Genomic DNA, 72,089 nt, shown 5'->3' with positions numbered 1-72,089 from the left:
TCATGCAAAGTAAAGAAGTTGATCAAGCCCTTATCACTTATCACTATCACTTAAAAAGGGCAGACGTTTCGGTTGTGTGTCCAATTTTGACGCACACAAGCACAGTGCATGTTTTTAATTTTCAATTATGTGGCTTTTGATTGATAAACAAATTTTCAACAGCACTTCATGACTTGACTCGAAACGAATCTTGACCCAAATTTATCAACCAATGCACATAATAATTCTTAAAAATAAAGCATATTCTTCAAAATGGAATGTTTTTAAACTACTAGAATGTTAAGTCAATCATGGATGTTAAAAGCTATTAATACGTTATTCTTTGTTTAGAAAAATATGTTAATGACAGCAGCGCCTTATAAGCCTGTGTATCTATAAACTCTGAAGTACTTGTTCTAGCCCATACGTCCGTTCTTTATTTGAAAGTCTTAGAATGCTAACGAGCAACGGAGGCGTCTTTATGATGCTCACAGTTATTAATGTCATCATATTTCATTACATATAATTTACTGCTCCCCCCACTTTACATGCAATATTCTGCATAATCGTACGATTGTGTATGACTTGATGACGCAAATGCTATCAGGAAACAAAACACCAGAGAGCGGAAGGATAAAATTTAAAGGCATCAAACTGAAGTGAGAAAACATTCTTCTTGTGGTTGAAGGGCCTTTCCGATACTGATTTATCATTGATCTTTCCTCAGTATAAAATTGTAAAGTGTGTCCTAAAAAACAACTCAACAAATAAACTTAAATAATTACAATTTTATCTCTTTCAACAATTTTATTTAATTTAATTTACTTCTGAGATGTGAGGTAAAAGCAACGAATAGCACGTCTGCGTTGGGTTGTAACACCAGGGAATGTATGTGTCTTTCACAGTACATTCATGCTTAGTAATCCGTTTGATAGTCGTGTTCACTAGGCAACTCAGTTATTGTCATGCTTAAGCTGTTCCTGACATCGTTATATACAAAGTCACCTATCGAGCATTATATCTACAATAATTTTCTCTTAACACATGTGTTAAAATCTTAAGACATTACAAAAATGTGTTTGCCAAATGAAAGGAATTTGACTTTAACCCTAAAAAACATGCGATGCTAATATACTAGTTATATATAGCGAGCTATTATAAAATATCATATGGGATGAGTCTTTTCCAAATATATACACAAATATAAAATAAAAGTAGCAAAATGGTTAGTAATTTTTTTTTCATAAAATGACCTTTTTTACAGGAAAGATAATTGCCTTTAACAAAAATTGAATGTCTAGTTTTCGTTCTGTTGTTGTTCAATGCAACGTTTGCAAATGCTTTCTTTGATTTATATACGAGTGCCATCGTTCCGAAACCCTTCCCTTGCAAATTGGTATTTGTAATGCTCGGCAAACTTCTGTGTGCCGTCAGATGTCATTTGCATGCTTTTGTACACGTACACAGTGCATAAACCCATTGACAGAGCATAATGGACTAATCTATGTTTACTCTCGTGAACTTTCCTTTACGGTTTTCTTCTAATATGTATTCGATAACAGATACATTTCCGAATGAAATGCAAATATGTTTGTTTCATAACCAATTTGTTTCGAATAATGCAAGCATCTGGATAAGCCGCTAAAAGTCATATACGATTTAATTTCTTAAGTTTTGTTTTTAAGGATGAATTAAATCTGATCATATACTCCCGGTCGTCATTCTTAGATTCCAACGTAAGCGGCTTTTTGCGTTGTTTCATTATTTTAAGTATAATTATTATAATTCATGAACGATCTCAAGAATCCACAATGTCACTTAATTTGATACCTGATCACGCTCTTTAAAACACCTCTGTGATATTTTATCATTTTTTACACATTAAAATAACTAAAATGAATTAATTTTCTATGTCAATGTAGAAGAAAGTAACGTTTTCAGCCTAAATGGCACGTCATTAATAGTCATTCAATCTAAACTGATGATTGATTTTAACTACTTTTAATGTGCAAACATTAAAGAACGAAGGTCAATCGCCTTTTAATTATGTATAATACATTCTCCTTTGTTTGAATCAGATCGATCCGAAGGTATTACGCGTGTACACTTGATTTCTTTTGAACACAACTATGTATATGTAAATTAGACTATTAACAATGCATTTTATACATTGAAAATAGTTATTCATTTTTGTTAACCAAAACATCGTTTTAATATTTTCATTGAAGTTAAAGTTATCATTGATAATGTCATTATGCATCAGCGATCATCAACGCAATTCAGATAAGATACAAAAAAGATTGGCATTATTTTACAAATGACGTAAGATACATCGGTGTCGGCTACAGTGATTACCCACAATCTTGACATTCACTTAAGCAATCGTTAAAGTCAATTTGGCATTTGTGTCGTGAGATTCACATTGGCTCATTACGTCGGTAATTTGCACCAACATGTTTGGGGAGACAGTTAATATGGCCGTCTTTCCACTCACTTCAATAGTTTAAAGATGTTTATTTCAAACAATGCACATTTGTTTACATAGAATTACAACAATGTTTATAATACGTACATGTTCGAATAGGATAGGAACGAAAGACAAATTGTGCCAGTCGAAATCAAGTTGTTGCCAGTCACTGGCAATGTGGCATTGATTAGTCTATACGGAATTCGTAACGTCGTTCATACTTTACGTCACAATCAATTCGGTTGTGGAACAAGAACGTTAATCGAGGTATGAATTATCGTTGTAGCCAGGGTGTATATTCCGAACTTACTACACTATGTATGACAATGAAGATTTAACGATTTATTTAATGAACGTTGGGTCCAACGATGGGAAGAATACTTTCGGTAACAGGTAATGTTCCCTCTATACTTCCAAGCAATGCGGTTGAATAGAAATGGTACAAACAAATAAATATAAACGTATAGTTATCATAAAAAACCAATATGAATAAATAGGCATGAGTTTAGCAACAATTTACCAAATCAGATTGCAATCGTTGTTCATATGTTGTTTTGCTTCTCTACTTGAAAGAAAGAATAGTAAGTACCAACTGACGATATTTCCCGGAGAGTGACAGGGACTCAGGTATTATTATGACGAGTTATACTCACTAGTAAAATGAAATTTAAATGACCGATGTCAATGTTGTACTGACTGTTCAGTATTAGTAAGGTAATGGTAAAATGATTGATTCATACTTGTAAAAATAACTTTAAACGACAAAAAGATTATTAAATATTAAATAAATATTATATTTGCACGAACATGTATCACCTACAAACAGCGAACTTTCATTTTATGTCTAGACTGTTACATAAGCGTTTAGGAAATCACAATACTTTATTGCCGTAAGCATTTACGAATCGTAATCACACTTAATTGTGGTTTAACGTTTATTGTACGTAACGTCAAACGTGCGACCCATTGACTGCCATGTACGAACATTTTAAAATGTCTAACTCTCTGGCGATTGGCTAGAGGATTAAAGGTCTTTTCATAAATATGTTCTTCATTATCATTCTTCATGGGTACGTGACATGGTGGATATGATGTAATGCACGATAACATGCCTAGCTTCACATTTAACCTAGCAATAATAGTATTCGTGTTTCCAGTTTTGTTGTAAAATGCACATGATGTTAAAAAATGTCACCGTAAAAGCGGAAACGGCGAGACTAGGAAATTAATTCAGTAAAGTTCAAGTGATAAATGGACAAGATTACTTTTCAGTAACAATACTAGGAAAACAAATTAACATAACGTCGATCAACTTATACACGTTTACTAATAAGAATAGGTAAAATATACTATGTGATACGTAATTATGGGCATTACTTAACACCCAATTAATGCGTATGTATAAAACGACAACTTATTGTGTTCACTGCTCGGCGTCTTTAAAAAGTTGTAAAATGCTTATATTTTGTTTATTTCCAACTTTATGAGGATTAAAGCAAATAATATTACAAGGTTGAGCATCAAAGGACATGCAATTGAAAAACTATTGAATGCGCATCCATTACTGATCAGTTGTAAGACTTTAAAAGCAATTCACCCAATATTGATACTTTGTAAGCAATTGTACTGACATAACACTGTGACCTGATCACGTTTTGCTATAAAGTTAATTACATGGTTATGTACCGGAACCTATAAAAAAGGTTAAAATGAATCCATAGTGATGAAATTCAATGTCACGCGTACACAATGCAGTTAAGGTATTATATGTTTGCCCTAAATATCTTGACTATTTCTGCAAATTTTAGTAAAATCATTCGTTTATAATTCGTTATGTTTTTGTAAATCATAAATGTGGCAGGTGTAAAATTGTGTAAAATGAGATTTTGATTGGCTGCAAAAGTCTATACCGACAACCGGTTGAATAAAATCTGAGAACAGACTTATTTGATCAAGCCCTTTTTAAATGAACTGGCCTAATAGCCGTTTGCGTTGTCTGATTATGTGAATATGTAGATGCATTTTATATAGAAACTAATACATACAGCCCTAAACAGTTTTTCAAATTCAAATTTGATTTGATAATTGATAAAACGATCACATAAATCTAACATAGCACAACTGAACCATAAGCATCACTATTTTCAATTATTTGCAATTGATGTTTAGATAAATATGACAATTTATTTGCACTATCTAAACAGACAACAGCCACAGAGCCAATTGTATGGACGAATACTCAATAAATAATTTCTATGTAAAGTCCCTTTGCGGTGTCAATGAAAAGCTGTTTTACTTCTCATAATTGATTAAAAATTTGAAAGGCCCATTTAAAAATAAACGTTCCAACATAATTCTGCTGCACATGTTCACAATTTTTTTCGTATTAATTTTAATGACTATTTTGGAAGACCCTAAAATATCATTTTGTTGACTTAAAACAAAAACGGAATTGAAGCACGCGTTCAATTGAAAAGATAACCAAGTAAAGGTTTTAATAATTCAAACAATCTTTTAAAAAATTTTTTTTCATTTTTTTTAAATTTACAAAAATATTACTATATATGTACGAATGTCATAGTTTCACTACTGATACTATAATTTTAAATATTTGCAGTGATTTTGAACGGTTATGGTTGTATAATTTACCCATACCCTTGCCCGAAATTCCTCACACGTGTCTGCACTTGGTTATACAAAATAATGCATGCAATAATGTCATAAATGTTTGTATTGTTTTCCGTTGACATAATATTAAGTGCTTGATGAAATATTCCAAGTAAGTGTTATTTCGTTCATTAAAGGATATGCACCTATCAGACCAAGTATACATACCAACTTTGGATTATATTAAATTGTATGAATAATATGTCGTATGGCCACCTGTAGTGCTTCATAGGTGGGTGCCGCATTTGATAAACAGCTCCAGAAATTATTGTAATGAGCTAATAAAATAGTGAATGAACACAGCACAGATCGGGTTTCAAGTGAGTTTAACAGAGTTACGTTACGATACAGGAGCAGTAACAGATGATGGATTAACCAATTAGCTTACAACAGTGATCTAGCTCCTGGGGTACATAGCATGCAAAAACAGCGAACTGGTTGGATTAATTATAATGTGTAAAATATCCAACAGTAAATGGTTCATTTTTCTAACGACCTACTTAAAAACGAATTGACTGCTAGTTACATTAAAATTGCGGGAGCATACGGGTTTGAGTGTTTCTTGAGCATTAGATACGCAAAGGGCATCGGCGCATTCAGATGCCTGTGAAGTCTTCCAGAACGGTTCTGGTGCTTCAATAGCATACGTGTATGATAAACTGGATTGCCGATGGCAAGAAGGGTTTAAAATGAGTTCGAATTAATAGCATTTTCTGTTCATACCAGTGCGAACAAACCGTGTTTTAGTATCGTTTATCGGAATTGTCGGAGCTCGGGTTTAAGTCCTAACGGAAATGAGTTTTCAAGATCATTGCCCTTAAGCTGTTGTTTGATTGCAAGGTTTACATTTCATTCTCTGGTTGAATACAATGACTCGTAACATTTAAATGTAGACATTCATTGTCAGCGAAGTGCAATTCCCGCATAATTAATGAAAGAACACGAATACGCATTAAAACACCGTGACACTGACGTTGACCAATTAGTTGAACACACACATCTGTATGGCTGTGGTAAGACACTTGCCTAGCATTACGTCCAATTTCTTTAGTTGAAATACAAATTCAAGACAGTGTCTTGCCTCACTCTTATTCTCTCATCACCGTGTGTTTCGTGACTTGTGATTGATCCCAATAACACGATATCCCTTCAACTATTAAACAATCTGCATTAATATTTACTTAAAGGGACCTTTTCACGTTTTGGTAAATTGACAATATTATTTTTTCCAGATTCGCAAATTTTCGTTGCAGTTATGATATTTGTGAGGAAACATTAACACTGAACATTTACCAGGCTCTAAAATATTAATTATATGCATTTTTGACTATTTAAAAACATGAAAATTATAAAGCGTTTCAATGCGAAACGATTGAATAATTTGGAGAAGAGAGTTCTGTTGTTGTCGTTATATTTTGTTACAGTACGAGGATTGCTTGTATAAAGTCCATCACTGATTGTATGAGCACAAATGACCAAATGGTCTAAGTGGCAGATTTTTACTCCAGGGGTCAGTGGTTCGCGCTCAGTTGAGGGTTATTTCTTTAATATAATAATTGTTTTTTTTTTACTTGAGCTTTTTATATCCAATGTTTACATTTATCAATATAAAGCATTTAATGACAAACTTCAATATCTGCCAAAATCTGTGGAAAGGTCGCTTTCCAGAAAACACACTCACAAACAAAGCTGTTGTGTTTAGTTATGGAGTGAATTTTTATCAGTCCTTCGTCTCGTCAGTCCGGACCGTAACGTCTGTCCGAGAGTTTAATGTGCTCACTAAAAGTAACCTTTAACAATTCGCAGTAGTCATGTTTGAATATTTTCTAATAGTTTATTTACATTCATAAACGATCAGTTTAAAAAATAGCATTATCTTAGATTAAAAATGAAATGTTGGCCATGTTCTTTCTAGACCGGTGGTATCATTATTTAAATATAAATGACCATATCCACATTTGTGTGTACCTGTTTAAAGGTTCATGATTCACTCTATCAAATGCTGAATAAGTCATTTATTTCAGAACGTTTCATTCAAACGATTGCGAAATCAAACATTTTGTAATTTCCAATCATAAAGTATTTATAGAACACAAACATGCGAATATCAACAAACCTAGAGTTAACAAACACCCAAACAAACAACGAATCATATGCGTCGGACCAATGGGAACCAATGAACATGACATAGTTCATTTAGGAGAGCTTCATCTAGCCATTAATTTGACAAAATATCGATGATGTATACGCTAAACAACTACACACTTAAGTAAATATCGACTCAATAACAAAATGAGCTTACATCTTGAACCTAAATACATAATTGTCCAGATCTATCTTGGAATTGCATATGGTGTGTTTTGAGGTGAGCTAATGGTCAATTATAATAGGTCAGGGTCACTGCAACTTAATGTAGACAAATTGTTTTGGCTAAACATGTTAAACGTCTACCCGGCGATTCTAGATATCTAGAACGCCATGGAATAACTATAAAGGTACAATAAACGCAGATATCACGAGATGAACGTAAAGGGGACTTAGAACAGACGTATTACTGCCCCCCCCCCCCTTGAAAAATAGAACATTAATTCATAGACGCGCGTAGACTCTCCGGAAACTCTTATGCTTTGCCAGTACGACTATATGGGTTATAAACAGTCGATTAATTAAAATATTCGTCTTGAAGACAGCAAGAATTAAATGTTAACAAGTTCACGACCTAGATAACGTTCCAATGCAACATACCAGTCTTATCCTGAAGCAACAGAAAAATGATCACCGACTTACTGAAGTGATGATACACAGAAGAAAGTGAACAACAGTGCAAATAATATGTTGGGTTAGATTTTAACAAGGAGAAGAAGTGCCCTAGAAATGCTTCAAGAGCAATTTACAAACGCCCCGCCAACGCATCACCAATAATGATTAAAAATACTAAACAATCAATCGAACCCCGTACAAAGCTTCCAAAGCTACTCTATGCCATCTGGCTCGTGTAACCGCGTGCGACAGAATGATGTTTTTCTTCAGATTTTCACCACATAGTTTGACTCGTGTGAAATCTGGAAAGCAATCGTACATGAGAACCAAGGTGACGTGATAAAGTACGATACCACACTTGGAGATTACATTTTTAATAGCATAGTGCCATTTAAATGGCTGTGTTTTAATGAAGTAAGGACATATATGTTGAAGTTACTTTGTAAGAACCTTACATATGAACAGCCAAGCAACAATTATTGAGGCAGACAACCGTGCATAAAGCGTTCATAAGTCTATACCTGTGTTGGCAATAGTTTTTATGAAAGTACGTAGCAGACGTCCGAGTCAGCCAGTCTTATTGTAGAGGTATATGTTCGACTCCAAAGCATAATACAATTGTGTGTCAAAAAACCAACGAACGCATGGCTTGCTTGCCATTACGACATTGAACATAACGCTCCTCTTTGTTAATGGCAAAACGCAGTGAATACGCTGGACCTTTAACACGATTAATAGCGAATAACAGACAGTGCACTTAATTGGGGATTTATTAATGTTGTTTTGATGCCAAGGTCGAATAGTCTTAGAAGACACAGCATAAACGAAGTGTGGACGACGTGACGAATGAGAGTGAATAGAAAAAAACAATATAAATGTATTGCGACACAACAACAACCGTGAGGCGACAAGGCGAACACGATTACTTTAAAAACAAAACACCGCATAGAATACTGCATTGTGAAAAAACAAATGACGAAATATTTATTTAAAAAAAACCAATAGTTTGTAGCTGTATTAATGTTTATTTTTGTTAACGAACCTTAGGCATTTATATACTTTCCCGAATCGATGCTAATAAAGTGAATAATCTGCCGATAGTATTCAGAATAATTTCATAAATACATATTTGTTCTACTTAAAAAGTGTTTCACTAAACGTTTATCAACATTCCCCATGGCCTAGTTAAAGGAGAAATAAGCTCAGCGTGTTGCGTGTTTTTTTATACAGCGATACGTAAAGATAGATGCAGGCGCAGTAACAGATGATGTATAAACCATACCACTAAAGATATTTATCTAGCACCTGATGTTCATGTTATGAAAAAACAGTGCGCTGTATGGTTTGCGTAATGAGAATTTGAAATATTTCCAACAGTGCATGGTTCAACGGTATTACTCGTACTTCAAAGTAATATGACTGCTGGTAACATAAAAACTGCTGTGGCACAATAGTCTATGTGTTTCTTTTACATCAGATATGCACATAGCACCGGGTCATTGAGATTCCAGCGCAGTGTTCCAGAACGGCTATGGTGCCATTATGATTAACAGGAGCTTTGTACCCAGCTGGGATTTCAATAAGACACTCATAACTGCATAGCAGGTTTAATGTAATTTTGAGTAAGAAGCTCTTGTTAAACACGCAAGATGGCAGGAAAATACAACTTTTAGAAGATTTCTCAGTAATAAAGCATTCTGTAATGACCAAATGTTGGGATGAAGCATTCATTATATCTAATAGGTGGACTCTAGTATTTTCTTTTAGAAAGCACTTGTGCTCGGATAATATCTTATATTACAATTTGCTTTCAAGCTGCTTCGACATTCGCGTTGCTTTAAGACGTCTGAAAGGTTTTGGATCCTAAATGCCTGTCCCGTTTAATAGCGTTTTATAGCATTCGATGAAATGTTGTTTATTCTTATTTTACATAAAGAAACAGGACAACATTTGCTCTGAGCTGTCAATTATCACATCCGGAAATAATAATCATGCCGTTGCAATTGTTCTTTATATCATACGTGAATAGGCCATAGAATAAGCAAACATGATATGCTTATAATGCCTATTGACATAAATCTGATTGTGAAACTTTTCATATACAATTTATTAAGTCATAAATGGTCTTATCAATTAAGGTGTTGATCAAACCAAATTGGCATAAATACATACATATATTTTACGTATTTGTAACCATTGTTAGTATAATAATTTGTATATTGAAACCTCAAACTTGGATTGTGGAGCGCAAAAAATACAGCATTTAAATATTTGTGTTGCTGTGGTACTTCTATATCGACAATTTCTTTCAATTACGTTATACATGTTTAGTAAACTACCTTACGTTATTATAAATTTACACTTTCAATTATTAAAATAATTTCCTTCCTTTTCATGCAGCTGACGTTTCACCATTTGCATAAGACAATTTTAGTATTTTATAAGCAACTAAGGGCCTGAGAGCTACATTAAATTCATTTACATAACTAGAAGGTTCAATTTTTAATATAGTAGTTCTTTTGCGATATATTTTTAATAATTATATTTATTTGTGACAAAAGTATTCTTAATCAAGATATGGTTACATGTGTACAATTGCAAAACTATAAACGTATCGCCTTATATTAGAAACAATTTATGATTTATTTGCCAGTGTAGTGCTCTTGCTGTTACCTCTTCATTGTATTGACGCTAGTCATGTGACGTTAACTGAAGTAAAAGCACATGGTATTTGTTTTAACAATGAAAACTGTAACTTAATAATCGATCACTGCGAAAAGTAAGAGCACAATTATACACCTGTGAGACATAGAGGCGAGCACATACGCATTAATTCGCACTTTTAAAAACTGTCTTTCAAATGGAACTCAACCTCTCAGTTATGTTTTGTTATTTACTTCAGACTTATATTCAGTTGAGATATGGTGAAGCTTTCAAAGTTCATCATCAGTTGGTCTTAACAATTGTGTCTCAATGTCAACAAATATATTTACATGTTATGTTTCTTGTTATATCGAAACCTTTTTGTGCATACACATGGTTTGTATTTTCTTGTTGGAAATTCAACACTAATCGATTCGCAAAACCGCTGCATCTGCCATTGTTAATATTTGAATTTTCGAATGTTTAGTCACTTGATGATGCAACATCGATGTTCAATCAATATTAGCTACAGAGGGAATTATTTAATAAAACGACTCGGTCAGTGTTGAAGTAAATTGCAGCTATTATTATACTGCGTTTAACGGCCATGAAGTTCATTTAAAAACATTAAATACTAATAATTCAACTTAATTTATAAAAATTATTTAGTATTTAAAAATAATGTATTATTTAAATATTTATGAAAGCTGAACTCCACTTTCAATGGTCTTTTGAGATGTCATACTTTAGTAAATCGATGTGTCCCAATTCGATACCTAACTATTCGATACGATACGGTACGATAAGGAGTGCATACGTTATACGTTATATTGAAAAAAGACACCAATGAAAATTACTTATGTTTACATTGAACACGATCAACTATTGTTTGTACCATTAACTCATACATTAACAAATCATACATACAAAGGCAAATATAGTAGAAATATTTAAAAGACTAACCTTGTGCAGTTGTTGTGGACTAAGATCCATTTGTTGCATAAAGACGTTTACTATACACTTGTGTTTTATAAAAAAAAACATGTACTGGAAAGATGATGTAAGAAGGCAAAGACACATGCAATATATGGGTTATTGGCAGTTGTAGGCCCGTCAAACTAAATACACACATACATTCGACTTTAACACATGTTTTACTTTAAAGCGACTCGCATGTTTGTATGCAACACCATGCCATGTTAGAACAAGGTGAAACTTATTGGAAACCTACGTTTCAAAATTGTAACGGACACTGCCGCTGATCTCCGCTTATTGAAAGAAAAACGCAACATAATATAGCATTTTATGGGTAAAAGCGAGTTTGTTCTACATTACAAAAATATGGCGTATTACAGTACTAAAATGCCCGAAGGCGAGTAACATAGCTCGTGGGCTTGCACTTTAATTCATAGCCATCCATGTCTCCTCAATCAGAAGTCTCGAATTTATAAGCGATATCGAAGAATGAAGTATGTACAGTATTACCGAAAAATGCACCATTTATGAAGCAAATTAAAATTAATTATTTTTTTACCAGAAAACTTCAAGAGAAATGATACGGTTGTTAGTGTTTGTCCTTGTCCTTGGTCCGATCTTCTAAGACGCTTATGTTCTGGACCCGTATTTCTGGTATGAAAATCTCTGTTTAACTACTTAGTCAGATTGTATAATGTTGCTGTCATGCGCTCATTCCTTCAATAGCTATGAGATATTTGTGTTATAATACAGTTCAATAGGGCGTCACGAAGAGCATGTTGACCTTTAGTTATATACAGCTGTTGTTCCTCCAAAAGGCTGTAACTTGCAAAAAATACATAAAAATCCTACCCGTATTTCGTTTATTTCGGTGCAAGTTGTTTTTTATCCAAATATGTGCTGTTGTTTTTTAAACTCGCGGGTTTCCTTACGACAGCAGATTCAGAGAAGATTTGCTCATGGGAAGCAGATCATCTGAAACTTTTCCTTTGTATGAACATGTGTATTATTCAAGCGTATATATATATATATATATATATATATATATATATATATATATATATATATATATATATATATATATATATATATATATATATATATATATATATATATACATATATATGACAACTAACCTTAAATTATGTTTAAATATACTGTATACTAAAAGTTAGGTTGAACATATTGTAGACATGCTGTAACATCTTTAACAGGCCTTAAATATCGCATACTCCAAGCATGGAAAGGTCAGGTATTTTAGGACTATCGGTATGCAATCTAGACAATCTAACTCAAATGTTCCATTCATACTGTTTGTGATTGTAGGTTACGTTTTGTAAACACGAAATATTGCATCATACGTGCGGTGTGTTGCATCATCATCGCGGCGTGCGTTGATCGATCGTTGTACTAACTGTTGGGAGTTGTATTACCGGCTATAGTAATCCGCATGCGGTACACTGTTGGCATATCAAGCCTGACAGATCTATTGGCAAACGACCGCCGATGATGCAATGAGAACAACCTTGTGCTACATAACGCCCAAACGTGAGCATAACTGCAGTTCATAATCAAAGCGCCAAAAACACTCGAGTTGTTCTCTATTGCGTAACATTAAATACTGCTCTTTGTTAACAACAAATAAGAGATTTTACAAGTACACGGTGTGTATGTAACACAACAGATTTGATTGTTTGTTAATGCAAATGTAAGGACTCCACCGAAGATATGTGCTTAATAATGAGCTGAAGGTAATAAGTCAAGAAGGTCAAACGCAAATGTAGATTATGTGTTAGCAAAGGTTTTAGCAAGAAAAGCATCCTATTTATGTAATATGAATAACTTAGTCCAAATATTACCAATAGTTTAGTTTATATGACTATGATTATATAACAGCCTTTTATCGTATGTTATTTGCAATAACAAAATAAATATGTCGAACCAAACACTAGTTTTTTTTTTGTTTGAGCGGAAATAAAATCGAAAAAGGATTGCGATTATACGGACATCCTTTTTATCCCCTTCCTGGATATTCATCATCATCATCTTAAAATTATACGAGAAACAACACTTTCATGGTAATAGTTGCACTAACCGTCATAACCACCACCATCAACATCATGTACACAATTAACAACATTTTCATAACCGTTATCATCAACGGACAGTACTTAAAAATGATTGATTTTTGATCTGAATGCTAATTTGTAAATCCTTATAGGGTTAAAACATCCCGGAATATCAAACCATCAAACGATTTCTCATTACCAAAATGCCATATGTTATAAATCATCACTAACATAGTTATTATATTTATTACTATCACATGACATACCATGTTTCCCATGTAATATACTTTTTAAGCGTTTTCATTGGCTTATTTTCGTTCGATTGACCAATCGCATTTTGTTATTTTGCTGAAATGACGTTGCAACGTCAAATGAAGTCACGAAATGTAAACAACACTTGGATTTATCATTATGATTGCGTAAATATTTATTTAATGTGCTCATTTAAAAGCATGTGATAAAAAAGATCTGACACGAGTTTTCAAATCATACTATATTTTATTAAACTCCCCCAGGAAATTCGTTAATAAGCAGGCCAAAGGCTCGCTTACTAGCAAAATCCTAAACTCGTTTAATAAAATATGGTATGATAAGAAAACTCGTGTCAGATCCTATATTTATGACAAATAATCTATAAATGTTATCGAACAATTAGGTATAGATGCTGTTGACCTCAACTGAATTCGAAGTATGGACCTTTGAGAGCACATCCTTAGTCCTTAACACTTGTCTGACTCAAAACAAAGTTCGAGAATAAATCCCTTGAAAATAACATAACTACTCAAAATCAACGAATAGTCTTAACATAAAGTCAACCCATAAACAAATCAGTGTCCCTTATAGCTATAGCCAACAATTCAACGCTAGATGTGGTATGGAAAAATAAATTTAACGAGATACAAAATGCTCGTTTTTTTGTGGCACAATAATTTTTTTTTTTTAATTTCCCGCAACGATATCTATTCATACGACACATGTACATCACTAATATGGCTCATGAACATGGGTTGAATATATTGTCCCGCAAAATACAAAAAAGAGCAATTGTATCTTGTTAACCAGACCACATCTAGCGTTGAAATTTTGGCAATGGCTATTAAGAACATTGATTGTTTATGTGTTAACTTTATTTTTCAAAATATGGTATGGAAAATTCGTTGGTTTAGTGTTAATGGTCTTTTAAAAGTGAATTTCATCCTTGCTTATTACGGTACTTAGTGTTGTTAACAAATAGCTATCATAGTTAGCCATTGATACATAGATGCATTAATTATAAAGTGACGCAGATATAGCATGTGTAGGTTTGAAGTTATGTCGTTTCCACAATTATTATTGTGTAAATAGAACTGCTTTATTTTGATTGATTTATTAAGTCGTTGCAACGCGGAAGTTCTCGTCAAACGAACTTGTAAGTTAATTATGTATTTAATTGCAACTTAAAACGAATTCATACGTCGTTACCAATAATTGTTTATCTCGTTGTTAGATCTATTGTATAAATGAATTCAGTTGGGTTTACAAAGTAAAATTCTTAACTTAATTAAATCGATGTATAACGCCCGCCATCAAAAGTTAAACATGGGAATATGTTGATCGACAGCTTTGAATGCATGCTTGGTGTAAGAGAGGGTGAATAGTTATTGCAATTTTTGTTTTTATTGTATGTTAATCACTTGGAAGCTGCATTCAACACGAACGGCATTATATATCGGTGTCAAATCTTTTTAAACGTTATTGTACGCCAAATATATGATAATGTTTGGAAGTATCGCTGAATAATTACAAAACGGCTTGGATCTATAAAACGATTACTGTCAGAAATGTTTACATGTTGTAAATACTGAAAAGTCTAAAATTAAGATTTTTGTAAAGGCAGTAACCCCTTCACCAAAACATTTAATAATAACGACAAAACAACCATTGCTATTGTAATTCGATTCAACTATATTGACATTTTATTCACAACTGCTGGTTCATTTAGTGACGCAAAAAACACTCTTGCAGGAGATGCTTTAAAATAAATTTTACACTGAATACAATCTTTGTACAAATTTACCAACATGCCAATTCGTCATAAACTACATGTATGCCTTTTTGATAAACGCACAACTTAAATTCATAACTACGGAAACGAAGTGTAGGTTCTTTTCAAAGACTTATTTATTGAAAGGGTTCATTTGCAATAGTGTAAGCAAATACTTCGCGTTACAAGATGCATTCAAAACGAGTTCGTATATGGTGAACTTGGACGCCTGAACTTTAAGAATTCGAAACGAAAAAGATACATATGTAAATATTTCTTAAATTGTGCTCCTCATTATGCGTGATCAATTACAAATTGGTCTAAATATGTAAGACATGTTCATGTAAAACTACCCAAATGCATCGAACAGTTCATATTAAGTTTCCCAAACCATTCATTTTAATTAAACATATATCTAAGCGAAAGAAAAAAATGTTCGAACTTCTATTTATTTTAGCGGTCATAATTTGCAGTTGTTCGCTCGCGAACAACTAATGTTACTGCCATAAAATTTAAGTCGGTCTGCTCTTAACTACGCTAAGAACGATAACCACCGCATCTGCCTATGCACACAGATTAGCCTGTTAATACTTCACCACTGGTACCCAACAGACAGTGTGTGTGTGTTTGTAATCAATAGTGTTTAACAGCTTGTGCGAAGACATTGGCCAGTTTGTACATATTGGCTGCGTTCAGTGAAAACGGGGTTTAATGCATGTCAAATAAGCGGTGTCCTGTGCACACTGATTAGCCTGTGCAGTGCGTACATGCTAATCAAGGACGACACTTTCTGATTTTATGGTGGTTTTCGTTTAAAGAGAGTCTCTGGTACTGTGATGACAATAAATGCATATGCAGTAAGCCCTGTTTTCCCAAAATAATATTTTCTATCAATGATTTGAAAAAAAAAGATAAAAGTGATAATAACTTCAAAGTAACATCGATGACAAGGCAAATAAACAAAATCACTTTTCAATCAATAACCAATGAGTTCTAATTTTTTACCTTGTGGAATTATTTTTAAGTAAACATCTGAAAGAGGCCTTTTCACAGTTTGTCATTAGATGCTTAATATTGTTAAATGTGAACATTGAATATTAAAAGCTCCATTAAAAAAACAAGAATAACATTAAAGAAACAAAAAAGTTAACCTTAACTGGGCTCGAACCACTGACCCCAGGAATAAAAGGCTATCATTTAGACCACTCGGCCATCCGTGCTCATGAAATGAGAGATGTATTTTACTTTATATAAGCAATCCTCGTAGTATGAAAAAATATAACGACAACAACAGAACTCTCCAGATTATTAAATCGTTTAATTTTGTCAATTTACCAAAACGTGAAAAGGTCCCTTTTATGTTTTCAGACTTCCAAATTGAATGAGTTCAATACACAGTCAGATCTTACATCATGAATAACTTTCAGCTTTAGTTGTTGCCAGTAAGCCTGGGGCCAGTAGATTTAAGCCCAGGAAACTATATTTCAAAAGTTGTCTACAGTTGGGCTAAAAAGCACGGCAACTTGCTTTTTCAAAGCTTGAAACAACTCAATCCAAATATACATGGAATACAAATTGGCGACTGTGTATATATATGGCCTAGGATATGATTCAATTCCGGCTCACAACAAGACGTGGTGCATTAAGTCTATCATGTCGGCAAAATTGTTGCTCAATAATTTAAAGAAAATAAATAAAGTAATAGATGCACATAACAAAACATGTACATGATTCTAGGCTTGTTATTCTTTCGCAAGGCAACCAAAATTCTAAAGATGGTTGCCAGTGCATCAACCAATTGCGAAAAAAAGAGACGAATTGTTGTTATTTTGTCTAAGTTATCTCTATAACATAAATATGAGGATAAACAGTGCACCCACATCTCGTCCTGTGCTCGAAGAACCCTCTTTATCCATTTGAATGGTTTGGGTTCAATTCAAACTTATATATAAATATATAGAAAAAGCTATAACATAATTTTGAAAACTCAGTTGCGTCTAAAATTATGCAATAGGGAACAACTTCAGTGCCTTCAGAGCTTTCATTATGGTTACTCGTAGTACTTTGAAAAGAAATAAACTCAAAACGTGAGCGTTATTTATTTTGGCTTTGACATTATTCTTCAAAAAAGTGCTGGGTCTTAAATTACCATTTCTTTATACTACATTTCGAATGATGCTGTCGCAAATCACTATGCCGATGAAGTATCTGCGCCATAATTATACTGGACACGTTTATGCCATAACAAATACATGATTGATCATATGTTTATCGGATTTGCCGCACCTAAACTTGGTAAAGTGAAATAAAAATATCATATTTTTCATTCTATTAATTCTGGTTAAACCTACATATTTTACAGTAAAGAAGGTACATGTTTCGTTCAACAATTAATAATACAAAATGACAGCATTATATAACTTGAATGCGTTTGCTAGAACTGTTTCACTTGCATTATTCTGCGCCGTGCTCTCGCCTCTTAATATTGGCGTCGCTCTGGAGAGCGGCGACTAGTATGTAATGCATTTTTTTCGCTTATGGGAGGAGAAGTTATTTTACGGATCAATGAATATATTTTTGTTTTAAGAATATCTTGCATAGTGGTGATGTTTTGTTTAAATTAGTGTAAATAAGTACTGCATTTGTGCCTATTACATTTATTACAACATTTATTGCCAATAATGCAAAGCTAATTGTTTTAATTAATAACTGATCCACAACTGATCACAGGGGAAAGATCACAGGAACTGGGCAAATACGCGAAACTTTCTGGTTTTGTATAAAAACAAAACATAATCAAAATATGTTGATTTTGTGGTTTTCTAAATTGCTTATTTAGTGGAGAATCCATGTAGTACGATATTTGACGACCTATTGCGCAAGCAAGTTTATTGGAAGGCGTAGTGGTACGTAAACGTACAATGTATTAGTTTATTTATAGACATATAATAACGATCGCTATAAACAACTTAACCAAATAGCAGTACATAAATGATGTCAGCCGGAATAGCTCAGTTGGGAGAGCGTTAGACTGAAGTTGTTCACGCAACAATCATCTAAAGGCATCGGTTCAATCCCGGGTTCCGGCAAGAACGGAACAGTTCGGCGGCTGACAATTTTTTTCAGTCAGGTTAATAAGTATAATAAAGCTTTATTTTATGTAGACATTTTAAAATCCATTTTACTACAATTGGACATTTTTATTAAAATTAATGGATGCCGCGTGGTGACAACGTTAATTAAAATTTATTACATCACTTAAATATCTTATAAAAAATACAGGTGTTTTTATTTTAACAAATAAATGCAAACAACACATCTATTATCCATGTATTTTTATGGTTGTCTATCATAGGCCCTAAGTACTATCCCTACCACATATAGAGCGCAAAGGGCGACACGTATTATTGATTGTAACAATGAGTTGCGATAAAGGAAGCAGCCGCTTATCAAGGAGGAGCTGTGTCCCAGCAACCCGTTTCCCTAGAGTCAAGCACTCCTCGGAGTTATTTTTTAAGAACCAAATATAGAGCGCGAAGCGCGACACGTATTACTATCCAGGTGGTATGGGCCCTTTAGCATTATCCGACCATTACGTCCATAGTTATCTTCCTTAGAAGTTGAGAAATTTTGAAATCGTTGTTCGAAGTCCAAAATTTTCATCCGATTGTTCCCAAACTTGCACAGGTTTTTTATCAATGAGGACCCAACCCAAACTCTATATGAGCAATATCGGACCATAAACTGCTTGGTTAGGTGATTTTCATCAGATTCTTTCCAAACTTACAGTGTCTTCATATCAATGAGCATTTTTACCTCATTTAAAATCAGAAACATCGGGACAATAAGTCCAGATTTTTTTCTATTAAATTTGACAAAATAAACAATTTCCACTTGTTTTAAAGATTTCACTACTTTCTTCTGAATCTTATCAAACTTGTTAAGTGTTTTTATATCAGTATTACTCGAACCCTATTGAAAATGATGAATATCGGAGCAATAAATCTGTTATGATCTTTTACTGAATTTCAAAGTATTGTGAAATGCAGCATTTTATGCAATTTACAGTTTGCATTCATTTTTTTTCAAACTTTTACAGTGTTTTCATATCAATGAGTACTCAACCCCTATCGTAAATGAGCAACGTAAGAATAAGTTCAGAAACATCTCCCCTTGAAGTTGAGAAAAATATGAAATAACGCTTACAAGATGAAGCAGATTTTTTAAAACCTTCACAGTTCTGTTCCATTAATGAAAACTGCACACGGATGCCAGTAAAAAAAGGAAACCAATATAAATAAAATAAACTATGAAACAGTTGGTGTTACAACACAAAATCATAGATACTGGTTATTTGGGGGTTATAACACAACATCATAAATAATGGTTATTTGGGGGTTATAACACAAAATTATAGATAATGGTTATACCTGTATCTTTTTCTATTTTGTTTAAAATAATCGGCCAATATATTAATATTTACAGTAGAAAACAATCGTTCCATGTAACTTCATTGAGTGCCGTTTACACTGAAATTCCCGACGCCCTTTGATGCTTTGCATCAATACTTATCTTGTATGTAAAATTGCAATACAATGGAATTCATTAAAATGTGTATTCATTTCGAAACAAAGATTGGGAAAGATAATTCAGTCGAAAAATAGATTAATTTCTTGTGGTTTCAAAAACAAAGAAAATGTATTTACGTTTTATTTGACACAGCACCCAATAAACAGCCCATGTACATTTCTTGTAGGGAACCCGAAATATGTACCATTAGCAAAGAATGTGTCACGAAATCATATCAATTAGACATATAGGTAGACCATCGAGGATTGACGATCTATGTGTCAGTTCATTAAGAAAATAACCTTGTAAGGACAATCAATTAAACGTGTTAAGGACCAAAACATGTGTCAGTAAATAAATGAAGTTTGGGAAAGTTTACGGGTCGATGCAACATATGCATATAATAAAACGGACGGACAGAGGGTCCAAACATCGCAAAAACATCCACACGCTGCACCGACCTTAAATAATGATCTCACGTTTTATTAAAAATATTCTCTCAATAACATAAATTGCACATGCGATAAAAAGCACACGGGTATTTTTGACGTTCTTGTTCAAGATTTCTATACAAGAAAGCCATTGAAACAAAGCCGCAAACGGGTGGTATTTAACATTGTATAATACGACGCAAAGGACGTTAGGAGTGATTATTACCATTCCTTCTAACAGGTGATGCTTTTCTGATTGTTAATTTGTTGCAAAAAATATTCAATTTTTAACAAGTCGAAATAATTTGTGGTTAAATGTTGGATCTGTTCAAGAATTACAGTGACGTTATAGAAAATAGCACTTGCTTTGACATTTGCCCGCGCTGCCAATATCTAGCACTTTATTTAAAATAATGGAATAATACAATAATTGGAAGTAAACGGATTAATAATGTTTTCATAATGTAAATTATAATTTAAATTGATGACCTTCTTTTTTTTCAATTCCCAAAAGCTTTTAGGTGCCCATATATTTAAGTTGCATCCATATCTTGCTCAACAGATGCAAAATACAGAATACATTTTCGGATAGTTCTACACCTAGAATTCATAAATCCTTCTTTCATAAAAAATATTTTTTAATAGATATCTTATTCTCAAAATGAACCTCAAAGTATGTTCCTGAGTTTAACTATTTCGCAACTTGGTATAACAACGAGAGCTCGTGTGAAAGCTAACAGATAAATGCTGCAATATGTGAATTCTCATTGATATGCTGATTCCATTGCAATACTCAACAATACATCAATAAGGTATTACATGTATATACATTGCCTTCACAGAATAGTATCTTATTATTCCCATCCGCTCGATACGGTTTAAAGGAGGTTTACTATAATCACCATGGATGTCTCTCCGTCTGTCTGTCAGTTCACCAAAACGAGTCCAAGGCGTTGTTCTACACTCTTCAACGTTCAACATTCAAACATTGTTCTTCGTTATTTAATAATTAAATAGAATGTAATTACAAAAAACAAAGGCATTCACTCTAAAATATTGGAGCTTTGTTGTAATTGTGTGCAGTACACTTCTTCTTCCTAATAAGTTTCAAGTCGGAATCTCATTTAGTTTCTTTAAATATATACTATACATAGAGCTAGACAATGTCTAAATTTAAAAAGGAGCATACTATTCCGTAGCATATCTGGAAAAAATTAAACAGGTATAAATTTGAAACCTACAAAGAAGAAATATCTCATTGTCCTTAGTATATTTCATATTGAACTTTCGTCTAGAGCATATCTAGAAAACCATAAGAGGTATCAACTTTAAAATGGTTGTACACGCTTATCTCATCGGAAGTTTATGAAGTGCTGAATGGCCATAACTTTGGCTTGGATAGTTAAAGAGATATTGCCCATTATTAGTTTCTGTACTAGAATTTTGTCTGGAGAGTGTCTTTAGATAAACAAGTGGTAATAACGTGTACATATACATATCATTAAGGGGAAGTGCAGTGCAGAACAACCAATTTTCATAGTTTCAACATTTAAAACGAATTTATATTGAAGATGTTCATGTTTTAATGTTTTCCAGTGCGTATCTGCTGTAAAATATGAGTAATCGAGATTGAACTTCGAATGAAGTAAGCTTGTAAATTTGCTAAACCAGTAATTATAACTCAACAGCGAATGCCCTCTGACAAAATGGTATTCTGTGGAGGGTATTTCAGGCACATTTCTACTTATCTCACGTTTTGTTTTTGTGTAAAGTAAATGAAAAATAAAGTCTTATCACTTCAAGTTATGCTCTTATCAATGTCCGTCGTTTTACGTCAAATTAAGCATTTAACAATAAAAATATCAAATCCTTACATTTATGAACAAGTATCTAAGCCACAATCATAAAGAAAAATGAAAATAGACATAAAATATCTCCGAAATTTATCAGCTATTTTAAAGATCGAAAAGGATACAACTATTAATAAAGAAACTTACATAATACTTCGCGGATATTCGATGGATATTAATACAAAAATCGATATGAGCACAATATTTTTTTGGATTTTTTTTTCAAACTATCCACCTTAAATGCAAAATGAACATGATTCGATACATAATGCACAAACGCCAATGGTTTGCTGCAGCCTGACCTGTGTGCGACGTTCCAAGAGATAATAACGCAGTGACTTTTCCGTTAATTCATATAATTTATCGTTTTTCTTTTTCGAGAGCAACTGTTTTCAAAGCTATTTTGGTCTGCAAAATAATTCATTGACATCACATATGGGATTTATCATAATTTCGAGAAAACACGACTGGAATGTACATACATAAAGTGTGCAAACTTTTCATATCTTCAAAATCTTACGTGAGGACAAGACACAAAAAAGATAATTCCATATAGACCGCCGCACATCAGCTAGGCGTCCAATAAAATAATAATGGAAGTGTTCAGCTGCTATAGTTGATTAATTGCTAAAATCCAAACTACGATGCACTTGGTCGTAATAATGCAATTTTAATTAGGAGGTGCTTCTGCTTCCTCCTCAAAATACTCAAGTTCACATGGTCAACACTAAGTGTAATAACGCGTTCTCACTAGGACTATATATACCCTCGCTTGAACACAATTTCTGATAATTGGAACCTTTTTGATTAGGACTGGGATTGCCCAATTATGACATGGCATATCAAATATGTAAGATAATAGAAAGCAAAAAGGAACAGACTGTAGCCATATGATTCTTCATATGTGTCGTTACATAAAACCAAACAGCAAGTTTTAGCCACAGCAGGTGTCGATCTTGAAATCAAAAACGTTAAATGTGTTTTTATTATAAATATGCATCGTTAATAAAAACAGTTCAGTTTGATTCACAACCTCGCTGAATTACGTTATTAAATGTGGATAAATACACACACCAGACCAATAATGACCTGAACTCGGCCTGATCACGTCACGTGACGGCATTCAGGTCCTTCTTATGACCGCATATAGACGTGTAGTGTGTAAATGAAAGGTCCTAAGTTACCATAAAAAGCAACTGCAACTATTCAAAGAATTTCACATAAGCTGTCATGCGTGTATATTTAGGTTTTCAAACAAATGGGCGCTTTTAAAAAACTGTATTGTACACTCTTCTCAAAGTCAATAACGTGCATAATTGCATTTCTCCGGTGATATAATGTGCTTACAATATAATGTGGCAAAATGTCATGAGATAGCTATTGGGTGTGATAGTATTTCGTAATCCATGTGGCAAAATGACATGAAAAACGGTAATTCCCAAGCAACCGTGAACATGTACTTTTAGACTCATGAAAAGGTATAAAAGATATTTCAAAAGTGGCTTCAATACTAGGTTTTTAACTTTCCATAACATACTTTTAATTTTGATCGGGTCATGTGATGTGTAGGACACAATATGATCTTATCTTGTAAGGTGACGACCAGTCACACTCGAGTGTGAAATTGGCCAAAACAACGAAGGGATGGGACACAACCCCCCTAGCTAAACAACAAGTAGTGACGTTCTATGGCCTAACCCCCAATCAAAATATAAGAGTTTTCAGATCTTACAATGATACCACAGTAAACATGAACCAAATGAATAAAAAGATTAATAAAATATCAAACGTTTGACACGTGATATTTTAGGTTTTTTAAGCGGTCATTGTTCTGAAGTAAAACAGTGACAATAGAAGCAGATTGTATTTAGGAAACATTATACGGTAAATGACTGGGATGTATTATTATACTTGGTTATTCTATATTAATTAGATCATATTCCAGAAAAGACATACAGCGGTATTTAATAATGTGGGTGTATGGGCTATCTTCAAAATTCTGTCGGATCGTTTTCAAGTTTACTGTATACTAACAAAAGAACAACAATATTTCACTCACTTTACTTATGAAAATATTGCACTGAATTTTGTGTTGATAGATTAAATGTAGACTTACTTAGAATTGAATATGGGTCCAATCGGATCAAGGTCATGATCACTGTTTTGAAAGCATCAAACTTGTGATTAACTGTCAGTTATTTGTGTTTGAATTTACCGATCTGGAAAACACTTCGGATATAGCAAGCTGGTATGGATCTTTACTTTTTGATTGAATATGGGGCATGCCAAGTAAAGGTCAATGTCACTGTACAGTGGTTTCCGTTTAATAGGTTGTGTTTCGATGATGGTATTGCACTTACATTTTGTGAGTATGTTGCTTATATGCAGAGCTAGTATTGAAGTTCATTTGAGTTTAGAAACGACAAATGGCACTTAACTCAAAAATAGAAAAAAGGTTTCTGGTCAAGAACTTCAGTTTCGGTAGATACATTTTGTTTTGTGTTAAGGAAGCTTAAATGTAGTGTGAAAGAAAATAACTATAAAAACCCTTTCCGCCCAACAATTTGCGTTTAAAGCTATATATTTCACAAAATGTGTGCGTTAACTTTATACCTAGCCGACATAGCGTTAGATTACACAATTATTATCCCACGCATATTAAATGCGGAAAGATATAGTTTTGGCGTTGCCCATCCGTCCGTCCGACCGTCCTTAGGTACGTCCGTCTGTCACAATCTTTTCAGGGCGATACCTCAGAAACTCCATAAGCTTTCAATATGAAATATAAAACATGAGTGTATAGATATTAATGAGGGTAAGTTCCATGTACACAAATCATAACAAAACACTTTCTTAAACAAAGAATAATAGTGTTTGTGTATAATGTATCTTTTCAGGGCTTTATCTCACCTACATTATTTTATTGCCTGCAGCATCATAGGTTCAAATGAGTTAAAAACAATAAATTGTACAACCTTACTCTAACAACATTTTTGTACCAATCCATAAACACACTTGATTTTGCGGATTCGGATATAAATTCAACGAATTTGTTGGCTAAAAATAATACCCTCACATGCTACAAACCTGGTTTCATGCAATTTGCAACAACCGTAATGTGAAATATATTTATGAAAACATGCATAGCAAGATCTGTTCAAATTAAGCCGCTAGTGTCAAAAGTATCCCCAAACGAGGGACGCAAGTATTATACTAATAAGTTTGTTTCTAAGGTGAGCCTTTCATGATCCAAACGGTTCTCTTGTTTGCTAAGACAAAATTTCAAGACAAGTAGTAAATAAAACACATGTTTAAAGCTGAAAAAGCTTAATATTTTACATTTAACATGTATTCCGTATTAAATCTGTTATATATTATTTTGACGTATATTTCAGTGTTTAATCTAGGCGTTTAAGTCTCAGCGCACTTTCAAGGCCCACACTGTTTTACTGTTACATTATAAACAGATTTATAATCTATAAAACGACGTCCTAACTGTTATGGGCATCAACTAAATTTGTTTAATTTTTTGATGAACCTCAGGAATGTACGAAAACGTGTGTTTGGGCTTGGTTGTAAATGGCTACCTGAGTTGTGTTCGTAGTTACACGTTTGTTTAGATCTGGGATTAGGCATTCCTATTTACTGATGTCATAATACTACTCTGCGCTTATAGATGACACATGAAAAACTACATTGCGACGTGCATAGATGAAGGCATCTATACTTAAAATTGTACAACGATTCTTGTACAAAATTGATAGAAAATTATAACTGTATAATGAACGTTCACGCATAAATAGGCATTTCCGTAACGTTTACATATTACACTAAACTACTTTTCGGGTGAAATAATAGCTAACGTCACAATGCATTAATAGATTCCGAAATAAATTTGCACATGAATTGACCCCCGTGAGAGGGTGTTTTAAGCACAATAAGCATGAGGAACTGTTACAATGTATCTAACGCGCATGCCATACTTTGTGGACAAATGGCAGTCACAGTAAATTGTTTTCATTGCTGAATCTTTATTTAAACTGTAAGCATGTGGTTTCTTTTTGTATAATTAACTAAAAATTCTAGTTTTTAAATAATTTACTTCATACAAATTTTAGTTTTGCATATGGACTGCGTATCCCGAAACAAGAAGACGGAGTCTTTTGAATTAGTTTATTTTCTGTTTCACGTATTCAACACATGTTTTAACACAAAAAATCGAAGGTACATGATATACCGGTAGTAGTATACGCATATACATAAATGTTTTTCTCGTAAAACAATAATTTAAATGATAATGTATCCACACAGTACGCCCCGTTGTATGACCTGACGTATAACAATATGCGATGAAAACCAAACCACAACCGATCTCGTTTATAGGTAATAATTGTGTGTTGTCGTCCAAAATGTCTTCATAATCTCGCGTCCCCATACTCAGCATTCTGCAGCTTTTAAGACGCTGAAGAACGTCAATAACATTTGACACAAATAACTTAGTACAATATATACAGATGAAGCGATGACCCATGTAAGCGGTACAAATGCGATGCTTAGTATAAATATTTAATCCATATCATGCATAGTGCATGAGACGGTATCTGTCTCCGCTCTGCTACCGAAACAATGTATTCAAAGTCTAGTACACTTTGGCTACACCCTTATAGTTCATCTTTGGCGCAAGAAGATAAGGCAACACAACACACATTTTGTCTAAACAACTTTTCTTGCATCTGAGAAGAGCTTTACTTAGGTTCCACAATTGCGGATTATCTCAATGCAGAGTTGCCGTTCGTTGCTCCCTACATACGCGTCTCAGCGTTGGGCTCAATGACCAGATTCTTGTAAAATGTTATCATAATGAATATTAAAGCTGAGTTTATGGGTCGCATGCATATACATGAATGTCAATTTGATGATTACATAATTATGTATTGATCCACACATTATTTTTATTAAAATAATGGAAACTATTTTCGTGCCTATGTATGGAGAGGCGACCTATTTGCAACTGATGATTCAACGCAATACCACACGGAAAATGATGATGGTAGTGCGCGTTGAGTTTTGAATGTGTTTGGTCACGTGAGTTAATTTACGTGAGCTGGGGCTTCTTTTTGAGCCCTGTACAATGGCGAATGGAAGGTAATCGGTGGGCAAGTGATGGTAGTGTCCACTGTGGTCCGGACACCTCCCCCAAATTCTCTAAAGCCTGTCTCGGTCTCGTTTGCGGCGGGTGCTGAACGGACAGAAACCATTTGCAACGTTAAACTCGCCTGCGTAGCATTCCGGAACTATGCACTTGCCTTCTTTTATGCATCTGTAAGTTAAAATACGCAAACAGTAAATATTTGATCGCATTCAAAAATAAACTATATGATATTGATTATTTGATATCTTTTTTTTATATAGTTCTCCTAAAAAGGTAGATGTGCACTTCTGTTTACACTAAGCGATTCAAAGTAAGTAGTCTTAATATAAACCTATACAAAATACATATAAAAGGAAACTTTAATTCAAGCGTGCTCATTCTTCATTGCACGACGCTATGATAAAACAATTTAATAACCAGTTTCTTTACAGTACCGGTACAATTAAAATCGTTTTTATGATATATGAAAGCTGTGGTACAATTGTGTGGATATTCAAAGGTTAATCAATATTCAGAATATATTATCAACTAAAGGCGAGATAACTCACAACTCATAAGGGGCAACTAGACGGTTAGTCAAGACTTATTTAAACCTACACTAAATCTTCTTCGTCCAATGCTTGTTGCCCGTGCATGATTTTCTGACACTTCCGATGTTGATGTCGACAGTCGCATATGCAGTCCCGACCCGGTCGCTCTTTTTTAAACGAGTGTGGGCAAAACTTTGCACAGCTGCAATGAAAGTGTTACAATCATAGCAAATGGGATGCAATAAATGACGTATATTAAGACCACTAAAGTGAAAAAATAAGCATTAAAGAAATAATTGGGATTTTGTTGGGGGGGGGGGTGGGACTGCGGTAAAACTTATTACATAGAGCGTTATAAGGTGATTTCACCAGTCTTGAAAGTTTCATTAAATTTCCAGCTCATATTCGAATCGTTTGTATATTAATTACATGGCCCACAATACAATTTTAATATTGTATGTTTTAAAGTAAGCTTACTTCGACGTAAACTCCACTTTGACGCATTCGCAGGCCGTGTGATTCTGGTAGCTCTTGGCATATATGAAATCTTTGCTGGCAGGCTTCATTCTATCTGACCCAGGGACGGCCTCTAAAACCTGCAACGATAAACTGCAGATTAATAGCTCCGCGATATATACAACTTTCCATTGCAGATATAACAAGGTCAGCGTATCGGCATATTTCATATAAGAGGCGATGAGCGGATCTTTTTGATGGAAATCGGAAGATAAGAAACTTTACATGATTTACATTATCTCTCCGTAATCGTGCACCAGCTTCATGTTCATAAAGGAGTGACATATGTTTCCACGAACTGACAGCATGATAAAAATAAAACGATATATTTGTTTTCCAATTATTGCTATTCATACTCAGCTGATATGATATTTATCGCCATGACATAAGCATCACACTCAGTCTCCTTCCCAAAACAACTTATGGTCAATAAAAGGGGTTTCTCAGTCAATGCATACCGATAGTGTTATCTTTAAAACGGCCTTATGTATTATTTATATCTTCATTCGTGTTGTTGACTTTTGGAAAAAAATAGTCTGCTTTGCGTCAGGGCCAAAAAGCATGTTCGTTTTGAATTATTATTGTTCATTGCAGTTTAAATGATTGACGATCAGGGGCTTGATTTCAATTCTGGAACTATTCAAGAAATTTCTTCAAGATGCAATGGCTTTACCCATCAAACAGACTTAATAGCGTCTCAATAATCAAAAGGCTTTTGATGCAATCATTGCGAACAATAAATTGATTTAAGCTAAACTGCAAATCTCACAGATTACTGACCATAAAGTAGCGGTCGATTATTTGGATTCCGTTCTCCTTTTTTGGGACGCATTCAAACCCCTTCGGACAACAAGAAGTGGTGTTCCTACACCGGTGCACGATGGTACACGAAGGCAAGAAGGTGCGGGGCCCCAGCTCGTGTTGATGGTCATCCATTCGTTCCACTTCCGGCTTTGGTTCACAGCCGGCAACAGGGCTTGCTTCAACTTCCCGGTAATGCTTGAAAGCTTCGTCCATATCTGCAAATAGAAAAAAAAACGAAATGAATCAACACTGTAGCTTCAAACGCCAAATGGCGTGTCCGTTTATCTAAAAAGAAATCAAATAAGCCCCCCCCCCCTAATGTCATTGACAGATTCTTCCCGAAATTTTGCTACCATATCGGTTCAACACTCAATATTCAATCCTTATATATTGCAATTTAGCACATGTAGTAGTATAATTTAATTCAATCTTGCCTTTTGGCGGTAAAACTTCTCAGAAATTGTGTTGTCGGTCAATAAAAGTCAAACCATTGATTTGACAGCCACACCGAAAAAAGACACAAAAAAATGTAATATCCAAGTTCGCACGTACTGTTTGATCCGAGGTCGCTCATCATGTGTCCTCGCCGAGACGACGTCTCCCCATTTGACGCATACAACCCCTGGTGGCTCTTCATGAACATTATTTGGCGCACTTGCTCCTCCGTTAGGTTCGGATCATCGAAGAAAATCTTTAACATATCTGCGACGCTTTTAGAACGCGACAGATGACTTTGGAAATCTGATACTGACACGCTTCGAAACGGCTTGTCCTGTAACAGGGGAAAAAAATTCTTAAAGTAAAATAAAAAAATCATTGAAAAACAAAAACAAACAAACACGTCCACTTATGTTACTTCTATTGTTTCTGCAATGTTGATACTTCTTATTTCCCTCTACTTATACTAATAATTGTGCTGTTGTTGCAACAAGAACTACTGGCAGTAATACGATTTAAAGCAAAAGTGAAAACCTCAACAAAAACTAAAACAATTACCTCTTTTATTTCTACTACCCATATACATATATACCAATAATACCATGTCATCAAGCAGCAAATCAAACGTAACGTCGGGCTTTTCAATGTAGCCAAGTAATATTTCAATCAAATCTACATACATTTTTACAAACTGGCTCATCAATGCGATAAGCTGCAGCTGCTGAATGCACTGATCGATAACAGATCTATTAATGGCTTATCTGCGTATATACATTTCCATAAAATTTGGCATGCTATCAATATACATGTATGAGTTAAATGAAGAAAATGCTGCACCCAACGTACTCCATATGCATACATCAGGCAGCTATTCTGGGCTCGACGTAGCGGTTAACAGTATCGCATTCCAAGCGCATTTGAATAATAAATATATCAATGATTTTTTTCAAAATTGCAGCTACATCCATAGTCAATGTATATCGCATTGTTCGAAATTACAAATGAAAGCTTTCGAAATCTAAGCCCAATGTAAGCCAAATAATATATGCGTATACATTCAACAAGTGTTTTCACATACACATTTGCTTCTACACCTTTTTTGTACTTTCTGGAGCTTTAAGGTAATTTATATGTATTACGTTTTTTGCAAACAATTCGTATGACTGAATATTCAAGAACAATTATTGTAATCCTGATCGTCAAAGTTATTTAAAAAGCACCGTGGACGACATTTGACAGCAACTTCATTCTTTTTGAAACTGTAATGATTGGCTGATGGGTTTCGTCCTTAAAGATTAACCTTTATAATTAAAGCGACATGGGACATGAGATTGATGTCCAAAACGATTGATCTATTCTCAGTTCATTTAGGCATTGTTCAGTTTGTAGAACAGTTGTTTTTTAGTTTCTGAAAACAAGCCGCTGAAAACTCAAAAACTTTTCACAACAGGCATACACGATAAATTCGACATTTGAAAAGAACTATTTAATGTACCAATATACAAATGGATTGCGTGATGCCAATTCTGTGTTTTTGAGATCGATATAGTCCCAATTTATGTAGCGGTTGGTTATGGAATTGTTTTTTTATGGCCTCTAGTGTTTGGTGTTCGACCGCCCCCCCCCCCCCTCATCTTCCACCCCTCTTCTTTTGATAAAGTAGCACAGTTTTAAGTCGATGGTATAGATAGGCACGTCGTTATCTTCTAAGAAATCTCCAAATATCTTTCAAACACAATCACGCTTATATATATTAATATTTTCATTTAAGTACACATCGGTGAGTTTCCATATTTACGAGAAGCGCATCCAATAAGTGGAGCAAACCATCTTAATTTCCTCTCTTTTGAATTGTGTTCCGCTCCTGTAGGCCCATGTTAATTACACAAACGTGAATTGTCCCTCTTAACAGAAAATACCAATCGTCTTTGTACTCCTATAATTGTTTCACCAAGGTTGTCATATTTACAAGTTTAATTTAATTATAACGGAAACGCGTGGGCGCAACATAGCAACACTCGTATCACATAAAATTATCGTCGACATGCGATACATTAACAATAAAATGCGCATTTTTTTATTTTAGGTTTTCGAGATCGTACGATCAGCCACACGTAACTGATTCTTGTGATCTTTTAGGCTTTAGGCTTTGATGTTAAGCGTAACCATACGTTATGATATGCTTCCTTTGAGCTCTGTTCATCATAAAATTGGCACGTTTTAATTAGGTCTCGATCCAATAAGATTATCAAAATCGGGTTTTGTACGTTTTTGTTCCTAGTTATACGTTACTCTACGTTAATCAAGATTTGATGCGTTCCGTTATGATACGAATTTGGTTGCGATATATTTCACGATTCACTCAATAACATTCCAGATAAGAGCCACGACTGGACCCGAATGCCATTTACACTGCCCGACAGGTTATCTATTCCATTATTTTTAAAATCGCAACATATTTACAAAACGTCAGTTTTTTTCATAAGATGTACTGCAATCACCACGATTCGGAAAGACAAATCATGAAGATTTGTCGTACTTTATTACGACAAAATACGATCTGAGGAGATGGTGCCGACTTAACAATTTATTGCAGTTTTTCGTCTTCTTCGCAGAAAAAAACTTCAAAGAAAAACATAATTGATACGATTGGCTTCAAGATCGAATAAAACAATATAAGATCTTATAGGATCATCACGGTTAGGTTCCGATTAATACCGCGATTTAAATTGCGGCGACAATGCTGATAAAGGGAACCTAGCATAAGAACAATCACATCGCCTATTAATATTCCCGTGCACGAACATAGAGTGTGGTCGCCTGCGCAATTACGATAATGATATTAACTTGTGACAAACTGAATAATGCACAATTTATATAACAGTTGGTTAGCGGTGCAGTTTTTACGACTAGTTAACAATACACTGTCTGCATATGGGTGACACTAATCTATTTTACGATGAGTTAAAGCGAATGTCGCTTTGAAAGCTTTCAGTATGTCCCTTATTTATAACCACAGCATTGTCTTGTCAAATGCAAAATTTACTGTTTTATATTCTGTTTTAGAATGTGCCATTAACTTAAAAGATGCCATCAAGATAAGAATAACATTTGTTCTACTTATTTTTCATTCTTAATTACGTTTATAAACCATTCAAAAATTCGGTCGGAAAAACGTTCACGGCATTGTAAACATCTTGTCATGAACATTTAACAAAATAAAATACTAGTATTGTTACGTTATTCTTGGGACACTGAATTCTTGTTTAAAATACCGTTTTATTCATAACGGTTTCCATGCTATTTCTGATTGCTATTACTTAACCAGCAAAAATATCATCGCATTCCAGATGGTTCAATAAATTGTCAATCAAATCTCGCCAGGTCGACATGCATAGACCGTTCAGTTTACTATAGATAAAAAACATAAATAATATATCTACTTAATCGATTAAAAGAATCAACATTGAGGTGTGTGTACACGCGTAGATTCTAAGGAATTGTTATTGACGACGGGATCGTTATTACATTTTAATTTAAATTTGCTTTGAATTTTTATAAGAAGTAAACATATCCAGCGGCAATGTTAATAAGGCAGAAAACGTTTACATCACCATGGCAGTACTATTTTCACTCGTAAGCGGTCACTTTAGAACCTCATTTCTATCAAATATCTTTTGCATCCTACAACGCATGTATATTTCAATGTTATTTGGTTCTTGTACACCGTACAGGCTATTGTGATATTGCGTTAATTCACGGAAGTGGAACTTTGTAACATGAAATAAAAGTGTATACATGCGGAGATAAGACTGCGTAAGATAAAGAAGAATTACCAAATGCAAAGATGGAACTGTCTAAAATGAAAGAAGAATTTATACATGCGGAGATGGAACTGTGAAAGATGAAAGAATAATTAAAACATGAGGAAATTGAACTGTAAAAGATGAAAGAAGAATAAATACATGCTGAGATGTAAATGTAAAAGATGATAGAAGAATTTATACACGCAGAGATGTAACTTCGGAAGACGAGAGAAAATAATTTATCCTTGTTGGGAAGAAATTAGAATTTATGAAAAATGTGCCCAACTTTATATTTCATATCAATCTGTATTTTTTCATGAAACAAAAACAACTGTAAGGTATTAATAATCCATCAGTTAAATGTTTATTTTCAGCTTTTAAAGACAAGCCCTGATTGATGCAAACTGATACAAAAACGAAACTGTTCAATGCTTTGGAAAATGTAAACAATTGCTGCGCGGATATTTATCTAAGGCTGATAAAACAGCCATTAAGCTACAGGCGCATCATTGTAATGACACAAGGAACATACGCCCGGCATCATTGATAAATGTCTATACTGCGATCTATCCATGTCTATTCTGTGTGCGGAAGCAGTGACACGGGTATGAGATTATATGGACATATTTGGTACAATACACGACATCGCAGCAAATATTTCACTTCTTATGGCAAAATACGAAAGCTTACGGTGTTTCTGAATTATGTAGTTTATCAACACACGGTTGTGATAAGTAAGTTTACTAAATACAATTTTTTTGTTAGAAATTATCATTATAAACTTCATTCAAGATATTCCGTTTCATACAATTTTCAGATCGGTGTTCATGGAGACTTTTTTGCTCATTAATAGATCCGCCCCTATCCGAACATTACCGTCCGTCCGTTTGATTTTCTGTTGCGTGTAACTCAAAACGTGTAAATTGTGGAGACGGTCGTCGGTCCAGGTATAACTTAAATACACACAACATGTGTATTTATTTACGATGTTTGTTTTATATTTATAGTGTATTTATAGTCGATTTCGAAATAGCGCCCTTGGAGGACATTCAACACATGATTTAACCAAGAGAAAAACGCTGTCGCTATCTTTAAAATAGCTTATTTCTATAAAGTGTGTGTGCTCTTTGGTGCAAATAGTTTTAAAGTAGTTGAAGTGATCTATCACGTCTATTAAAATAACATGAAGAGCTATCAAATGTTAACATTCCAGGCATCTGTTATAACAAGATGGATAAATGAAACCAGAAAACTATTCGTTTTGTTTGATTTTACATTTCGTACACAAATACAGAAGTATTTAACGTGAACATACCATAAGGATATGACCCGCGTTATGTGAAAACGTGTCTAATGACATACACGGCCAGCGTCTTGTCAAGAGCTACCTTGTCCGTTTTAAAAATTACACCAGGTAGCTCCCGGCAATACAGCGCGATCGCACAGGCTAGTCTGCAGATAGTCTGGCCACATGTGGCAACATAGCCATTTCGCCTACACCTGGCACATATGCTTTGTAATCAATATTTTGATGACTTCAACCAAAGTCAACGCTTTTAATGACTGAGACTGATTATTGACGGAAACTATTGCGAAGTAATAATAAATATGGATACCTGATCATAACATGTAACACAGATATTAATAGATCATGTCATTATTTTCAATTATAATACATTTATGCAATGATATTTATAACATTCAATTGTGAATATCTTCAGTCATCACATGATGCAATATTGGGCAATATTAGGCGCGGAAGGAATTTTCATACTTCAAAACAACACACAAGATGAATTGTACTTATGTTGAATGCATTCAATTAAATATTTTCTTCATACTTAATTGTATTTATCTCGCAAAAAATATACCCAGAGGACTCAAGCAAATCGTGCACCTACTTACATAAAGATTAATGAAGTTTTTGTTTATTTTCTTGGAGTGAAGAGCAATGAATACCGAACCTTCAGCAATAAAACTATTACGTTGGATATCGAAAAGTGGTTAGGTGCAGTGATTAATTAAAACCAATATTTGAAAGCATACCTAGACATTTTGAAAATGTACTTCATGAAAAACTAATGTTCTGATGCAGAACTAGAGATTTGTCACAGACGTGACGAATCCCCCCCCCTAACTGCATTGACACATATTTTTGTGCATGTTGTCTTCACATAAAACAGCGGACACCATGCCCAATGTTAAAAACTAACTAAGTGACCCCGTGACCCAGTTTTTGACCCGGCTTGGCTCATGTTCGAACTTTACCTACACATCATCTAGATACAACTTCTGACCAATTGTGGTGAAGCTCGGATGAAAAGCACTTGAAGTGGAGAGCGGACACCATGCTGAATGTTTAAAACGCACTTAATTACCCCGTGACCTAGATACAACATCTGACCAAATTTGGTGAAGATCGGGTGAAAACAACTTGAATTAGAGACCGGACACTTAATAGGGACCGACAGACAGACAGACCGACCGACAGACCGACCGACCGACAGACAATCTCACTCTTATATACCCCCCTAAACTTCGTTTGTGGGGGTATAATAAAGGGTACGTAATTATCAACACATTAGACACCACCTTCACCCAAAGACTCCAAAATTCTGGCCCGTAGTAAAATTAGTTATTTTATATTATTTATATTATGGTAATATTTGCGAAACCTAAATGTGGGCAAGATATACACAGATGTATATACAAACGAAACCACAGAAGACGTATACTAATAGGTATAAACAATTTAGTATATAACCGAATATTTCCATGTAAAACAAACGAACCGATTTGAAGGACTCCTTCAGTAAATCTCACTATTACATTGTTCATTTTAATATCAAATTAGATTTCGACTGTGTAGGTGCAAACCTCAATTTTACTGAATTAAAAAATTGATTTCGATGTTTATTTTTTATTTTTGAAGTAACAGGTCTAATATGTATATTTGTTGCTGTTAAACTTGTTGTTGTAATATGTTTCTTTAGACATGTTAGAAAGTTGACAATAACGATTTTTGAAATAAACATTTACATAAAATGCTCATTAAAATAAATCTCCAATAAGACGCTTTTATAGTATGCGATGACTGATATAATCGAATTGAAGGTCACTTTAAGATTACCTTTCAATAATCAATAAAATCATCGCCTCAATAAGTCGGATGGTATACCTTCTTGTTCATACAAAACGGATTAAAACCAAACGCATTTAAATAACTTGATATTTGATTTGATAAAAAAGGAACCTTAAATAAAAATGAAATGACGTCTGATCGTAACCTCATAAGCGACTCTATCCGATCATATATAAGAATCAATTTAGGATACGATCGTATATTCATTTATATATATATATATATATATATATATATATATATATATATATATATATATATATATATATATATATATATATATATATCATTTATATTTAAAATACTTACGTACTTCGAGATTTCATAATGAATATTATATATTTGAAACGATTAAAAATATAGCGACTTTTAGTGTATACTTTATTTTGATATCAGATGGGCATATACATTTTAGTATATAATTTCTACTTTTTGTTAAACTACGGTCATATTATTATTTAATTCAAATTTAAAATACACATGGTCAAACGTACATGTATTTAAGACTATTTTTATATCTGAAATATTTATGGATCAAGTGCCTAAGCGTATACGTTATGTTTGAATAAATGTATATGCGTTAATTCTTACCAGTATAACTCGTGACGCCTGATGCTGGTGAGGGTAATCCGCGCGGTCCCTGTCGGATATGACGTAATCAACCTCGCTCTCACTTGGATAGTCATATATAAGAGGCTCCTTTGAGCCGGGCTTCATGTGCAAAGTTGCCGTCTTGGATTTGTCACCTGAGTAGTTCATCCCCATAAACACGCCACCTACACACAGCACGAGTACTATTAAACACTGGCAGCATACAAACATGGCCATATTTTTATGGATCCAGGAACTAAGGGCTTTACAAATATTAAATTTACTACAATGTGAACTATAAGTATCCTCTGTGGTCACATCACTTCTCGAACTTTTACTATGTGTCCGGCGTCCTGAATTCCGTCGGGACTTAACGATTATTAAACGATCGTCTGCATTTAAGTGCTTGTTCTCATCTGCTTTACCACTGTCGTTTTTTAACTGGAAAGATCGCGTTGCCTGGCACTCGCAGGAACACTGTTCGCTGAAAAAATAGAAACAGACCCAGTTTTTGTTATAATCGTAGATTAAAATGTTCCTTTCCTTATCAATGTATCAACACTAACGCGCGAGTAAGTGATAGAATTCGTCTTTAATATTTCCCGAGAAATCCGCCGATCTCACAGGTTTAAGTTCATCGTATTACCATCATGCACTTATACCTACTGAGAAGGCCATGATATTTACCGTATAATATCGCGCGCCTGTACATACGCTCGTTCAGCATTGTCTCACATGCTTAAGCATGCATGAATTTCTTAATGTAAATCTAAGTAATTGCATAAGAGTGAGATGCCATTTAAGATCACATTATTCAATCAGAAGACCGTTCGCTACTTTCTATAAATAAATATACGATTCAGTCATACAACTAACACAGTTTCAATTTATGAATGAAATTATAAAACATCATTACGCGCATCTTATTGCTAAGTCGATTTCCGTATAATATTGAACGTTCTTGTGTTTTAAATAAATACGGATTCCCTTGAACGTCCGTTTGTGTACGTGTAACGTCTAAGTAAGTCAGCTCTTTGCATGTTTGCCGACGAGATGATTCGAAATTAATATACTCGACCAGCATAATACCATAAAATAATTCCGATAATAATAATAATAATAATAATAAAGCATTAGTTTTTCATACGCAAAATGAAAAGTATTAAGATGTGAAATTTTGGTGATGTGGCATTATCATTCAAGTCAATATTTTCGTTACATAAAGGCGAAACGCGTAGGACACTACCAATACACGGATAACTATATGGACATCACAAAAGCAATAACGAAGATGACTCTTCATGGACACCGCACACGAGTGAACAATACACGGTTAAGGAAGTTGGCACAACATGGAAATCACTCAAGAGGTCAACAAAGAAGACACTAACATCACAGGACGGAAAGATAAGTGTAGTTGCCATGAATGAACATCCATTAATAGGTCAACATTGTAGATACTATTTGGGCATACACGGTCAAGTACGTTGGCACAACATGAAAATCACACAAGAGGTCAACCTAGACCTAACATCACACGACGGAAAGGTACGTGTAGTTGCAATTAAATGGAGATCCAAATATAGGTCAACATAGCAGATACCAATTTGGCACACCGAATGCGGACAACGTATTGGTCACTAAATGAACATCCGAAAGCTGGCAACAAATTGTATATTAAATGGATATAACACATGCGGTCAGCGTAGCAGATTCTTAAGTTACAGCAGGTCTAAACGTACATCAAACGGTCGGTCAATGTGGAGGACACGAACTTGACGTTACACACCCGGTTAACGTAGTACACACTAAATGGCCATCGCACAATCAGTCATTAGTATGGATGGATTGGATTGGGCACATCACAAGAGGTCAGCATAGTGGGCCATAAATTTACACATTACAAGAGGTCAACATAGTGGGCCGTGAATTGAGACAGTACAAGGGGTCAGCATAGTGGGCTATACATTGATACATAACAAGCGGTCAGCATAGTGGGCTATATACTGACACATTACAAGAGATCATCATAGTGGGTCATAAACTGACACAGTACAAGGGGACAGCGTAGTGGGCCATACATTGACACATTACAAGAGGTCAGCATAGTGAGCCATACATCGACACATTACAAAAGATTAGTATTGTGGGTCATAAACTGACACGTTACAAGAGGTCAGCATAGTGGGTCATAAACTAACATATTACAAGATGTTAGCATGGTGGGCCTTAAATTGACATATAACAAGAGGTCAGCATAGTGGGCCTTAAATTGACACATTACAAGAGGTCAGCATAGTGCGCCATACATTTACACATTGCAAGAGGTTAGTATAGTGGGCCATAAATTTACACATTACAAGAGGTCAACATAGTGGGCCGTGAATTGAGACAGTACAAGGGGTCAGCATAGTGGGCTATACATTGATACATAACATTCATTCAACGTAGTGAATACTAAATGGACACCCCGCAACATGCCAGCGTAGTGGACACTACATTGACATCTAAAAACTTGTCAACGTAGTAGACTCAAAATTGACACCACACACAAGGATACCGTAGTGCATAATAAATGGAAACCTAAACAGAGGTCAAGTTAGTGGACACTAAATGGAAATTTCGCAATTGATAAGCGTAGAGAGCTTTAACTGGAAATTATACAACCGGCGGAAATAGTGGATTCGAAATGAGCATCATCATATAATAAGAAAATGATCGATTAAAATGAACGCAACATGAAACTAAGAAATTTCAATATCTTCCGAAAAAACATTGGTATACTATTATCCAACCGTAACAATGTTTTACCGCTTGGTCCGTATCTATGTTTACCAAATTAATTGTTTTGTTAAAAAGTCATTTTCTTATCAGCCGTATCGTTTTTCGTAGGGAAACATGTACTTATATACTTTGAAACAAAAGTTCGGAGACTGGGCTCAACGATAATGTACTTTTTTTCAGATAACATTCGCTACATAAACGTAAATTGGGGATGTTTATTGTTTTTGTGTTTACTTTGTTTGCGCAACGTGTGCTGATTAGCTCTCACACTGCGCATCTGAGATTAGTTAAACATCAGAAAGTAATTTACTGTCAAAACAAATGGCAATAAATTGCTTTTGAAATTGGCAATTGGCAGAAACACGTTTTAATGGTAATGGAAATAATAACGGCATGCACTATTACACTTTTCTAGCAAAATTAAAGTAAACATCAGTTCATTTAATAATTTGTCGAAGTAAGAACGTCAATGTTACCAATTGAATAAGACATTCTGGGATTTGTAAATTACTAAAGTTAATGGTGTCCTTATCAGATTGAGAAACGTGCTTGTTGATTGGGTATAGCACTACAAGAGTTGAAGGACCACTTCATTGTCTTGACGCGGTAAAACATCTTCAACAGTGTCAGTGTTTTTGGACAATGAAATCCGCATGGCTGCACTTGTATAACACTTCCGTGACAGTCATTCACAATCTGAAACCACAACTACATTCATTCAGTAAATGCTGCATTGTTAAATCTCATTACCTTCTTCCGACATTAAAGTCGCCTTTAAAAACTATGTTTAATTCGCCTTTAAAAACTATGTTTTATATTTAAGATACGTTGACCTTTTTATTGGGCTGCTTTCAAGAGATGTGAAAAAAATGTAACATTCAGTGCGATAAGAAAACTAACTTTTGGTTTAGACCTTTTAAAAACCTAAGCATACCCCAATTTTATGGTATTTTTTTCTTGAATATGTCTAAATATAATAGGGATAAAGTCACAATAATATCTCAACCCACATTATGTAAACATAACGCAACATAATTCATGCAACCGAACAAAATGTCAACTTAACATTCCATAATGCCAACTTAACCCAAGAAATTGTTAAATTGACCCACCAAAAAGTTGAGTTGCCCCAACCAAATGTCATATTAACCCAACACAATTTTACCTGAACCCAACACAATGTTTACTGAACCCAATAAATTGTATACTTAACCCAACATAATGTCAACTTAACCCAACCCAGTGTTACCTGAACCCAACGCAATGTGAACTTAACCCAAAATTACGTCCACATAACCGAACATAATGTTACTTTTAGCCACCATAATGTTAACTTACCTCAAAATAATGTCAACTTTATCAATCATAATGTCAACTTAACCCAACATAATTTTAACTTAACCCAACAGATGCAGAGATGACCCAACATAGTGTCAGGTAACCCAGCATATCAGTTTCTCTTAAAAAGGCAGTTTTGGCGTTGCTAACACCTGCATATCTGTATCTACGTTTCAAAAGTTTGTATCGCAAGAGTTGATTGCGTCTCCGATGCAAATGCATACAAAGGATCACAAGTGCGATACAAGCCATCTTAAAATTACAACCTCAAAATAATCCATTTATAATATACTTTCCTTCCAAATATGAAAAGCAACATAACGAGTCACAAACGCAATACAAAATGTATGCACCGCGAGAATAAGAATAACAATATATATTGAATTGCATTGTTAATTGGGTCATGACGACATTATGATGTCTATGTTAAAACCGACATTTTTTTCAAACTATTTAATATGAGAACGCATTCAACATTGTGAGATACGCAATTGCGGTCTGTTATTCTGTATCTCTCTACGACAAAAACACCGGTAATCAGTGGGTATATAATAACTAGATTAAATATATGGCATATACGGATTCAAAATTACATGTATACGCTGAATAAGAAATCTTAAATGACGTTTGCGTCTTGTTATAGATCAAGCATCGCGCGCACATTTAGACTTTCGCTGAGTTCCAAACAAAATTGGCCGCATGCGGTTATACAACGCTTCCGTATCAAGTATTCGTCCGAAACCAGTGTGTCGTTAATTGCAATAATTGTAGCATTGTTTTATTTAATTTATTACTTCCGACACACCGGTTGTCTCAAAACTATAGTTAACATTTAAGACAGACACAACTTTGGGACTATTTTGGTAACAGTTTGACAGCATTAAATCATCTTATTTTAAAAGCAGTTGATCATACATCAATATTCATCGATGGTCGAAACGTGGGACAGCAAACAGCCGTTTTTACGTTTGACGCCTTATCGAGGACTTTGCCACATACGTTTATTAAAAAATACGATTAATGTGGTATCAGCATATTTACTTTTTACGTCGTATCAGCATTTTTCATTTTACGTCGTATAAACTTTCAGTACAATAATGTAGAACAATCCGTGGAAGGCCACACAGACAGTCAACATAAGTTAATTAAATTACGCAGCTTTACATATATGTCATTGACGTCATTGGGATAACTTGGATAACGCGCAATTTAATCGCCTTAGTTATTTTTTTATCTATTTTTTATTAAAATGTATGTAAAAATAAATTGACAAAAAGCTTCACTATTTATATAAAGCATGAATGACATATCACAAAGACAAGACAATGTTTGCATGTTTCCAATAAAACGCCATTGCTTGCTTAATTTCACTCAAATCGAGTAATTTAATACATTGAATATCGTACGGAAACGTAAACTATTTAATTATTGGTATATTCATTACGTGTGTGGTGCTATTTCTTATGCATTCTCCTGTCATATTTATATTCGTTGGTGACATGTCAAGAATACATAAGTAATTGTTTCTGAATTCGTAAAATACGGTCGAAATGTTTAGGTGGGTTCGGTTCTTGTCATAACACTTCCGTAACAATTATTAACATTTGAAACCACATTTTCATTCGTTTTAATTTAATTGCAATTAATGTCGCACTGTCTCATCTGATATCTTATCTCCGAATTTCAAATTGCTTTCCAAATTATGTTTAACATTTCAGTCAGGCAGATCTATTATTAGAAAACTGCTGTAGGTAAAATATCTGACATGAAAGTCCATATTTTGAATACAAATTGTAAATATACGAATACTCATGTATGATAAATCAAAATCGTGTTTAGTTTAACACTTCATTCAACAGTGTCTTTGGCTTTTGACATGAGATATGATAATGTGCGTCTTGCGACCTAACAATATGGTTACAATGTTAACATTGCATCAGAGTATTTCAACAATCAATGAAAGCTTGTACAGGTGAAATGTGTTATATTTATATTCACGCTAAAATTTTAACCATGATTAAGTGTCCATGTTAAAGGGCGAAACGTATTATTCAATTGCAGCAAACATCAGCAGAGAGCACCGACTATTTAAATTAAGTTGCAAAAGGCATTTAGCCAACTTGAATGAGCGTCATATGACTCAGCACAAGTTTTGCCAGCAAAATGAATAGTAAGTATCATCAGCACATTGTCGAGCATTGGAACAGTTTTGAAAGAAATGATTGTCACCTGTCAAGATTTTCCGCAATAAGCTCGTCATAATATGACGCAGCTGTAGAGAAAGAGATGAAAACGTTTATCTTTCTAAACGATTGTTGCAATACCAAGAAAACTTCGTTTGAATGAAATATGTTTTCTCTGTTACTGTCTAGACCTATTGAATCAACGATGACAGTTTCGCATAAGCTTCCGACTCCGACAGATTGTGCGCTTTTTTAAAAACAATAAAAGTAAGAACAAATAGCCGCCTATGTGTGTAGTGTAATTATTTTACCATATGTTAAGCTTTTGTTTCAAATTATTTTTTTCTTTAATTATTACACACACACAACACACACAAGCTCTCGAATATAGGACTGGTCCTGCGCGGAACGACATCGAAGAAAATATAGGTATCTTAACAAATGCGTCATCAATTTGATAAACTTGCAAACGTTATGAATACATTAGTACTTAAGTTGCATGTCAAGCCTGCTTCTAACGGACGTAGGAAGCCTTGTGTTTCAAAATGATAACTGATCTCTTAACACAGTTTGAATATGACATGTAAACAACTATCCGACATGAAATTTAAAACGGTAATTAAGTTACAACAGTGGGTGTATATTAATGATGGTGAAAAAAATTATAGGGGGAGTTTTATTTGGTAACACGAAACAAACGATATACTGTATAAAAATATTGCATCTATCAAACTATGTTGGAACGTTACTGTTGTTCAACAAGATAGCATTCGTTGCAGAAACGTATATACAGCTTGTTCTTTATAGTTATATTCTCACACTATTTTAACCTACAATGGAATGCAGAAATTACTACCCTGAAATATAACAGTAGTTACGATTATTACGATTCATTCTGCAAATCTAGATTAAACAAACGACTCCGTTTACCATTGGTTGCCATGCTGAATGGCAAGAAGCTGCAGTTTAATTTTGCAACAAGACCACCTACTGATTATTCTGACATGTTAAAATTGAATACATGTACATGAGAAAGTTACCCTATGTCAATTAAAAACAACAGTTATGCTCCTGCATATTTGTATGTTATAAAGATATATAATATTATAATTTAATGCATGTTCGGATGCCTTCTGTGTATATTGAAAAATATCGTTACTCGAGATAAACAAAATCAATGATAACTATATTTCATTAGCTTCCGATTCTTCTTATTTTAACTCAATGATATTTAAATTAAACTTCAGTATCTTTTAACTTCCACCAGTCATGTAACACAAGTCACTTTCTATGCCAACATGCTTATACAGTATTCTGATTGGTTATGTGATCCGATTTGGCCCATGATTCAGTTTGAAACCTGAACTCCGTACAATTCTGAAAAGCGCACGAACTATACTTGATTCTGCCTATTTGTTCTTTGCAAAAATACATCGCCGAATATAAATGACTTTTAACACATGTGTCATTTTGTTTGCCTTATATTGCAAAAAAGGGTAAACACTGTAGAACGTAAGTTGCAAGTCCAATCATTATTGAATGGAATAAACAAACATGTGTTCCAAAATGACGAATTATATATTAACGCCAACGGAATATGATATGTTTACAAAATGTCGAAATACTTTGTTATATAAAAAATTCACCAAGTTTTCATAAAAATTGTATACATGTTTCCATGTGCATATAAATGTTTGCGAAAAAAAAATTGGTCTTATCCAACCATTTCTTTGGCGGTGCTGTAGTGTGAAATCCAACACAAATGGCATATCAGAAGAACACTACATACTTAAGTTGACGAGAACGAGGCTTCTCGAGATTCATTTTTTTTAAAGAAAACAGAGAACGATTAGCAGTTTAAATGTTTTTTAATGTTTGTTTTGTGTGTATGCACACATTCTTCAAATACCGACTTTGTCCAATAGAGCAAAAGGTTAATGTAGTGTAGAAAGATGTTGTTATTTTGCGCATACGAATATTAGAGCAGTATTTCACGTGTTCAATGAAATTTGTTATCGGAATCACTATTCATTTCCTGAAATTGCACAGATGTATAGAAATTGATAAATGGATTGAGTTTTTTGGGTTAAACATAAGTGCTCTTTATTGTTTGCATTCAGTCATTCGCTGTATCGGCGTTACGTGTAGTATTCTGCGAGTATATAAGTATTTCAAGAGAAGCTGAAATGGTCAGAGAGATCCTTAAATATTTCTTATCTAAAGACGATTGAACGCTTGCTTATTAATAAAAGAGGTTCATGGGTGATAACTATATAAATAACTTTGTGTGGCTGACATTCGAATTACAATATAAGTTGTCTTATGCGATTTTACGTTATCACGTATTTAAGAACACAATTGAAACCCCAAATATATTAACTGTAATTTATTTCGCATTTTTTAATAGTTTTGTCGACGTCTGATTTAAATGTTTGCTCTCATGACTGTTTATCACTTGAAAAGACTATATTGTTGAATGAATTCTAGATATTTGCCGTGTTTGAATACATAGTAACAAAAACAACTGCATTACATTTCTCTAATTATGTAGCTGGTTAAACATATGTCAGTTTTACTGTTTTGGACTATGATTAATATTTTTTTCTATTTTAATGATTAAACATCTGTGTTATAATACGAGCGTGTCTGCATGCCAATGTTTTCTTCAAAAAGACCTTTCAGCGGATGTATACTTGTTTTCATTATTTCAACCGGAACAACTGGAGCATTTTTGTACCCATTAAGACACAATAAATATAATCATAACCATTTTTTGCAAACAATACATGATAAAATACGAACTACGATATAAAAACGACATTAAATAAAACAACATGAGTACAGTCAAAAACTGCGAAAGCGTTTCTTTACATGAAATTTACGACCGTGTATTTATTTTTCCTGTGTGGTCTTCTTCAGATGTTTTTTTAGCAAAATACCATGCTTAACATGTAAATATTTAGGTTAGATGGTTTGACGTATTAATGCGCGTGGTCCATATAGTAAACAAAAGAAAAAAAGAAATGATGTCATAAACCAGCTTCATATTTTCTGACCGACTGTATCGTAATAAAAGTTTTAATTTTGACTGCGTTGAATGCATCAGTTGAATTTCATCTGTCACGTTGAAGCAGAAATTGTGTAAATATCAAATGAAATGTGTAACAGATGTCCCCCACACCGTTTAAACAACACATAAAATGTGGATATACACCAGCTGGGCATAAATAATGACAGGCAGGTGAAAGCGGAATCCTACTGACTGAAAATAGCATTGAATTTCATAAGGGGGTTCAAAATGAGCCCTTGAAAAACAAAAGTATGTTTCTGTATACGCATAAATAATTTTTTTCGAAGGATGTTTTAAGATTCATTTCAGTATTTAGGCATTAGGTTTATAAAATGTTTACCGTTTTCGAAAACTCTAAATTCCAAACAGCACATTCATTCTTTGTAAAAATATCTGTCCGAAAAATACACTTTTTGAAAAATTTCCTGTCATGACCTTAAAGTATAACATTAACCTTTGACATATAGTCCTACTATTGCGCCTGCACGTCTTCTCCTTAAAGCGAATCCTTCATTTCACGACCGTTTTAGTGTAAGAACAATAAAGACCATTTACATACAAATCTTGTTTACGGGAATTAACGCAATGTTCGAAGTAGTTTTAATATTCAAGAGGGGCATTTGTGAAATCATCTTAGACTATTATTGGCCATGACTCTTGCAGTAGGAATTATCTAGAAAACAGTTCTTTAAAGCACGAAACATCATTTGGGTTTCAGTTGTAATCCTATGGAACGTCCGTATAGAATTATTACCAATCTGGAGCGACTTTAACATACCTGCGTGTTTCTCTTGTTGCGTTTAAATCCATAATAATAACTCTTCATATAGTTCCATGCAACATAATTATAATTGAATGAAAAACTCGGGAATAGCATTTGTCATTCATAAAAAGCTAAACGCTAGCAAATTTTGAATATGATTGGTCGCAGAAATGCGCGACGACATGCTTCCTTGTAAGACAAATATTACATATGTACGTAGACATACATTTGGATATACAAATTAAGAGTCCGAACTTTAAAACACAGGTAATATATACGTTAAGGCGGTACTAATTATTTGAATGAATCACTACCAATTTAGCAGGCAATCTGAATATTCATTTATATAAACATCTTTGAAATGTCAAGATTCTGAACTAGTTTTTACCAGAAAAGTCGGTCCCCTGTCGAGGATTTCCTCAATACGTTTTTCATAAAATGCACCTGTAGTTTACACCTAGAATGTCTCATCCGTCTAAATGGTTTTGCAATTACTAAGAATACCTTGTTGCAATGATATAACTCATACTTTTTCATTACCTTCCGAGCACAACAGATCACCTTATTTTAATTAAATGGCGAACGCAAAAGGGAGAGCGATGCGATGATTAAGAGTAATCTTTGTCCGAACACAAGCGGTTGCACGCAAATAAATTCTTTATTTGACATACTGATACAGTAGGCTATTTTTTAAATGTCATCTGACGAGATATTATAAAGACTATTAAGAATAATTTTAGAAGAAATTATTAACTAGTCCGCACCTATGTTTAAGTTTATAACCCACATAATATCTAATTGGTCTTGGCGTACAAACTTGAACAATGAATACACAAACGAAACTTTAAAGTAAAATACAGTTTCTATTACGGAATGCTCATAAGCTTCTAAGAAAGCTCCAATAAAAGTATGTTTGATTCTGCACCAGAGTGCGTACTAATGTCTAGATAATCCTGTACTTGTAGTCGGGAAGAATGGTCGTAGAACGAATGATAAAGCCAAACCCCACACATAGTTTGTGTACTAGGTTGGTAAACACTCGTTAATTACATAAAAACAAACATCGTTTCTCTTTGCGATGCTTGTAAACATCTAATTTTGGTTCTAGATATAGGGTAGTATATATTGACATAATTTGAACTATATACTATATTAAGATCAAAATATTATATTAATTCCAAAAATGGAAAAAGTAAAAAAAGTCGTACAAGAAAGCATTATAATTTAAAAAAGCGACCGCCCTTGGTTTGAAAATGTATTGTTATTTACAGACATTTTTTTTTCAATAGTTTGTTTGTTTTGATTATTTGTTGTTCAATAGATTGTATAAATAATGAATGCACATTTTTGTAATGTCATAACTGATATATGAAACATACATGTGTATGAAATTTAGTCCTTCGTATTTTAATACGTGAATTGCAGTTGAAAAAGCACAACACACGTTCCAGTAAAAAAGGAGGAATAAGCGGAACTATACCCGATTTTCTGTGGTTATTTTTGTTTAGTTTAACTAACATGTTAGATTTACTTACGAAGCTAAATAAGAACGATGGCAACCGCGTCGTTTCTCAGAATAAACTTATGTTGTTGTTTTTTAATTTCAATGCATAATTAAGCGACCTACTTAATGAGAAACTTGAACAGCAGCAAGTTTAAATTTATCATCGTGTTGGAATGATACCAATTACAATTAGGGCGAAAGCTTCGCTGACAAGTGACTGTTTCATAATGAGTGCCGTTTATCTTGTAGTCGCATTTGTACAAAAAATATGGAACACAAGGGACACCACTAGGGGAACGTCTCTTCAAACAATACGCTGGTCCATTTTTAAACTTTCAGGTTACCATTGAAAAATAAAATATAAGGAAAGTGTCGCGGCATAAGAACAACATATCAAATAAATATTCAAACTAGGATTACCGCATTGGTATTGTAAAGGAAAAGTTTTTATTTTTAGCATGCTTCTGTTTTTGAGCCGATGAGGTCGACCTACTTAGGACTGTGATTCCGGTCCATAAAAATTATAGCCAAAAATGCACCGATTACATATAATTATTTGACCATAGCTTTGCCAACCGATACACCGTGTTCTTGCATTCATTTGATCACAATACCGCAGCACACATATTATGATAACTGCACATTAAGTAGCACGCGTACAACTAATCTAAGATAGTAAATCAATCTTCCACTGAAATGTCATGAAACGAAATGTGATTTGGAATATAGCAAACATATTGTCGTCACATGTCTATTGAAAAAAAGCAACAAATAAAGTATGATAATGCTACTGAAATACTCAAGCATTTAACAACTTTTAAAGGGCTTTTATTTTAACAAGTTTTAAACATCCAACACACAACATGTCTGAACTTAAATGCTGACAAACTGGAAAAAATCACTACAACCTAAATTATTTTGTGTTTGGTCTTTTTCAAAAAATAGATAAAATTGAAGTTCATTCTAGAATCTCAATGGGAGTGTGTCTTCCTTTTGTGATGTATTGTGTATTCACATAATTTTTTAAACATTGTTAGAAGTTTAAATCAGCCATATTGTTGGGGTTATCTTGTTTAAAAAAAAACAAGAAAAAAAAACATATTTGGCTGTGGAAATATGTAATTATTTTTGTAATGTTAACAAACAAAATGCTGCCATGTAATTCTTCACTTCGCACACTTCAACAATTATAAATATATATATGCGATTTTATGTAAATGAAATAACACAATACCTTGGTTTGAGGATATTCTGTCCAAAGCCAGCTGCTGTGGATATTTGAAAAGTACAGCAATTCGTTCGTTCACATACACTACTGTACGCGTCCTTTTGTTCCGAACTTTGATTAATATCATTTGAATCGTCGTGCAAGTCTTCAATATTTACACTCGCTTGACTTTTTTCACAAAGGTCGTCACAAAGGTCCTCATTATTTCGCCAATTATCATTTACATCATTAACACTTACATCACAGAAGTCCCTTGCGCAAAACTTCCCGTCGTGATTGTGATCTCGACAGGCCTCAACTAATGCGAGTCGTGACTTAGCAACACTGTCAGTATCCGCGTCTTCTCCGAGACTCTCCCCCATGGAGTCGGATACAATCATCTCACTGTATACGTACTGTCCACTTTTCAAGTTGACCTCACTGGACCTAGACGTGCTTCGCGATTTTCGAAGCTTCAAACACACGCTCGTTTTGTCTATCATCGTATGTCGCTAAATTGGCGACATGCTTTTACCAGAAGCATTTCTTCGTCTTGCGGCTAAAATAAAAGGAAATCGGTTTTACATGCTTTTATAAACAAACTGCCTCCTTTGTCTCACTTTTGTCTGAAAACACTTGGTATAGCCCGTCCAGTTTAAGAAGCAACAATCTTATGACATACTTAATTCGTTCAAGATCGAGTTTATTTGTATTATATCGTGTTCAAATTAGTTGTCGCGTTGCCCTTATCCATGTGATTACAAATAAAGTTTAGCTTCATCACAGCGTAAACTATCTGAATAATCAAGTTGTGAATTTAAATCAAAAAGTGAAGTTACAGAAATGTAATACTCCGCACGGTTGAAGAGAAACCCACAATTCTGTGGATTTTTCGTCGAACTTGCCAAAAAAAACATAACAAAGAAGTTGTCAAAGTGTGCGTTCCGATTTTATATAAAAACATACCAACTTACATCGAGGTGTGATTAAGCATTTATCAAATACGCGCGTGTCGCTCTAAAATTGATTACCACTATCTTAACTTCACAAGATTAAAACATAAAGGAACATGTAGAGAATGTTCAAACATAGCGGGCTCGTAAATGTCACTTTTACATGCAACTCGTTTACTGTTTATTAAACATGGGAGACAGTTTGAACGTTTACCACTGTTTTTGTTTGTAAAACAGTGAGCTGCGACTTTTAAACACGTTTAGTGTGCGGAATGAAAATGTATTAATTGCTATTCTTGAATTCATGCATACAAGTATTATTTCACAGGTCCAAATACATTCAAACTGATATACCATTTTAAGAAGACGGTGTTAAAATACGCAAATAATGTATGTTTTCTTCATAAACGATTAGTATCAAACGGGATATCAAACGAATGCCCCAAAGTAACAAATAATAAACACTTCATAAAGGAACACAATTTCAGAAAATAAATAATACACACATATAAACCGCTTAATTTGTGTTCGCCAAGGGAGATATAAAATGATACATACAACGGTTGACTTTAAACTGATACTGTTTAAGCTACCGAGCTGTAAATATGACGTACTGCACTCTTACATTATTTACATATCTGTATTATCATAAGCGGCCAGCGAGTGTCAACTCAGTGATTTGATAGCCTACTATTCATTTGATATGTTAAAATATATGTTAGTACTTAACTGGTTTATCCACCAACATTATATGTGTCAAAAATTAAACTTATTTACACACATTCTGAAATGCATATGTCATTTATCAAAGTCCGTAAATTATCCGAGAATAGTTTAGACTTAAACACACTAGACAAACTTTGAATATGTGTATATGATATCCAACATGTTTTCAACTATTTTGTTTCTACACTTTATCAATATTCATTCCTTGGATTTTCCTTGCTAGTAAAATGCACGAGCTTTGAACAACCTATGAACATTATCCCATGCAGCGAGCCATCTGTCTTGCAATCTGTTACTTCAATAGACGTGAAAGTCTAGCGTGCATAACAACAACAACCAGGCTAACAATTCTTTATCGCGTGTTTCTTAGATTGACGTGACGCATTGGGCTTAATAATATCGAGAGCATCAACGTTTGACAGTGTAAAGTAGACACATACTATGTCGAACACTGTTCATTCAACAGTTGGCATCAGAGCATGCAGCTTGACATGGCATTCATGGGACCAACAAGTATAATATGCGGGATAGTACAGCATTCATACTGCAAGCTACATCCCAGTTGGCATCTCCATTGCTTGCAAAGTATCAAAATTAATTGTAAAATTTTCAAAACCTGAGAATGTTTTTTTCAACGTTTTTGCAACGAATTCTTTTGTCCTAATCCGACCAATTGCTGGTGTGCAGCTGTTAATAATTGATTTTTTAATACTATTGAATAATTGAACAATTCACTTACCCGGTACATTCTCCTACTCGGTTCATTTTAGCATTTGAATTGTATCATTATAAAACCGGAAATATTTAACATGTAGATGAAACCAGACATATTATTCGACAACGTTAATATTTCATACACAACTTTTTCCGAGACTTCCAGTAGTGTGCAGTTTATTAAAAATTCATGTTATTCTTCTTTCAAAGTAGAGATCCTGGGAAATGTATTTAACGCTGTGTTTCATATATTAGCACCGACAAAATAGTACAATGTGGAATAACATGTAATTGCTGACTCCTAGACAAACTCTGATTAAAGTTTATATCATTCATGCTGATGGATGGATGTGTGTAACAAACGTCCGATAAATTATCAGTTGATCTATTGATGTGACTGTCCGCTTGTCTTTTATTTAAGGCAAGAGACTAATTTACTCTTCTACAATACACGACGATTCCAGCAACACAACACGGCATACCACAAGAAAATGATACTCGTTTTATATAGACGATTAAATACTTATATATTTTTTAGATCATTCCAATCGAAGGTAAGGTAACGATCTATGATGAATGAATGCGCAAAATGTAGAATTTAGGAAATAACTGTTTCTTTATGATCTGTTCTGAATATAGAACGATAAAGATAAGAAACACATAAAATGTACTTTGAAAAGAATTGGAGAAAAGATTAAGTCAAATATTCAATCAGTTACATATTTGTTTTAAATATTAAATGGCCATCCTGAGTAATGAGTAATCGAAAGCAATGACAGTGTATAATGTTATAGTGCGTCAGAATTTGATGGAAAAATTCAGGCATAAAAAACGTTAACCTTAATTCTTTTGCAATCCTTTAAAAATATTAACAATAGGGACCGATGTCGAAATATTCTACAATAACAATACTATAAAATGGGTGAAGGGGGAATATGTACTGTTTGTTAGTCTTGAATATTTAAGAACCAATCATCTGCCAAAAGTTAAGTTTGAGAACTGCAACTGTAACGCCTGGCCGCCATTTATGACGAGCACGTGCGTGCAGGGATATGGCACCCGAGAACTAACAAATACTCACTAATGATGGGCGTGGAATATGTCTATGCATGTCTATACATCGACTACAACACAAACAAATACGAGGTAACTAAACTTTTATAATTAAAGGAACGAAATATAAAACTTGATTTAGGAAAAAACTTTTTTTCTTATCTGATAAGCACACTTCTGCGAACCTTTTTGTTGTGATATTTTTAATTAATGGTTCTCTTCTAGCGAACCAATAGAACGGAATTAAACATAAATTTGCATCAAAGAAAACCCCCCACAGATTACAGTTGATTTAACCATATTCTCTAAAGTTTTGAAAAGAAAACTCAAATCAAAAGCAATAAACCGTAAACTTATGGCCCTATTTTTAATAAAATTAACACATAGATACGTAGGTCATGAATTATAACAATAAAATCCTGAAAATGGAAGGTGGTGGAATGGAGAAAATGAATTATGATTTACTTTGATTATTTGTCTAGTAATCATCTTTCCAAGTACTCTATATAAGAACGACATGTGGGACAAACTTTCAACAGCACAACGGTAACAACCAGTTGTGTCTGCCGTTTATCTAGACAAAGAACCCCTTGCAGACGGGAATGTGCGTGTTGGGATATGATACGGCATCCGAGGGCAAACAAAGGCGAGCTTATGAGGGGCGGAGTACTTCAACAAATAGAACATGGAACGGATACGTTAAAGATACAAGTGAAACACGAAGGAGAACTAAATTTACCGCTTTATTAAATTGATCTTACGATATGCAAAATTTGCATAGGGTGGAAACATGATTGTATTACCCATGTGTTGAGATGTCGTCATCAAATAAACCAGTCGCAAAATTTCTCATAATAAAAAGGCACGTGTTATACTCTTAATTATTTTAATACTTTATACGTGTGCATAAACTGATTAAAAAATGTCTATATTCTAGGAACAGAAAACGTTTTATATTTACCGTTAAACCTTTAAATCCAAAATACAGCTAAAAAGAATTCTACATTTATTATATTAAATAATGTTGAGAAAAAATATTGAGCAACATGCAATTTTAACAGCCCAGTTGTAATATCGAAAACGCAACTGCAACATGTCTCATATGTCTGGACGTTTGTATGCAGTCTATCACGTAGCCAGAACTATTATCTTAAAATGAAAGCAATACTGCACGTACTTAGTCTTGTGCGTGTTCAAATGTAATGCCAAATAATGACGTGAGAAGTATGAAGAACAACGACGGCGTACTTAATAACTCCTTGCGATTGTAATGCGAAACAATTACTTACAGCTAATGCAAAGGAGCTGAACAACTTCAACCGACATATAGAAAATAACTAAACAAACCTTAAGGTTTCGTAATTTTACCGTGTAGGGACAGTACACCTTGGCCGACATATTATTTAACCCCACAAAGACTAATCGATGATTATCATGATATATGCGATATTTTTCTAGCCATACAATTAGATAATAAAGTGCACATCTTATGTTAAAGCAATACTTTTTAAATATATGTATGCAGGCAAGCTGCTACATTGTTTGATATCGTTTCATATCACGGCCGTTAATCACGCGCGCCACCTCTTTTTGAGATGCATTAATAAATAAGCCAATGCAACTTCCGAGGTGGCGGATGTTTTGAAAATTCATGGATAATTTTACAGGGTGATTAGGTTTTATATGTTTTTTAAAATATATTTCGCATTATTTTTAAAATCGGGTAATATAGTGCGAGGCAGCGAAGATTAGTCCATCAAGAAATGTACAGAAACATATATTCTCAAACCATTTAAAAACGTGAGAAACTTTATAAGTTGTGGCAAGGTGGAGTTTTAAGAAGTTTCAATGTCGATGAGTTTTTCGTGTGTGACGAGAAAAAATCCACCCAATTAAATCGATAACGGCATCAAAAGATTGCGTACAACAAACAATAAATGCTGCATGCACAAAAATATTGGCTTTTTGCCGACGTAGTTGATAATTTTGCATTTTTTCAAAAGAGATGGAGCCAATGCTTAGGAGATCGCGTTAATGATAGGAGGTGTCGCCAATGCAGGATGAATCAATTAACAGTCGTATCGCAATTACATTATATCATTCCGTACATTTGATAGATAATGTTATTTGTAAGGCCCAAATCTTTACAGAACATAAACACATTCTGTAATAAATAAGATGATGTTTTTGAAATGTATGTAAGTGATAGATTCAATTAAGAAGTCACAAACATGAATAAAGCATAGTGTACGATATATACCAACGTTTTGTAATAGTCAATAAAACCAATAACTTATTGTTCAACATTATAAAAATAATTTATCAACAGTAATATTTGTATACAGTATGATAATTCACGAAATAAATTTAAGATAAGACTTCTTCTTGAAACGATGATTTGTGTCCCTTGATCCAAATGCTTAATTTACTAAAAGGCCAAGGTCGACGAATCTTAATTAGGTTCATTTATGTTGTTTTTCCCACTATCAACTCCACAAAAATGAAGATAGCTTGGTCTTTTTTCGTTAACTTGTTTGTATAATACATGTTAACAGTTCTTATCTTATAAAGACGAACGTTTAAATCCATCAAGACATAATTAGAAAACTACTTTTTCTAATTAAAAACGCACGCGACTCAAATGTGCTTAAGTAGAGAACTTACAAAAAATAATGTAAGTCTTATAGGAGCCATAACATTAAATATCTCACTTTAAAATAGTTATAAATGTGGTGCATTAATATCTCCTTATCTGAGCGCAACCCCTTTGGCGTTAGCTCAATCACTTTTTGAAAAACGCAAATTTATCCTATTTCCAGATGAAAATCGATAGTATAACAGCGATCGTATAAACTTGAGCTTTAAACTATCGCTATTTTTAGATCAGATTTGGGTTTTTCCAAAAATTGGAGATTCTGTTTTTGTCAACTACGGAAAAACAAAATTGTGAAAAATGCGATATTTGATACTAATTAATTAAAAAGGTAAGACATAAAAGGAGAAATAGAATATAATGTGAGTTTGGGATAACGATCAAGTGAATCATGCTCGGTAGGAACCATGTTAGCGGTCGGCAAGCCTCGCGCTACATCGGTTCTAAGCCTCGCATAATAAACTTGGTCTTTATCGAAGACTCACATAATATTCTCTATTTATCCTTTTACCAGATTAAACTCGATAGTATAACAACGATCATATAAACTTGAGCTTTATACTATCGCTATTTTTATATCAGATTTGGGTTTTTTCCAAAAAAATGGAGAATCTGTTTTTGTCACCTACGGAAAAACGAAATCGTCAAAGAATGCGATATTTGATAATTTTGATCTTTATCCAAAACTCACATAATATTCTCTATTTATCTACTAGATCGGCTAGTAGCCGATGTTTTGTGCACGCATTCACTTGTACAGGTTCAAAGCAATCGTATTATGTAATGAGCGATTTAATTGGCTTGGAATCTGCTCGTCACACAGGCAAAAGACATCGATTTGCTTTTACGAATTCTACCATGCCACAACTTATAAAGGTCCTCACGTTTCCAAATGGGCTGTGTATGTTTCTGTTCATATTAAAAAGAATTTAAAATCGCCGAATCGCACTCCATTAGTTGATTTTTTTTAAATAGGGCGAAATATGTTGAAAAAACATATAAAATCTAATCACCCTGTCCGTTAAATTAAAAAAATCCGCGCCTGAGCGCCACCTCGGCAGTAGCATTGGCTCATTTATCAATGCATCTCAAAAAAGAGGTGGCGCGCGTGATTAACGGCCATGCATATATAGGAGCTGCTGAATAAGATGACTTAAAGATCAAATGCTCGTACCGCAGGTAATTTAGTGCCCAAAGAAGGTATTATCTTATATAAGAAAACTGCACGAGTTTTACTCACAGTCAGAACCAGTTTTAATGGTCATGTTTTACTTTTCTTCCAAGTTTATTCACGCAAATATTTTTTATTTATTGAATACTTATTTCGTTCATTATACATTTTCACAAAACTAAATATGTCTTTGTGTTATATTTAATGAAAAGCTCATAAACCCTCAAAATCAACGAATATTTCGTAAAGAAATTCAAAAAAAGTAAAAACATCAAAAAACAATGTTACATATAGCAATAGCCAAAATTTGAACGATAGTTGTGGTTTTGTAACATAAATCTATGTTACCAAACCACATCTATCGTTGACAATTTTGCTAATGCAATAAAGAACAGTGATTGTTTATATGTTGATTATATTTTGTTTTTGAAGTATTGCAGGAAATATTAGTTAGTTTTGAGTATAAATGTTACTTTAATGAAATAAATCATTTCATATCTTAATTTTAAAATTGTTGCTTATTATCACATCACAGGTCATTATTATTCTCTATCTACTGGTTACGGTGATGACGGTTGCCGAAATCGTCACTGAAGAATCGGTCCTTAAGGTTGCATGACATGGCGGCTAAATCATGATCCAATACTCACTCTCAAGGCGGAACATGTAAAGAACGATAGAAAATTGTGGTTTGTTTTGAGCTAATATTACATGATTATGCAAAACTTAAAGTCTTGGAACTCCGATAATCAAAATAAACAGTCCATTTAAAGGATGAATCTTTTGATTTACTAGTAACTCGAGCGAATAAATATTCTAGTTTTTGGTATGATTTGCTTTTGTTTTCGCTTTTTGTTATCAACATACGTTTTTAGTTTATATTGATGAAAATATCACGACTGGTATATTACGTTACTCCAAAAAGTTGTTAAGTTTTTATATTTTCAGTATATTGGGTAATACAATTTTACTTGGTACAGGTATCAGGTAACTATCAGTTAACTATAAATAACGCAAGAAGATAGATCATCGTCGTGGTATACCCAGGAATGCAAATTGTGCATGCGTAGTGAATTGTATATATTTTATATATAAAATGATAAATCTACTTGCGTTATTTATTGTGTGTTTATCGTTATGTCACTTATTTTCGCGATGTCTTTTCGATTTCATATCGCGAAATTTTATTATCAAACATACTAAAAATATTACCTTTTTTCAAGTATAGTAATATACTAGTCGTGATTATTTAATCAATATAAACTAATACGTGTAAAAAATACGGTATTTTAGATCTTTTCTATTTTCGTCGTTTGTGGTTGACGGTCTTTTTAAGGGTTAGTTTAAATGAAGATGATTAAACAGCCTTCAACAATGTGTGTCAAAAATAATTTCTCATAATAATGTATGTGTTAAATCAATAAATTTTATGACGGATCTCAATAGATCATTCCCGTTGTCACCAAAAACAAATATTTACTTAGAGCACGTGCCTTACAAATACAATCACGGAGAAGAGGTATGTTAAATCCAAACAGTCGTTTTCAATAAGTTCATTCAAATAACTCTACGGTAACACTTCAGAGGACGAAATGATTGAACTTTAGAGTCCAATCATTGTATATGCTTGTAATATCAGAAGCTTTAATAATCATTTCGGACCGGAGTGAGAAAACTGATAACGATATTTATTCAAAGCTAAAAATTTATAACTTACACAGATAAGAAATTGCAATTAAATTGCGGCCACTGTCATCAACTCTATGCTGTTTTAAAAAATCACTTCTGTAATTCGAAAAATGACACCCCAGACGTCGTTATCGCATGCAGTGAAGCCAATCAATAGCAGTGAAGGCGGAATTAAAAGTTAATGTGGTATTAATGACAGTCAATGCGATAGTCGCGACAGCCCCTTGTGACAGCGGTAATGGTATTAGTGTCAGTTTTAAACGCATGTATCACAATCGTAAAAACAAAACGCAGTGTAAAACTATCAGTGTAAAAAACTGCACTTTAACATTGTACCTCATACATCTGAGAGTAAAAAACTTCTTTTTTTGCAACCCTATGTCACATTTGGCCACGACCTAATCACAAAACATGTATATGAAAATTAATATTAACTTCATTGCATCGCAATTCAATTAAAATCATAGCAACACATAATATGTTTCAATTCGATCACCATTAAATTCACAATGCTCAGTTGTAACCATGTGTAATAGACATGTGCATTTTAGTCACGCAATAACATCATAGCAAGTAAGTCTGCTTAAAGATTTAAAACCAATGTTGTGTTTTAATGTATGAATGAACTAGAAGTTAAGTTTTATAATTAACAACCGTTATTGCTGTACATAAAATTCAAGTACGTTTCGATACGTATTCATTTCTTCTGAATTGTTGACCGTGTTGTTAAAATGCGATTCGGCAATATATTATATATACTAATTTAGTGTCATGAATACATTTTACATAATTACTGTTGAGAATATTATATTATTAAACATACATGTGTATAGTAGATTTTGTTCGTGAATTACTATTGTTATGGTTAATTATGGTAAACAATGACGCGCTCTACTGTCGATTATTTCATTTACAGAATTTGTATCAAATGAATTAATGGTCAGATGAGTTTTTTATGAACATTGGAAAATCTAATGGCAGAGTTGATTTCTATGTTTGGTTAAACGGTATATTGGCTATTATAAATTAATTTGGGATGAAACTTTGAATACAATATTTATCCCAATGCCCTTTTTCGTTTTAACATATTTTTTTATTTTGTATGGACTTAGGTTATAGGTATATGATAAACGCCTCAACACGCTAACGCTGCCTTCATCAGCACGTATTTAGTTATATGATTTTTCATTATCTCGTTAAATTGCATATTATTTTTCAGCACCGATACGTGAAAAATAATTACAGTAACTCCAGAATACAAAAAGGTTAAAAATAAGATATATTTTCTTTAAAAACGCATTTGTTCGTCAGTCTACGAACAGCTGAATTCTACTTGTACGAGAAAAAAATTGTGATTTGGTATATAAATAGATTATAAATTTGTTACTAGGAAATCGAATTTTCATATTGTGGATACAACACACCACTTACATGTGAGCATATAGTGAACAAATCACGCATATAATACCGATTTTAAATATTTCAAAACCTGCATGCATTTTTAAACGTTTAAAGCCAAGTTTACAGTCAATATTACTGTCTCTGCTTTGGTGAAAGTATAGTATACAAAACACTGGAAAGTTATTCTTAAAGTGGATTTATATATTATAAGAATAAAACAGTTACATATTTACCGTTCAGCCTATGGATCCATATATGAAGTGAATGATTTAATTGAAAGTTTGTCGTTAATTAAAGAGATGAGTATGACGAAATACTGAATTTATACCGCCAAGTTGAGGTATCGAATGAGCAACTGAAACAAGTGACAAGTCCGCACGTTTTGATGAAGTCCTTCACGTAGATCGAACAATAATCTTAATGAAGGAGATATTGTTTGCTGTTTGCCAATGTTTCAACCAACTCATCGACAGGGATCGGTCATGTGTAATCCATTCCGTGTAGGACTGTGCCCTTTGGCAACGGCCAAACCCAACGTCAAATGTGTCACAGGCTTTTAATTGGTGTAACGAATGATAAAGTAAGTCCTTGCGAATGTTATTTGAAAAAAAAATGTAAACAAGCTACACCGATCAAAAAAGATCTACACAATTACAACCGACTGTGTATCGTTCTAGAATATAACATAAACATTCCGTCGTGTAATATAACATTGCAGTGAAATTGTAACTCAATCCACATATCTTTTAACCTCGTACGGACGATTTAAGGATATAGATATATATATAGATCTATGAAATGAGCGTGAACTTTCTTAACTGTGTAGTACAATTCCAAGTTAGCATCTGAGCTCAAAGTAATTAGCTTTAACAAGAACTATCTTTTTAAAAGATATACGGCGTTGATTGTGGTTTTAGTTGATGATATATAAAGAGTTACATCAATGAGACAGCAAATGCCTTTTTCTGCGCAGATCTTAGAAGCATCACATGCAAATATTGCGTTGCGCCAGATTTCGTGGCTTATTTCGCATTATTAGATATCATTTACCATATATCTATACATATATATAACAGAAATACACAAGAAGAATGAAAATTAAATGAAAATATACGAGTCAATGGTCACACACCAATCAACCGTACATATTTGAAATATTAATGCGCGCGTTCTTAGAACAGACATGTTGAAGTGGGTTTTTGGACATAGTTCTGATTCTTGTGTAAATAGTATTTTGAATCATCGCGCTCATGCTTAACAAATTGGTCGCTATGGTGGAATAATTCTTATTAAATTAATTAAAAACTTATCATGGAATTATTGAACAAAATCTTTTATTGACATACCGTAATTATATCGCCGAATATCTGCAGTTAGATATTTCCGGCCATGTTCACCGGGTTAATGCGATAGAGTTTATGTAATGAGTCTTGAACTGACCGCGAACTGAACTTTATATACCTTGCGGGATGCAATGCTATGCATTAAAGTGGGGTAACAATTTCACTGCTGGAACGACGGATTGTTCAAAGCTTTATACTTTTACATGTTTGTATAGGTGTTTCGAAAACAATAAACATATTTTGATCAAAACTAAAATCAGGATAGGAAACAACAATATTTATATGATCTAAACTATACGTGATCACAGAATGCAATACGGTAGTAATAATTAAATATGAGAACACAGCCTTTAAGTACAAACACTATGGCGCTGACAATCTTGTAAATGTAAACTGTGTTGATGTAGTGAATTGCGTGTGAAACTGTTCTATCCCTCGTGCCTTTTTATAAGATATAAAGTAAATTCATGCTGAACACGCATTTACCCGTAAATTTCATGAAATATTGTGTTGCTTGTAAGAAGAAGGTGTACGCACAAACTGTATTGATGTGAACAGTTGAGTGTAAAACTATTCTATCTATCATGCCTTTTCATAAGAGATAAAATTGTTTCATGCTGAACACGCAGTAAAACATTGTTAGAAAGACGCGGTCATGTTTCCAATGTTCTAGTGGTTTTCTCAAATCAGCCAATGGACTAAATGAAGTGTATTCATCTGTGTCTAGCCGCGGGCATTTTTATGAATGATGATTAAAGGTCACCTAAGGTCAAAAGTGACGTTATACAGCTACGCCGAAAAAATAAAATAGGTTATTTTTTATTTATTTCATGCGTTGGTCAGTTGTACGCACTACCGTACAAGACGTTAAAAATGCTAAAGGCGCTCACCTAAGGTCCTTAGCAAAATAAGGAACATTGTTTTAGTGATTTTGAGAACCTTAGGCAAATATTTATTTTAATAAATAACGAACACATTAGATCTTTCTTATTGTCAAACGCGACTAAAATAGTATAATGTCCCGCAGCGATATATGTTCATACGACACACGAACACTATCTTGGTACATAAATATGCGTCGAAAATATTGTCCCGCATATAAGAGCATTTTGTATCTTGTTAAATCTACGTTACCAGACAACATATAGCGTTTCAAATTTGACTATTGCTTTAAAAATATTGATTATGTAATGTTTTAATGTTTAAACTTTATTTTTCGAAATATTGTACGAAATATTTGTTGATTTTGAGGGTTTATGGCTTTTCATAAAATAAAATCGACCACTTTTTTGATATCAGAGCAAATACTATCGAAAAAAACCCATCTCGTACCAACTGAGTTCAGTAAATGCTGCAATATGCCATCAGAATGCGGTTGCACATAGTTGTTCACGTACACCATGCCATGAACATGGATAATCTTTGTATACCTTTTCGTCGTGGCGGGATTGGACATTCCTTCACAAGGTTTGTGTGTTAATTATCTATAAATGAATGTGACCAAATAGGTAGAACACTAAATATTGAGTTTCAAATCAACAGTAACTTTCAACCAAACTTAATTACTAGAAAAGATTTAACGTCAGTGAGCTGAAATTAAACCTACAGTTATTAAACTGACCAAGTCATTCGCAACTAGGCGTAATCACATTTTGTGTTGTTTCATGATGCAGTGCAATTATTACGTTTAAATACGAAAATAACATAAACAAACTAAAACGTTTCCACATAGGAATTGTGTTAAAATTCGCTGACCCAAATACGGCACCCAAGGTTCATCTACTAATCAAAGTATTACCTTGAACAATAACAAACGTCATCGAACGCGAGCCCACAGACGAAGCATTCGTTTTATTAAAACGATAACAAGTAAAGATATTTGCTATCCAAATAATTAGTTTTATGATTGTATTTAAACATCTTTAAATTATTACTTGAAATGATGACATGATCTTTCTTTTTTTAAGTAAAAATAGATAAAAGCCTTCAACTTAAGTTTAAAAGCCCATTTTGATTCTGTGATAAACCGTCTGAAGTGCTGAAGCGAGATATAGATATTGATTCAACACCACAATCGTTCTAAGAGATTTACACATATCTATCAAATTGCAATTATTTTGCAACACAATTCTTTAAGATAAAAAGTGCGTTATATACTAGTTTAATAAAAGAACATTCCATTCATCGTTGGTGCCTACAGTAAAGCTTCACTCAATCGGTACTTGCGATAGCCACTATGACAATATGTTAGGTCGATGTTTGGTTTTGGTAACATTATGCCCGTATATTTAATGCACGTGTGCTGTCATGCAACGTAAAGATGTTGATTAAGCCTTATCACTAATCACTATCACTTAAAAAGGACAGGTGTTTCGGTTTCGTGTCCCATTTTGACGCACACAAAATGTTACAAAATACAAATCAGCACAGTGCATTTTTTTAACGTTCAATTATGTGGTTGTTATGTCCTGCTGATTGATAAACAATTTTTCAACAGCACTTCATGATTTTATTTGAATCGAATCTTTGCCCAAATTTATCAAGCGATGCTGATAATAACTCTTATAAGTAAGGCATATTCCTCAAAATGGAATGTTGTTGAAATACCTGAAATTTTAAGTCAAGCATGGATTTTAAAAGCTATTAATACATTATTCTTTGTTGAGAACAATATGTTAATGACAGCGCCTTATAAGCCTTTGTGTCTGTAAACTCTGAAGTACTTGTACTAGCCCATACGTCTTTTCTTTATTTGAATGCTTAAAATGCGTTGATGCTAACGAGCAACGGAGACGTCTTTATGATGCTCACAGTTATTATTGTCATCATAGTTAATTACATATAATTTACTGCTTCCCTCACTTTACATGCAATATTCTGCATAATCGTAAGGTTGTGTATGAATTGATGACGCAACTGCTATCAGGAAGCAAACCACCAGAGAGCGGAAATGATAAAATTTAAAGGCACGAAACTTAACTTAGAAAACATTCTTCCTGTGGTTGAAGGGCCTTTCCGATACTGATTAATCATTGACCTTTCTTCAGTATAAAAAAATTAAGTGTGTCCTTAAAGAACAACTTAACGGATAAACTTAAATACATAAATACACTTTTCTCTCTTTTAACAATTTAATTTAATTTAGTTTTCTTCGGAGGTGTGCGGTAAAAGCAACGAATAGCACGTCTGCGTTGGGTTGTAACACCCGGGAATGTATGTGTCTTTCACAGTACATTCATGCTTAGTAATCCGTTTGATAGTCTTGTTCACTAGGCAACACAGTTATTGTCATGCTTAAGCTGTTCCTGACATCGTTATATAGAAAGTCACATATCGAGTATTATATCCACAATTCTTCTCTCTTAAGCTTGGTAAACACATGTGTTAAAATCTTTTGACATTTAAAAAAATGTGTTTGCCAAATGAAAGGCATATGACTTTGACCCTAAAGAAATTCAATGCTAACATACTAGTTGGGTATAGCGAGCTACTATAAATCTTATGTGATGAGTCTTTTCCAGATATATAAACTAAAATAAAATATGTAAGTAGCAACAGGGTTAGTAAATGAATTTTTTTCATAAAATTACCCTTTTTACAGGAAAGGTTATTGCATTTTACAAAAATTGCCTTTATAGTTTTGTTCTGTTTGTGTTCAATGCAACGTTTGCAAATGCTTTCTTAGATTTATATACGAATGCAATCGTTCCCAAACCATTCCCTTGCAAACTGGTATTTGTAATGCTCGTCAAACTTCTGTGTGCCGTCAGCTGTCATTTGCATGCTTTTGTACACGTACACAGTGCATAAATACATTGACAGAGCATTATGGACTAATCTATGTTCGTCGTGTGAGGGATTGATCTTTCCTTTACGGTTTCATCTAATATGTATTCGATAACAGATACCTTTACGAATGAAATGCCAATCTGTTTGTTTCATTCACCAGGAAGAGATTTATATTCCAAAATATACTTCATTTTATAACAAATTTGTTTCGAATAATGCAAGCATCTAGATAAGTCGCTAAAAGTCATGTACGATTTAATTTCTTAAGATTTGTTTTTACGGCTGAATTAAATCCGATAATATACTCCCGGTCGTCATTCTAAGATTCCAACGTTAGCGGCTTTTTGCGTTGTTTCATTATTGAAAGTACAATAATATTAAGTATAATTATTATAATTCATGAACGATCTCAAGAATCCACATTGTCACTTTAATTTGATACCTGATCACGCTCTTCAAAACACGTCTGTGATATTTTATCATTGTGTACACATTAAAATAACTAAATGAATTAATTTTCTATATCAATTTTGAAGAAAGAAACGTTTTCAGCCTAAATGACACGTCATTAATATTCATTCAATCTTAACACATGATTGATTTTAACTACTTTTTATGAGCAAGCATTAAAGAACAAAGGTCAATCGCCTTTTAATTGTGTTTAAAACATTCTCTTTTGTTTGAATCAGATCGATCCAAATGCATTACGCGTGTACATTTGATTTCTTTAAAACACAACTATGTATCGTAAAGGTACCTCTTCTCGAACCTCGCCTCTTATCGAACCTTTCATTTGTTTGCATTTTGTGCGAATGCGCGCCCGCGTACAACGTCCTCGTTTTGTGTTTACCTACGCATTGTTTAAGACGACTTGCGCGTAGCTGCCAATCACCGAAAATGCGTCACAAACAGGTAAAATAAGTACATTAAACCTAAAATACGTAAACATCATTGTTTTTCTTAATGCTTTTTAGCTTTATCATGATTTTCATGTAAAAACCTATAAAACATTGTTTAACTTTCGATCTCAACTATGCTTAACAAAAAACAATTGTCGTCTGCCGCAACAAGTCACGTGACCATGGTCAAGTCATGTGACAAAGCTATTTTTAAACGCAGTAAAATGTTGCATGTTACTAATTGTTGCAACTTAAAACGTATGTTCCTGATTGTGTTTCTGTAACTTTTCATTTAATATTTGTCTAAGAAATTTCAGAAATTTCCAATTAAAAGAGTTAAAAAACATTAGTGGTACTCTCCATCAGCACTCACAAATGCTTACAAGCTTGTAAAAGAAACGGGAATGCCTATTAAAACTGCTGCTAGACAGTATGGAGTGCCACATAATACCCTTCGCGATAGGGTAAAAGGCCGTGTGGATCCAGAAACCACGATGACAGGATCTGGTCAACTATTGACATTGGAAGAGGAGGCAAAATTAGTTGAACACATTAAACTGATGGCTGATTTGGGGTACGGTTTTACCATAACAGAAGTTGTCTCAAAAGCATGTGATTATGCAGTGTTCCTTAAGAAGCAGACATGGGAAAAACCATTTTCCGTGAAATGGTTTAAGGGCTGGCCGGAGCTTAGAGTCATAAAACCAAGAGTGTTAGCTAAATGTAGGGAAGAAGCTACCAATGAGCAAGCTGTTGATAGCATTTTTTTTACAAATTTAGAAAATGTACTGAAAAGTAAGAACCTTATTGAAAAACCTGAGTGTATTTATAACATAGATGAAAAAGGGTTTCAAACTGAACATGCCCCACCATACATAGTTAGTGGTAATGCATCAGCTCCCGCAATCACCTCATCCCGGACAGCAACAACCACAGTCATTGGTGGCGGTAACGCAATTGGGACACAGATCCCTCTCTACTTTGTTTTCAAGGGTGTGAGAATGAATGAAACATTAATGCAAGGTGCTTCCTCGGGATTAGATGCGATTATGTCAAAGACATGCTGGTCTAATTCAAGCATTTTTCTGGAATATTTACAATCTCATTTCATCAAGAACATTCAAAAATCCGATCCTAATCAGCAAATTGTCATAATATTTGACGGCCACAAATCTCACATCAATGCTACTGTGATGGAATAGGCAAAGAAAAACAACATAATTGTGTTTGTCCTTCCAGCACATACATCTCACGCGCTTCAACGCCTTGACGTATCCTGCTATGGACCTCTGCAGAAAATATATAATTATGCATGTCAAAAATATATCAGAGAACATCCATCTTCAAGAATAACAAGAAACAATATTGCAGAATTAGCATCCAATGCATATGTGACAGCATTATCCGTGAATAACCTGAGGGCTGCCTTTGAAAAGACTGGCGTATTTCCATTTAATAGTACTGTGATAAGTACTGACATTTTTAAGCCATCAATTCCATATGTTGTCCCTAAAGAAAATACAGTGGTTTCTGACATTCGGCCATGCATTGACAATTATTTTACAACTGCTGAAAACATAATTGAAATAAAGAAATCACACCATGACAATACACTTAAAAGGAAATTAAGAAATAATGCGTCTGGTCAGGAAATAACCAGTTATTGCTTATATCAAGAAATTCAAGTTTTATCACAGCCTTCACCACGTTCCAAAGGTACACCAGTCTCTCCGATCAACAAAAGAAAACAAACAAAAACAAATGCAACAAATGTCAATCAAAGTAATGCCCCCCCTCCCAGAACCTTTTCCTGGACCTTCACACATTGGCAATTATTCTAACACCTGTGATACTGTTAGTCAGTCTTCTGAAGATGATGTTCCTGAAGAAGACAAATGTTGTGTATGTAAACTTTTTCAACCCAAGGAACTAAAAAACTGTGTTTCCCTTGTGTTTACAAAATGGGAAAATTGCGACCACCAAAACTGTGGATATTGGACACACTTGATTTATTGCTGCAAACAGAAAGTTGTTAGGCGTAATGATGTCTTCGAATGCACATGTCATAAAAGTGAAGAGTAAAAGTACTAAAATGGAGAAACATATATTTTATATAAAAAAATCAAGTTTTAATTGTTTTTTATAGTTTCATAAAAACTGAACAAAATATGCTTATAATTGTGAATTGAAATGGTAAAAAATGAAGAGTTCGAAAGCTAATACGATTGTTTAGGCGGCCATGACAGTTTTAAGTGATATGGTGGTGCTGGAAACTTGCACAAATGTGTAACAAATGAGCATTTACATAACAATTAAAGTTGTCAGGTATGAAGAAACAATTTATTTATCCCATAAAACTCTTACAAATATGTTTCACTGTTTGCAATTTTATTTTTGACATGTCAAAACTTAAGAGGTTCGAAAGATGGTTCGTCCATGATACATGTATAATATTAAACTATTAAAAATTCATTTTATACATTGAAAATAGTTATTCATTTTTGCTAACCAAAACATCGTTTTAATATTTTCATTGAACTTAAAGTTATCTTTGTTAATGTCATTATGCATCAGCGATCATCAACGCAATTCAGATATAAGATACAGAAATATTGGCATTATTTTACAAATGACGTTACATACATCGTTGTCGGCTACAGTGATTACCCACAATCTTGATATTCACTTAAGCAATCGTTAAAGTCAATGTGGAATTTGTGGCGTGAGATTCACCTTGGCTCATTTCGTCGGTAAATTGCACCAAAACGTTTCGGGATACAGTTAATATGGCCGTCTTTCCACTCACAGTAGTTGTGCCGGTCGAAATCAAATTGTAGTCGTGACGGGCAATGTGGCATTGATTAGTCTATACCGAATACGTAACGTCATTCATACTTAACGTCACTATCAATTCAGTTGTGGAACAAGAACGTTAATCGAGGTAAGAATTATCGTTGTAGCCCAGGGTGTATATTCCGAACTTACTACATGATATATGACAATTAAGATTTAACGCTTTATTTAATGAACGTGGGGTCCGACGATGGGAAGAATACTTTCGGTAACAGGTCACGTGTGTATGTTCCCTCTATACTTCCCAACAATGCGGTTGAATAGAAATGGTACAAAAACGTTTGAGCTAAACGTATAGATATAATCTAAAATCCATATGAATAAATAGGCATGACTTAAGCTAGAATTTACTAAATCAGATTGTAATCGTTGTTCATATATTGTTTTGCTTCTCTACTTGAAAGGAAGGATAGTAAACCCAGAGGCATCAGTGACCAACTGAAGATATTTCCCCGGAGAGTGACAGGGACTCAGGTAGTGGTATGACGAGAAATACTCACATGTAAAATGAAATTTAAATGACCGATGTCAATGTTGTATTGACTGTTTTGTATTAGAAAGGTAATGGTCAACTGATGGATTCATAGTTGTAAAAATAACTTCAAACGACCGATGCCAATACTGTGTTTACTGTGATGTGTAATTTTAGAAAAAGATTATTAAATATTAAATGAATATTATATTTGCACGAACATGTATGCCCTACAATCAGCGATATTTCATTTTATGTCTAGACTGTTACATTAGGGTTTAGGAAATCTCAATACTTTATTGTAAGCATTTGCGAATCGTTATCATACTTAATTGTGGCTTAGCGTTTATTGTACGTAACGTCAAACGTGCGACCCATTGACTGCCATATTCGAACATTTTAAAATGTCTAACTCTCTGGCGATTGGCTAGAGGATTAAAGATTTTCCAAGAATGTTGTCTTCATTATCATCCTTCATGGGACATGGTGGATACGATGTAATGGACGATAACATGCCTAGCTTCACATTTAACCAAGCAGTAATAGTATTCATGATTCCAGTTTTGTTGTAAGATGCACATGATGTTGAAAAAAGTCACCGTATAAGCGGAAACGGTGGGACTAGAAAATAACTTCAGGAAAATTCAGAAAGTGTGATAAATGGACAAGATTACTTTTAAGTAACAATACAAGGAAAACAAATTAACATCAGGTCGATACACTTGTATACGTTTACTAATAAGTATAGGTAAAATATACTATGTGATACGTATTCATGGCCAATACATTACAACCAATTAATGCGCATGTATAAAACGACGACTAATTGTGTTTACTGCCCGGCGTCTTTGAAAAGTTGTAAAATGCTTATATTCTGTTTATTTCCAACTATATAAGGATTAAAGAAAAGAATATTACTTGGTTGAGATTCGAGAACATGCAATAAACAAAATATTGAATGCGTAGTTTCAAAGCAATAAACCCAATATTGGTACTTTGTAAGGAATTGAACTGACATAACACTGTTGCTGATCAAGATTTGCTATAAAGTAAATAACATGGTTATGTACCGGAACCTATAAAAAGGGTTAAAATGGATCCATTGTGATGAAATTCAGTTTAAAGCGTACACAATGCAGTTATGTTTTCCCTAAATATATTTATTTTGCAATGTTTAGTAAAAAAATTCGTTTATAATTCTCTACGTTTTTGTAAATGAAAAATGTGGCAAGTATAAAATGAGATCCTTGATTAGCTGCACATGTCTATACCGACAACTGGTTAAATGAAATCTGAGAACAGACTAATTTATTCAAGCCTTTGTTTTAAATGAACAGGCCCTAGGGCCGTTTACGTTGTCTGATTATGTGAATATGTCGATGCATTTTTTATCAAGAAACAAATACAATACAATACATACAGACATAAACAGTTTTCAAATGGAAAACTTTCTTTGATAATTGATAACAAGATCCCATAAATCTAACATAGCACAACTGACTATAAACATGACTATTTTCAATAATTCGCAATGGATGTTCAGACAAATATGACAAACAATCTGCACTATCTAAACAGACAACGGCCACAGAGCCAATTGTATGGACGAATACTTAATTAATAATTTCTAAGAAAAGTACCCATGCGGTGTCTTTGAAAAGCTGTTCTACTTCTCACAATGGATTAAAAATGTGAAAGGCCCATTTAAAATTAAACGTCCCAACATAGTATTGCTGCACATGTACACAAGTTTTGTTTTCGTATTAATTTTAAATGTTATTTTAATGACTATTTTGGAAGATCCTAAAAATATCATTTTGTTGACTTAAAACAAAAACGGAATGAAGCATGCGCTTAATTGAAACGATAACCAAGTAAAGGATTTCACAATCCAAAAAATCTTTTAAGTAATTTTATTCAAATTTTATTTTAAAAAAAAACAACATTAAAATATATGTATGTATGTCAAAGTTTTACTACTAATACTACAATTTTAAATGTTTGCAGTGCTTTTGAACGGTCATGGTTGTATAATTTACCCATACCCTTGCCCGAAATTCCTCACACGTGTCTGCACTTGGTTGTAATATATAATGCATGCAATAATGTCAT

The 72,089-nt window shown here is 33.8% G+C and overlaps 1 protein-coding gene across 2 annotated transcripts; it reads right to left on the bottom strand.

Annotated features, from left to right (window-relative positions):
- Positions 1-26,592: 26,592 nt before the first annotated feature.
- On the bottom strand, positions 26,593-52,272 carry LOC127877670 (uncharacterized). 2 transcript variants are annotated; one of them, XM_052423764.1, is made up of 8 exons: positions 52,188-52,272; positions 50,289-50,820; positions 37,413-37,896; positions 29,988-30,207; positions 29,412-29,650; positions 28,593-28,711; positions 28,183-28,317; positions 26,593-27,753 (listed from the first exon to the last, which is right to left on the bottom strand). In XM_052423764.1, exons 2-8 carry the CDS (start codon positions 50,762-50,764, stop codon positions 27,639-27,641), a joined length of 1,788 nt encoding a protein of 595 aa, XP_052279724.1. In that variant the 5' UTR covers positions 50,765-50,820; positions 52,188-52,272; the 3' UTR covers positions 26,593-27,638. The 2 variants fall into 2 exon arrangements, with proteins under 2 accessions (XP_052279724.1, XP_052279723.1); XM_052423763.1 differs by lacking the exon at positions 52,188-52,272 and adding an exon at positions 51,945-52,181.
- Between the last annotated feature and the right edge of the window lie 19,817 nt (positions 52,273-72,089).

This window comes from Dreissena polymorpha, chromosome 4 (assembly GCF_020536995.1).
Source record: "Dreissena polymorpha isolate Duluth1 chromosome 4, UMN_Dpol_1.0, whole genome shotgun sequence".
Classification (NCBI taxonomy): domain Eukaryota; kingdom Metazoa; phylum Mollusca; class Bivalvia; order Myida; family Dreissenidae; genus Dreissena; species Dreissena polymorpha.
The sequence above is the reverse complement of the archived record's forward strand: the minus strand, read 5'-3'. Positions and strand labels throughout refer to the sequence as shown.

Bases quoted from the DNA above. Each gene is read 5' to 3' on its own strand.
- LOC127877670 (XM_052423764.1), bottom strand. From the start codon at position 50,764: ATGATAGACAAAACGAGCGTGTGTTTGAAGCTTCGAAAATCGCGAAGC. The intron at 30,208-37,412 runs GTAAGAATTAAC...CCCCTGTTACAG, and splicing joins AGGCGTCACGAGTTATACTG to GACAAGCCGTTTCGAAGCGT. The intron at 28,318-28,592 runs GTAAGCTTACTT...CTTTCATTGCAG, and splicing joins AAAGTGGAGTTTACGTCGAA to CTGTGCAAAGTTTTGCCCAC.